The sequence below is a fragment of the Parambassis ranga genome, chromosome 2, assembly GCF_900634625.1.
Source record: "Parambassis ranga chromosome 2, fParRan2.1, whole genome shotgun sequence".
Taxonomy (NCBI): domain Eukaryota; kingdom Metazoa; phylum Chordata; class Actinopteri; family Ambassidae; genus Parambassis; species Parambassis ranga.
This window is the reverse complement of record NC_041023.1, coordinates 6,540,457-6,608,312: the sequence shown is the minus strand read 5'-3', so window position 1 is coordinate 6,608,312 and position 67,856 is coordinate 6,540,457. Positions and strand designations below refer to the sequence as shown.

The 67,856-nt window shown below is 41.9% G+C and overlaps 7 protein-coding genes and 1 long non-coding RNA gene across 9 annotated transcripts in view; 5 read left to right on the top strand and 3 right to left on the bottom strand.

Annotated features, from left to right (window-relative positions):
- The window catches only part of LOC114448516 (phosphatidylinositol 4-phosphate 5-kinase type-1 alpha-like), a 6,310-nt gene extending 1,329 nt beyond the window's left edge, over window positions 1-4,981 (bottom strand). Inside the window, exons 1-16 of the mRNA XM_028425511.1 lie at window positions 4,847-4,981; window positions 4,392-4,517; window positions 3,901-3,935; window positions 3,690-3,776; window positions 3,249-3,379; window positions 3,019-3,136; window positions 2,600-2,752; window positions 2,198-2,497; window positions 1,907-2,115; window positions 1,731-1,814; window positions 1,323-1,371; window positions 1,155-1,239; window positions 913-1,071; window positions 591-789; window positions 118-205; window positions 1-31 (exon numbers count right to left, since the gene is read on the bottom strand). The exon at window positions 1-31 is cut by the window's left edge and continues 1,329 nt beyond it. Coding sequence (XP_028281312.1) covers window positions 26-31; window positions 118-205; window positions 591-789; window positions 913-1,071; window positions 1,155-1,239; window positions 1,323-1,371; window positions 1,731-1,814; window positions 1,907-2,115; window positions 2,198-2,497; window positions 2,600-2,752; window positions 3,019-3,136; window positions 3,249-3,379; window positions 3,690-3,776; window positions 3,901-3,935; window positions 4,392-4,440 — 1,752 coding nt within the window. The 5' untranslated portion in view covers window positions 4,441-4,517; window positions 4,847-4,981 and the 3' untranslated portion in view covers window positions 1-25. The remainder of the gene's footprint in view (window positions 32-117; window positions 206-590; window positions 790-912; window positions 1,072-1,154; window positions 1,240-1,322; window positions 1,372-1,730; window positions 1,815-1,906; window positions 2,116-2,197; window positions 2,498-2,599; window positions 2,753-3,018; window positions 3,137-3,248; window positions 3,380-3,689; window positions 3,777-3,900; window positions 3,936-4,391; window positions 4,518-4,846) is intronic.
- Window positions 4,982-5,464: 483 nt separating this feature from the next.
- On the bottom strand, window positions 5,465-6,867 carry LOC114448537 (uncharacterized). Its single transcript, XR_003671909.1, has 4 exons — window positions 6,748-6,867; window positions 6,412-6,668; window positions 5,944-6,149; window positions 5,465-5,849 (listed from the first exon to the last, which is right to left on the bottom strand). It is a non-coding gene; the product is annotated as an uncharacterized LOC114448537 (long non-coding RNA).
- Window positions 6,868-15,899: 9,032 nt separating this feature from the next.
- hcn3 (hyperpolarization activated cyclic nucleotide-gated potassium channel 3) lies at window positions 15,900-21,336 on the top strand. Its single transcript, XM_028399956.1, has 7 exons — window positions 15,900-16,357; window positions 18,794-19,250; window positions 19,315-19,476; window positions 19,563-19,781; window positions 20,311-20,457; window positions 20,605-20,845; window positions 21,137-21,336. Exons 1-7 carry the CDS (start codon window positions 15,900-15,902, stop codon window positions 21,334-21,336), a joined length of 1,884 nt encoding a protein of 627 aa, XP_028255757.1.
- Window positions 21,337-22,517: 1,181 nt separating this feature from the next.
- ndufv1 (NADH:ubiquinone oxidoreductase core subunit V1) lies at window positions 22,518-26,666 on the top strand. The gene is made up of 11 exons (XM_028393926.1): window positions 22,518-22,567; window positions 23,849-23,958; window positions 24,044-24,126; window positions 24,212-24,382; window positions 24,552-24,735; window positions 24,955-25,144; window positions 25,252-25,464; window positions 25,746-25,912; window positions 25,996-26,077; window positions 26,161-26,306; window positions 26,404-26,666. The coding sequence occupies exons 2-11, from the start codon at window positions 23,854-23,856 to the stop codon at window positions 26,479-26,481; spliced, it is 1,419 nt and encodes a 472-aa protein (XP_028249727.1). The 5' UTR covers window positions 22,518-22,567; window positions 23,849-23,853; the 3' UTR covers window positions 26,482-26,666.
- A 921-nt stretch (window positions 26,667-27,587) lies between these two features.
- On the top strand, window positions 27,588-29,856 carry LOC114426494 (zinc finger protein 430-like). The gene is made up of 5 exons (XM_028393940.1): window positions 27,588-27,743; window positions 28,164-28,282; window positions 28,384-28,499; window positions 28,581-28,724; window positions 28,805-29,856. Exons 2-5 carry the CDS (start codon window positions 28,183-28,185, stop codon window positions 29,468-29,470), a joined length of 1,026 nt encoding a protein of 341 aa, XP_028249741.1. The 5' UTR covers window positions 27,588-27,743; window positions 28,164-28,182; the 3' UTR covers window positions 29,471-29,856.
- Window positions 29,857-31,043: 1,187 nt separating this feature from the next.
- kmt2ba (lysine (K)-specific methyltransferase 2Ba) lies at window positions 31,044-53,025 on the top strand. 2 transcript variants are annotated; one of them, XM_028393914.1, is made up of 36 exons: window positions 31,044-31,403; window positions 33,746-35,225; window positions 35,488-35,654; window positions 35,918-36,004; window positions 36,163-36,319; window positions 38,146-38,413; window positions 38,738-38,799; window positions 38,899-39,132; window positions 39,376-39,485; window positions 41,528-41,632; window positions 42,003-42,116; window positions 42,280-42,426; window positions 42,650-42,742; window positions 42,855-42,972; window positions 43,556-43,669; window positions 43,752-43,942; window positions 44,038-44,136; window positions 44,273-44,383; window positions 44,485-44,561; window positions 44,756-44,925; window positions 45,091-45,158; window positions 45,285-45,419; window positions 45,520-45,678; window positions 45,760-45,877; window positions 45,989-46,067; window positions 46,216-46,376; window positions 46,604-46,765; window positions 46,850-49,112; window positions 49,198-49,311; window positions 49,494-49,612; window positions 49,703-49,828; window positions 49,931-50,183; window positions 50,270-50,380; window positions 50,472-50,555; window positions 50,632-50,761; window positions 51,410-53,025. In XM_028393914.1, exons 1-36 carry the CDS (start codon window positions 31,101-31,103, stop codon window positions 51,683-51,685), a joined length of 8,565 nt encoding a protein of 2,854 aa, XP_028249715.1. In that variant the 5' UTR covers window positions 31,044-31,100; the 3' UTR covers window positions 51,686-53,025. The 2 variants fall into 2 exon arrangements, with proteins under 2 accessions (XP_028249715.1, XP_028249708.1); XM_028393907.1 differs by having other exon boundaries at window positions 40,886-41,632.
- A 612-nt stretch (window positions 53,026-53,637) lies between these two features.
- LOC114426502 (trypsin-3-like) lies at window positions 53,638-55,060 on the top strand. Its single transcript, XM_028393951.1, has 5 exons — window positions 53,638-53,704; window positions 53,804-53,957; window positions 54,215-54,468; window positions 54,555-54,691; window positions 54,775-55,060. The coding sequence occupies exons 1-5, from the start codon at window positions 53,665-53,667 to the stop codon at window positions 54,922-54,924; spliced, it is 735 nt and encodes a 244-aa protein (XP_028249752.1). The 5' UTR covers window positions 53,638-53,664; the 3' UTR covers window positions 54,925-55,060.
- On the bottom strand, window positions 54,934-57,210 carry LOC114426507 (40S ribosomal protein S19). Its single transcript, XM_028393965.1, has 6 exons — window positions 57,092-57,210; window positions 56,778-56,848; window positions 56,181-56,281; window positions 55,636-55,819; window positions 55,503-55,557; window positions 54,934-55,367 (listed from the first exon to the last, which is right to left on the bottom strand). Exons 2-6 carry the CDS (start codon window positions 56,846-56,848, stop codon window positions 55,320-55,322), a joined length of 459 nt encoding a protein of 152 aa, XP_028249766.1. The 5' UTR covers window positions 57,092-57,210; the 3' UTR covers window positions 54,934-55,319.
- Window positions 57,211-67,856: the final 10,646 nt, after the last annotated feature.

Genomic DNA, 67,856 nt, shown 5'->3' with positions numbered 1-67,856 from the left:
TGACATCTTCTCCACTGGAGCGTCTTTACACCTGTGAATGAAAAGCAATGGAACTTGTTAAAAATAAAAAACTAAAACATGAATTAGAAGTTGTGAAGTTGTGAACTCAAGTCTTACAGAGCATTTGCTTGCATTAGGAACTATGTCGCTCAGAGAGATGACATCCTCAGCACCGATACTTTCTTCCAGACTCCCAAACAGGCTTCTGAAAACAGCGAGGAAGCAGCGTGAATAATGTGAACATACACACCACAGGGAATTCTATCAACTGAATATTTACTGTGTATAAGAATACAAATATATATATATATTTTAATATAAATTATGCACTTAGGTTTTGTTAAGTAAATAGTCAAAGATGATACTGCTTTGAGTGGCAAGTGGAAGCCGTCCCAGACTCTTCTTTTCACCTGCTCACAATGAGCTTAAAAACTCAGAAAACCTGTTTTTAAATAAACAGGTCAGCAGTTGTGACTGCTGTGTGCATAGATTTTTTTTATCTGATTTACTCAAGCTGATACATCAACAAGCCAACTGGAAGCGGTCCCATCAGAATAACCCTGATCGTCACATTTTCTACTCCGCTCTACCTCTTGGGGGTGCTGCTGTTCCCCTGGTCTTTGCTCAGTGTGTTGTTTAAAGTCACTCCCACTGATTTGGAGTTATCCTGAGGGTGAGGCAGAGCTGACTTGATGGAGGTGGAGGAGACAGCGGTTTCAGGCGTGCTGCCAGCAGTGTCACTGGGCGGTAAGGCTTCGGGGAGGAGGTCAGGACGGCCCCACTGTATGACTGGTAGGGAGGGAGGAAAACAATCTTAATCCTGCATTGCAAAGGGAAGCCTTTGACATGTTAAGACATGCAGATGGGCTGAATGTTTGTAGCGAACTGTAAACATATTCTTCTCCTCCTCACCGTCTGCATCTTCTCTGGCGTCGACACTGCTTTGATGTTGAAGTGAATGGTGCTGGCTGTTGGTGCTGGTTTGGGTCGACAGAGGAGGCATGGACCCAGCTACTCTCCTCACATTACCGTGGGTCACTGCACGGCGCTTCTTAGATGGCGAAGTCTTTACTAGATACCGAAAAGTAAAGTGGTAATCAGCAGACGTTTTGATTTGATGCACTTATTTGTAAATAGATATGTCATTCACTTACGTGAAATCTTTCTGAAGACTGTATTGCACATAAATTTCAGAAATCTTTCTGCATAGAAACTCGGTCTGTGCACTGATACAGTGTCCTAAACAACAGGAAGGACATGTTAACACCTGTATACACTTTCTTTCTCTTTTGGAACAGTACAATCAAACAAGAGCCACTCACCCCATCATGAACCAAGGCTTTCCAGGAGTGTTCGAGCTTCTTTACTAATCTGAAAAATGCACAAAAGTTACACACTAAAACAATCAGTCACATGAAAAAAAATACCCTGGTCATTGTGGCTTTCGACTCATGCAATGCTCAATCAATTGCCTCTTTCAGTATTACAAGTAGATCCGTTTTTTTGCTCTTGGTGTGGAAAAAGTTTACATTTCAGTCATTTTTAAAGACAGAATTAGTTTATTATTATTATTATTATTATAATTAGTTTAGCCAATAAATACCAGCTGTCCCCTTTATCCAATGGGAAGGAAGCTAGAGGACTAAAGGTACTGTTCTGGCTATGGGCCTATTATATTTACATGCTGACTAAACATGGAGAATGTAGATATAAAAACTGTGCACTGTTACCTGTAGGACTGCAGGATGTCAATGATACCGATGTATATCAGCAGCCTCTCACCCTTCGAGTTTCGTGCTGGAATTCCTCCCGTTCTGCAAAAGAAATCATCATCATCATCATCATGATGAGTCACGCTGCCCCACACCTGATCATGCTAGAGCAAAGGACACATGCCGTTACTCACCTGTCCTCTGTTTCCGGTGATCCCATACTTCCCGTCTCCGCCTGGATGGCCTCTAGAGCTGTGCTGTACAGGGACTTTTGGCCTTGAGGTCTTCTTTGGTCCGCGGCCCCAGCCACTGCTTCCTCACTGGCCTGCTCTCGACAGGCCTGATCTACATTATGAATTCCCATAAGAAGGCTGTAGTCCATAATCTTGAAACTCTGCAAGAGCTGAATGGAAAATAAAGCTTGTAAGTACTGCATTAGTAGTGATTGTCCTGTATAGAAAACATTCTGATGTTTTAGTCCTCACCAAACAGTCCCTCTGAAGGGTCTTACAAACAGCACTGTATTTGTCACCATCCAGCAGCAGCCCATCAGGCAGGTACTGCATAAAATCCAGATCCTTGTTCGTGGGTACAGCCTTCTCTCTCTCTTTAGCAGACGCTCGTCGTTTATAGGTGGATCCCTTTAAATCATACTTGAAGTGCATTCGTACAGCGTTAGGCAGCAGATTGTTCATAACTACAATGCGGATATTTTTACCGCCTGCCTGGACACAGTACAGCCCATAAAACTTGGGTAGTAAGGTCCGCTTGTTCTGGTTCAGGTTCTGAGGAAGAACAGAGAGTATGGGAGGAGGTACATTTTATTATTAAATTAAAACACAAAGTCAGGATAAGTTAAATTAAGTGGCAAAGAAAAAAAGTTTTACCATGAAGTATCCTGGCAGCAGTTTCTGTAGAAATTCAGCCTCTTTGTGCTGCACTGTCTTGATGATGAACTCATCATCACTTGAGACGTAGAACAGAGATCCACTGGCTCCGGAGTTTGACAGCTCGATCAACTGGTCCTTACACAGAGAGTACTGTAAACAGACCAGAACACCAGCCGTTACACATGTGGGCAAAGCAACAAAAAGATAACAGGGTAAAAAAAAAAAAAATAACAGGAATATCGGTCAGCTGTCATCAGCAGCTACACCTCTACTGTGTCAACACTCCAGCGTTCACACTTCCCTAGTTTCAGTCTATCCGGTTACTCAACCAGGCATGTCCTCTCACAGATGTTTCCCTTTCTTCAGTAGCTTGATTTTTGCATATTTTCTGAGTATGGATAAACTAACATGCATACCATGTAGTCATCTGGTCGGATGCCAAACATCTCTCTGAAGTAGCGAAAGGCGATGGGGGCGTATGTTTTGAACCTGAAGTCTCCATAGTGGTGGGCTGGTGTCAGGTTACTGCCCTCACTGCGAGAAAAGAACAGAAGAGGCACAAGATAACACATCATACAAGGAGTACAGCTGTCGCGAAGAGAATATGTCAGGGTACAAGAGGGGAAGCACATTTTTGTAGACTCACCTTGGGAAAAAAATGCTCTCCACTACCTCAAAGTCCTGCAGCAGCACGTCTCTCTCAGGTTTTTGACTTAAGCTACCCACTGTGTGCGTGATGCCTAACTGGATAGCACCTTTCAGAGCCGAGGATGTGGTCTGGAAGAAACAGAAAACATGCTTGTTGAGGACAACAGAGTAATGTAACATGTATTTTTTATGTAAATTAGTCTGTTAAATCAACAGCTCATGGCGGAGGACCTGTTTTTATTGAAGATGTTTTGTTTATATTCCTCACAGCTTTATTCAGACATGGCAACAGTAACAAAACAAAACAACCTTTGCCTCCTACATGTCCTTCTAAACTTCCAGCTGTGGACCCAGACTGCTGGACATGGACAGCCTCTCATATGTCTGCTACTTTAGGCTCTTAAATCACACACTCACTGCTTATTTTACAATGACCGACCTTCTTGTATGTCGTCTCCCCAGTGGGATCAATTCCACGGTGGCCAATTGTTTTTTTCATGGTCTGAGACATGCTAGTGCTTGGACCCTGTCAAGTGAATAAAAGATCATATGGTCACTTTTAAACAATATATAATATTCTCATGAATCCAAGAAGAACTGACACTGTCTTAAATTACACATTACCAATCTACGAGTGTGTTATTTCTCACCTCTGTAGAAACATTTTTTCGAGTTCCAGCTGCGTCTGCAGTGAGAAAAGAAAGGAAACCAGTTACACAAGAAACCCACACTGAGAGAAGGAAATGAGTAGACCAAAATTTTTTTACGCTGAATAAACGTTAATACCAAACAACACATCTTTCACATTCCCCACAACTAACAACAAAGCACAGAGGGCATCCGAGCTCTGACACAAACATGCAGACGCACCTCAGTCATTACCTCTGAGAGAAGACAGTGTTCTCCAGAACTGAGTCTGCCAGTCTTTGTGTGCAGTGGGAGGAATTATAAGAATTATAAGTATGCTATTAAAGTGAGTTCACACAGGGTCAGTGAAAGTCCTTATGTCTGTGATAGAAACTGAGAACATCTGAAAATAAACTAAGGTGGAGTTCAAGGGGTCACCCTCTGTCTCAGTCTTTGAAAGACCACTGATAAGAGATTAAGAAAACAAACTGTAGAATAGTAACACAGTACTTACTGCCAGTGTGGCCTTGCAGCCCAGGAGGCTCCTCTGCAGCTGTGGCCATTCAGACCAGAATCTAATCTCAGACGTACTGAAACCAGGGTCCTGATTAAGTTCTGGACATCAAATTTCTGGATGAATCTGTGTAGACAAACAGCATATTGACCATCGACCACGTTGACTGGGCTCCGCTGATCATGATAAAGATAAACGGGCTGTTAATGGGAATTTTAATGGCTTTTAGATTGCAACAGGAAACTCAAATAACTCCACCTGTCTGTCGGATAATGTAACCTGTTGTAACAGGTTAACCTATGATATATGTTGTCTGTGTTGCGACATTTAACCGGAGGCGAGTAAGCTAGCAGCAGCAGCTAACACCGCTTTAACGTTATCTCACTTTTCTACTGAAACCAAGCTAGACACACGATTAACTAACGATCATCAACACACAAAAACAATCGACTCACTGAAAAATCTTGTGGACGTGTCCTGCGAGTTTCCAGGAAAAGAAAAAAAAACTTTTATCTTTTATACGCACTGCTTTTCTTAAAACAAATAAACAAGGAAGCAGTGCGGAAGCGGCAGTCCTTTGTGATTTTGCTAGCCGGGAGAAATAACAGCACTTCCGATGAATCCCCTTTCAGAATAAAGGCGTTAATGAAAATAAAAAATCACTATTAAAATAAATTACAGGGAATTTTTTTTTTGTAATTTTTTTTTCTTGTACAAGACTAAAAGATTAAAACAAATAATTGTATATTATTATATAAATAAAGGGCATATTTGTGGCCTGCATAAAAAGTGCCACAAAATTAAATGCAAACGTTACATTACATTGAACATAACAGAATACACAGTATTACATTAAACATACCAAATTTCTTCAGACCATAAATGTTTTGACTGCCTAAAGACAAAATATGACTTAGAAAAACTTTTTAAAAACGCTTACACTACATTGCATTTAAATCTCGGGTTTTATTTTGAAGAATAAATCATTCAAACAGGAAGTAGTGACTCTGGTTTACAGCTCGCTTGCAGTAATGTGTACAAATTTGTACAAAGCAACATAACTCAGACATAACTCAGCGTTAGTAAAATTTATTTGTGACTGGCAGTACATTAATTCATTCGCTATTAATCGACATACATACACCCAGATATACAAGTCAACAGTGCCCCCTAGTGACAAATTGTTGTTTTACCTGTGAACATTTATAGATGTATGCAGTATGACAACTCATTCAGTTACAAAAAGAATCTTTAAGTGTCATCTTCACTTTGATCATAAAAAGAAACAGAATATGCAACAGATTTTATGAGTGTAAAATGTGACCTACAAGTTAAAAATGTGTTTATTATGTGTCAATGCTTGGGTAAAAAACAGAGCTGATGATAAAGCTAAATGGAGATGTGATCATCCTTACGCAGCAGAAGTTGAACCTGTTTGTTCTCTCCTTTTTTGAGAGCCTGCATGAAAGAAAAATGATGTACACAGCATTAGTTCAGCATTATCTTACTGGAAGTATTTTCTGCAGTGTGTGGTTTTTTCTCTTTATATCACCTCTAGCATGCATCAACATTGAAGATAAATCCTGGCTGCAGAGGGACTGCAGGAGCAGTGTAGCCTGGTGTTGGGCTGTAGTCTGGGTTTGGCAGCTCGCTGTCAAAGCACATCCATCGAGCCTCTCCTTTGCTCGCACAGCACTCATATGGGAGAGTCATGGTGGAATATTCGTCCGTACAGAATTGACACAAGGCTTGTTTCCACTGTGAGAAGACAGAAGAAGCCACAAAGGTGGTTCATTTTGAGTGTTTTAGTGTAAAGTAGAAGAATTTATTTGACTTTTGCCTCTTGACTTTTGCCTTCTTACTGAAACTCTATAAGTCCTCTTGAAACTTTTACATGTTCTGCATTATTTTATGTATATGACAATGCAGAATGCATCATACAAAAATAAAACAAATTGCAACAATTGCATTAACAGTATTTGTAAAATATCCACTACATTGTCTGGCTTTAGGGACTCACAGCTTGCTGGGTGCAGCAGAGGATCGGGCTGCTTGGCTGCTGCTCTTGTGCACTGCAGCACAAACTGTACCACGACTCCAGGCGGTTGATGGCATTTCCACGACGCCGGAAGTGGCTGGAACCTGAAGTGGGGAAAAAGCTGTCTGGGTACCTGGGACGACCCAGACTATAATGACAAATGGCAGCAAGGTTCTGAGCTGTAGGACGGGCAGGTGGGAATGGGACGTCAGGCTCATTAATATAGCTCCTCTTCGTTTCTGTATAAATAAATCAGCAGAAACATGAACAGCACGGAAGATGCCATTGAATAGAAATGATAGAAAAGACAGATATTACCTCCCCGATTAACACTGTGAAGAGTCATCAGTGCAACAATCCAAAGTCCTGTGATTGTTACAGTTGAAGTCATAGCTGTTCGCTGGAGAGGTGGAAGTTCTGAAGAGGAGGACTTCTCTCAGCAAAGTGACCCAACAGAATCCACAGCCGGCTTATATGTTCAACAGGAGGCAGTGTGTGGGCGTGAAATGCTCAGAAGTGAAGGTTTGATAAAGTGGTCTGTGTGTGTGTGTGTAGAAGTAGTGGCGTATTTGTCTTGAGGATAATAGATTTGAGCTGGCTAAGTTGGGGGTAAAGGGGACCATCTTCATCCCACGCTTCACCAAACTCACCATGTGACTTGGAAACCCAAGGGTTGAAGCAAAGGGGGAGACTGATATTGGGGAGTCAGACTATTGGGCTCCGTTCACACTGGAGAAAGTAATTCTAGCTAGAGTAGGATTGAGCCCAGACAGCCTTAAAGCTGGATGCGATCTGGCTAGCACACACTTGTGTCCTCCAAACCACTAGGTGGCGCCTCGTAATATACAGAGTCCGTTCAGGCCGCGGTAGGACCGCATGTGCGCATGCGTCGTGCGGTTTTTTGTCCCGTGTCGCACCCCGTGAACCAGTAGCACATCGCTAATCGGAAGTAGCATGTCGCTAAATAATTCGCTAGCCACATTTGCGTTCTCACCTGAACCACATTTGAGCCAATCTGGGAGTCCAGTTTGATTTCAATCCGGCTAGATCCACCCACGAGAGGTGGATCTAGCCGGATTGAAATCAAACTGGATACTGCCGGATTTGAAGTGTTCACACCCAGAAAAAAACATCTGGATAGGCCCGAATCCCGCTTTAGCCAGATTTTTTTCCCCAGTGTGTTGAACCCAGTGTGGTTAGCCGCCTCAATCCACGCCCAATCAGATGAAGTCCTTTTCCTTTGCACATGTCATCACGTTCCCAGAACACGTCATACGAAGTTATCAATAAAGTCTATTTATCCTCCTATCAATGTTTGTGAGCAGCCCGCTGATAAATGATGGTACTTCCAGTTTATTCAGTATCTCTAAAACATTTAGAGAAATCTGTTTTCAAACGTTCTGATTCGCCCCTCTTGGTATCAACTGCCCCACAGGCAGAATGATATGTTTGACTCCTTGGTGGTTTGATATGAAGTCCAGTTATATCAGTGACCGTGGCACAGCTGCATGTAAGGATCCTCTCATTCTTCACGCCACTGATAGCGCTGTCTCCGAGCAGCAAAACATCTCTGTCCTTCACTCCTGGCATGGATTCTTTGTCTCTGTGTGCCTGATGTTTCTTCTTCACTTCATCTAGTGGTCGATGATTGTTTCTGAAGCTTTATGCCTGCTGATACAACAGATACTCCATTGATATCACATTCATTTTTCTCTTTATCTGTCTTTTCATTTCCTTAAGATATTTCCAGCAGTTTCAGCAAAGTGAATTTGTTGTGGTGTTTACTCCATAAGACTGAAGAAAAGACAAAACTGAGCTGCAGCAACAGCAACAACTTGTTGAAAAGTTCAAATTCAAACATCCACTGGTTAAAATCGTGAGTACAGTCTAAGGAATGTATCTCAAGTGACGTGGGCATTAAATTAAATTGTAAAATCTTTTAGAAAAAAGAAGAAAAGTAAAGTATTGCTGGCAAGAGAAGCAGAGAAGCATCTGCCCTATTCAGAAGCAAGGACGTTGGTTTTATACGACCCTTCGGTGGTGAAAAAAACATCCACTTGTTGAAAGGAAAACTTGGCTCTGTGCTTTGTGAACAGAGGTCCACAGTATCATCGCATAAGATAAGATAAGATAAGATAAGATAAGATAAAACTTTATTAATCCCGAAGGAAATTCTTGTGCCAGAGGTATCAAGTTACATTAAATGCAGTTAAGTACAGAGTATAAGAGTGTAAGTGTCACTATAATCCAAATCAGAGTACAGTATGCAGTATGAGCACAATATATAATATGATGAGATATAAGGTGCTAAGTAAACATAAATATAGACCAGTGGAGAGAATGACAGTGATGCCTGACATGATCATCTAGCTCTTCTCCCTACAGAAAGGGGAGGAGTTATACAGTCTGATGTCCACTGGCAGGAAGGACCTCCTGTGGCGTTCTGTGCTGCTCCTCGGTAGTCTCAGTCTACCACTGAATGTGCTCCTGTAGGACAGCAGTGTGTCATGCAGGGGGTGAGACGTCTTGTTACGAGTACTGAGGAGTTTCCTCAGTATCCTCCTCTCCGTCACCTCCACCACAGACTCCAGCTCCACTCCCAGCACCGAGCCAGCCTTCCTAATGAGCTTGTTGAGTCTGTTGGTGTCGGACGTCTTTATCCTGCTGCCCCAGCACACTACAGCGTAGAAAAGTGGTAAAACATCTGCAGCATGGCCGGGTAGAGACTCCTTAGGAGATACAGGCGACTCTGTCCCTTCTTGTATATTGCCTCTGCGTTTGTGGACCAGTCCAGTTTGCAGTCAATGTGGACACCCAGGTATTTGTAGCTGTCCACAATGTCCACGTTGGTACCTTTGATGCTGACCGGGTCTGGGAGTGTCTGGTGCGTCATGAAGTCCACCACCAGCTCTTTTGTCTTTGTGACATGTGACATGTGCATGGTGTTAAATGCACTGGAAAAATCAAAGAACATGATTCTAACAGTGTTGCCTGCCTCCTCCAAGTAGGTGTGGGCTGTGCAGCAGGTAGATGATGGCGTCCTCCACGCTAATACGGGGCTGGTAAGCAAACTGCAGGGGGTCCAGCGATGGTTCAACAACAGCACGCAGGTGTTTCAGGACCAGCCTCTCCAGAGACCTCATCACATGTGAAGTCAGAGCAACTGGTCTGTAGTCGCTGTGTGCGCTTGGATGCTTGGCACAGGAACAAGGCATGTTGTCGTCCACAGGGCAGGGATGGTCATCAGGCTCAGACTCAGGGAGAAGATGTGCTGGAAAACCCCACACAGCTGTGTGATGCAGTCCTTGAGTACTCGGGGGCTGAGTCCATCCGGTCCTGCAGCTTTTCCCGGTCGTAGACGACTGAACTCCCTCCTCACATCTTCTGTGGTGATGGTAACTATGGACACAGAAGAGCAGAGAGAGAGATCTGATGGAGAAGGGGGGCAGGGAGGCTGGTGGGTTGTTAATGGAAGGTGGGGTAAGGGGGGCAGGGTGATGTTAGTGATGTTATTGATGGGGAGGTGAGACTGGTTAGTGTGGTTAGGGGGATGGGGAGGAGGAGGAGGTACATTGTTATAGACAGGTGTTACTGGTGCATCATAGGAGGGGTGAGGGGGAGAGTGGTCAGGGAGTGGACTATCAAACCTGTCAAACCTGTTGAAAAACAGGTTCGGCTGGTTGGCCTCCTGCAGATCTCCATAAATAAATGGAGGCAAAGCTTTTGGTCTTTTTTTAGTGTTCTTTGTCAGTAAGTGGATTTACTGCTTGGAAACTGCTCGGAAACAATGTCATATTTGTGAATTTCCTAATGGTTTTTCCTCTGTGCTTCAGCTCTCCCTCTTTGTCATACAGGGTAATCTCATCTGCATATTTGATTAAGTGCCTTCTTAAGGAAAGTGATTGTCTCTGACCTGCTGGATTTTACAGCTAAGAAAAGCAACAATTCAGGAGAATAAACAGAGTTAAAGTTATGGAACTACGTTGCAAAAGCTTCAGACGACTAATAAGCAAATTGTATGGGGGTCAATGAGATTCTGTGTTTGAGAGTTAATGCAACTTGGTGCTTAAGTTAATCTTATACACTAAAAGCTAGTTATTCCACACAACATTTCAAAACAGCTCCTTGGTGCTGGCCTTTTCTCCCCTTATTGTGTTACGTCAATGCTCATGTTAGAAGAAGTCACAATTTTAACCACATCACTGTTGCTGCTCTTAAACTAGCAGGAAAATATGTTGAGTTTTTTCCCTTTTTCCCTTAATGCCATTCGAAATAAGGGGTGCATAGATAGAACAGAGGTCATGTTTTTAATTCTCTGTTCGGCCTCTCTGGAATTACCAGAAGCCAGACTGGCGTCTAGCTTTTTTTTTTTTTTTTTTTTTTACAGCTGAGCTCATCCAGCTTACTTTGCCTTTTCAGTTCCATCCTTCTGATCTGATCCTGGTTTAAATGTTTGATTTACAAAACACCTGTCATTAGAATACACTTTGAATGTTTTTGTAAATGGAGTCAATGTAGAAAAAACAAGTATATTCTTATTAAATTAACATCTGTCCAAGTTTATCTAATCTTTGCTGAGTGGGCATAGTTGATAGGAATCATGACACATTTACCGTCTTTTCCAAACCTCCAGCGAACATACGGTTAACTCCCCCATTCATGTTTAAAGGAAACTTGATGATCGTGTGCCCTGTTATCAGGGGAGGTGCTGAACAGTTTGTGTCATGCTGCTGATGCAGTGGAATGAGGGATGCTGAAAGACACAGAAAATCAAAATTTAACCTCTTAATGTTCAACCTAATCCAAAATCACTGCAGACACTTGTGGATCAAATGATGTTACAACATTATATTTTGGTCTGTTCCATAAATAAAATAGCATAAATATTAAGCATGCAACACTCTCAGTCCAAAAAAATAAAGCATCAAATGTAAAAATGGTTTTTACTGTTCAGCTCTTTTATATGAGCCATTCAAGTTTAATGTAATGCTTTGACATTTTCTGCTGGATTTGTGCCAGCGTGTCAAACATTTATCAGCTGTGACTGTAACTGTTGACAATGAAGGCTTGGTCAATTGTTAACAGGAACAGTTCTGCAGAAGATCCACAATGCTCGGTAACGCTACACTGAGCAGTGCTGAGGGTTTGTTGCAAGTTGTGGCATCACTAGTTTAACTACATTCCTCTGTGATGTCACCACCGAAGTCTACTGCATATAGTAGCTTTGTAAAAGTGACATACTAGGGCCTGTTTACAGACAATAACTTGTGGTGTCTTGTTATCAGCAGGCTGTATGAGTACCTGTGGACTAAGTCACTGTGTGTGTTTTAAAAGAAGTGACACGATGAAGGTCATGTCTGCTGTCTCCTTGAGAAAGTGTTCAAGCCTAAAGAGTCACAACACCCTTTAAAACATCGTGGAAGAAGCCGAGTGTTGGATCGAGATCAAAGAGTCTGACAGGGTAATCAGTGGCAGGCTGTAAAAGGAGGCTAGAGGGTGTTGTTGGACTGTGTTGGTAAAAAAAAAAAAACAGCGTATGTGGCTCTTGTTCTGCTTCCTTCTGCTTAGGTCATCCTAACATTGTACACTGAGTGTTTATGAAGCCTTAACATGGAATACAGCTTTGGGAGCTAGTACATGAGCACAGACATGTGGGTGGGGGTTGGGGTGGGGGACTGCAGCATCATCTGGACAGGCAGTTACATAAAAACTGAAAGGCCTGTCAGAGCTGATGATGGAATTTATTATTTGCTCCCCACCCTTAAAACTCATACCAAAGAAGCCTAAGATAAATAGAAATTAGAAAATTTTATTTTAGTGCTTTTAGCCACACGGTGATGTCCCCCAGAAACTCACTTTTATTTTATTGCCGTCAACAACTGTTTTACTGTCTTTCAAAAACAAGCAGGAGCAGAATGAAAAAACCTGCTGTCATCACTGCCTCCGCCCTGAAGGCCAAACCCTTTTATCTAATCACCTATATGCAAAGCTGCACCCAGCTTGTTGAATGACTGACTCGCAGTGTTTGTGGTTTGTCACTCAGCTATGCTCTTAGAAAAGAGGGAGGAGGCAAAAAACCAGAAGAGCCGCAACAGACAGTCTGTGCGCAGCAGAAGACCGCAGGTGAGGTGAAACGAAAGGTGAGGAGAGTGCGTTTTCTTTGAGCTGTTAATGCTCATGTCTTTTCTTTCTTTCTTCTTCTTCTTTTAAATCAAACAGCATCAATGCGTTATGAGGGGTTTGCGTGCGCTCTGGCCGTCTTGCTGTCCCTGATGCTGCTGATGGTTATTATGTCCCAGCATGAAGTGACAAAAAGGTTAAAGAAGAACGATGCTGTGGTGGAGGCGGAGGGACAGAGACTTTATAATGAGCTCCAAAGTCAAGGCCAGATGAAAGTGGATTTGGAGAAGGTGTTCGATCTGGGCCAGAAAGTGGTGGGCAGTCTGCAGGCGGAGCTGACTGAGCTCACGCGTCAGCTGGAGATGAGGCTACCTGAAAGTGATGCCTGTCAAACAGAAACGGTAACTTCCTCCTTGTATTCCGCCAGTTATTTTTTTTCCATAACAGATAAGTGACAAAGTGTAAATGCTAAACCAGTAGGACATGTATGTCTGCTTTGTCAACATTTACGACACGACACATAAATAAAGCTTAAAGCTACAAGTTCATGGCATATTTTTTAACCTTTATTTGTGGTGCAGCAAAGGGCCCACAGTCCATTGCACTGAGGCCTCTGGATCTTAGTCCTGCAAACAAACAACAAACCCAGTCAGCTGACAGCACCAGGACGCCATCACCATCATGTTTTGTGGCACTGTAATAACTGGACCATACTCAAAGTATTTTAACTGCACATGTATTGATTGATCACGAGGCTTTTTGCTTGTTATCAGGGTGTTTTTACACTGCTGTGTTGACCTGGGAAAATAACATACACCTGCTGTAGATTATAATTATTATTATTTAATCCATAACTGTTTCAGAAAACCAAAACAGATGAGCTGGATCTGGCACAGAAGCAATACAGCCACACTCAAGGTACACAGCATGTCATTTACACCCAGCTATCAGCGCCACTTTGTGGTGATGTAGAAGAATTGCTGTTGAAATCTGAAACATTCCTTTTCTTTCTTTGTCATTAAGCTGCTTTACAAGCAGAGTCTGATGCTTGGAACAAAGAGATTAGCACTCTGAGAGAACATCTGACAGGGTACAGAGAAATATGTGATTATGTCAAGAAGGATCCGCTTGTTCTGTAAGTCGCACATTTCTTATTTTTAAGCTTCTCCAGACGAAAAGGTGGGCTACGGAAGACAGTAATAATAACGACACTGTGTCTGTTTTTTAGGACATTGTGTGGTTCCAAACCCAGCTAACCTGAAGATGGGAGTGGACAGTGCCGGTGAATGATGTTTATTCTGATTTATTTTTTCCATATTCTTGTGTCAGTTGGAATCATCATGACTGAATTTCAACTGTAATAAAATGTCTGTGTGATCTTTTTTTATCTCTTCTATCTTTTATTTATTTTTTTGCTCTGCAGTGTGCAAACTACACACAGCGCACATCATGATGGAATATTATCAGGGCACCATGTCAGGTTTAAGCACACACGCACACAACAGCCAATAATGTATCAGAGGAAAAATCCAACACTGCAACCCTGTTGAGTTCTTCTGTGACAGGACTTTAGTTCTTTACAGCCTGAGGGATGAACTTAATCCAGATTAGTTTTTACTTTCATCTGACATCATCTTTGTATAATGTCGCCCTGCGTGTCTGCACATGCAGCTATAGTCAGATATGACAGGTTTTTTAGGTCAAGAGGTTTCTTATTTCCAGTTTGGGATCTTCCAGCCGGGGAATGCTTCATTCACTCCACTCAGTTTTTTCAGAAACTTCACAGATTTCTATTCACATAGATACACATATTCACAGTCAGTTTATGTGCTTAAAAAAGAAAAAGAGTTGTTTGTGTGTGTGTGTGTGTGTGTGTTTGTGTCCGTTTCAACTTATTTCAAACTCTTGACTGGAAACGTTCACATGCTGGACTTCAACCTTCCAATTAATGTTTTGATTCTCAACTATATAATGCATTAAAGAGTGCTAACATGTTTAGTACATTTTAAAAATTTACTGTTCACTGATACTTCGAAACTTAAGCAAGGAGCAGCCTATAGACACTGACCCAGTAAGTGTGGCTGCAGCATCTCAGGTGTGCCTGAGGGTGTTTGACACTGGCCACTTCAGAGAGTGCATGGCCGACAACGGTGAAACAGGATCTAGAGCAGGGGATTATATAAATAACACGATCTGGAGATAGACCAGGTCAAATGTCAGAAGAAGACCTTCTTCTCTTTTATCAATTTTTTTAAAAAACATACAATTTGTGGTTGTATCAATGTTCACATAGCTACTAAACAAAGCAAGGATTGAGCACCTCATGTGTCTAAATGTCAGTTAAAGAAAAAAAACATGGCTTAAAAAAATAAATAGTAAATAGTTTTTTCATTCTTCAGACAATTGATCAAGCAAGAGTAGGTTAGGTCAGGTAGCTTCTCACAATATTACATATGATGTAGTGTAATGACAAATAAATAAATAAAAATCAGGTTCTTTTATTTTATGTCTTAGGCCAGGGCTTATATGCTTGTTAACAGCATGTGGCTAAGGCAATGTCTATGTGTTTTTCCATTACTAGACCTACAAAGAATTAAGAAACAATTAAAAAGCACAGAATGTAAGGAAGGTAGAGAGTTTTTTCTATTAAAATATAATGCAAGACAACTTGTTATACATGTGGAAGTTGGTGGTTTTCCCTTTCAAAGCAGTAATAAGTAATTCATCATGTTTCGGTCCCTGCTGACCCGGAGGCTCCCCGCCTTGATGCGCAACATGACCCGCAACCGCGTTATCATTTCAGAGGAGGGGAGGGCACCTCCACCACCACCAGCGCAGGGAGGAAGGGGAAGAGGAGGAGGGCGGAGAGAGGTGAGTGGACGCAGTTATGCCAACAAGCCGATTATTGAAGGCTACTGAGCCCTCGCTGTCAATTTGCGTCCGTCCTCTTATAGTCAGACGCTGCGCGGACAGAAAACCTCCTCCTCTGAAGTATTTTTTTTTTATTTTTCACCCTGCAGCAACTTTTTTTTTAATGGACGCAACTTTTTATTGAAAACTTGTGTGGAGCTTTTATTTTGAAATTTGCGATGTGTTTACGGCACGCCGGAGAGCCTACGTCAATAGAATTGTCAGTGTCTGTGAAGGACATCCTGCAATATATTTTTAATTTACAGGATATGCATGGTGTTTTTGTTTTCTGCAGAAATGTTTTTAGAGTGCATGTGAATTCTCTGAAAAACGGACATGGGATGTGCAGCCAACTTTATTAGCAAGTGAACTTTACATTCAGGCCAGTTCACAGGGACATTAAAGCCATCTCTGCTCAGTTTTAAGTGCAAGGTGTAAAAATGTACAGCCCCTCGAGGAGTGCAGACGACCACAAAGGTGTCCATGAAAGCCCAGCTCACAAACCGGAGACGCCGAGGTACCGCAGCTGGAGCAGCCTCCGTTTCTCCAGGTGGAGAAGTGGTTCTCAGAGGTCAAGCCCCCCTGGTACCCCATCCCCGAAAGCACATAAGAAGTCTGATGTGACCAAGACGCTCCTCTCCCTGGTCAAGACTCACAATGATGACTACACGGCAGATCCTGATGGTATGCTGGACACCAACGCAGAGGGTGAAGGAGGTGAAGACGAAAATGTACAGGATCAGTCCACCTACTTCCAGAAACAGTTTGGGTCCATGCTGCAGCCTGGGGTCAACAAGTTCTCCCTTCGCATGTTTGGTAGCCACAAGGGTGTTGCTGCTGAGCAGGAGAGGGTTAAGAGCTTTGGAGTGTGGATCATCCACCCCTACAGTGACTTCAGGTAATGATGGGTTATCTTCAGATTTTCCATCTCTCCTCTTCCTCATGTTTGTAGGAAGGTTTTGGTATTGTCTACATGTCCGTTAACATCCCTTGAAAGCATGTAGTCTACGTTCCGGGCTGTGACCGAGAGCTCAGACCAAGGACAGACCGCAGCTGATGACATGGTTCCTCTCGCATGATAAGGAGATGAAGGGATTTGATTAGTGATACAGTATATAGGACAAGATCATCTGGATTAATGATTCCACTCCCTTGTGACTCCCCTTCTCTCTGCTTAGGAGGAGAGAACGTCATTCATTGATCCTGCACTGCATATTCAGTGTTTTCCAACTGAAAAAACATCCAATAATTTCTCTGTCTCTTCACTGGTTTCATTTTTGGAGGATTTGTTGTATCACTCACAGCATTTGGGGCTAAAGGCGATCTTAAATACACTGCCCAAGCAATCTGTCTGTGAGATCACTAATAATAGCTGCCATCAAATTTAAACAATTTTTAAACATCCGGCCTATGCCAGACAGAGAGGATAAACCCGTGCACAGGGATTATTGCCCATAAGAATCCCTATAATTCCCATCTTGCTCTATTATGCAATAATACACAGACAGCTGAGGGGGGGATTACAGAGGGCCTGCTCTTCTTAAACCTTATGTTCAAAGTTCCCCTTCAAAGCAGATGAGTTGGAGCAGCGTAGCTTTGTTCAGTTTTGGGGGTAGCTAGATTTCTTTTGCATTATGGATCTAATATTAATTTCATCAAATGTTGCTGTGAATCATTCTGTCAGGCATGCTGATGTGTAGTCAGTGAAATGTTGCAAGAACAGGCAATAGAACAGGTTAAAACAGAGGACAATAGAAAACCAAGGCAACGCAGTGACAAAACTGCCTGATTAGCTTAAGAAGGCAAAAATACTAAATTAACTTTATGTGATAAAATTCAGCTTTAGTCAATAGAACATGGTTAGTCTTCAGCGATAATCTCATCTGCAACAAGCTTCTCCACCTTTTTTTTTAGCTACCACAGAGACAAATCCTGCCCCAGATGTTAGATTTTACCCAAACCTATTCATATATCTCCCTAAACACCAGTTATTTTAGTCATCTTGTAAATCCACCGCATGGTTCTAAATGGTTTTGCTTCTGCTCTGTCACACAATTGAGCTTCATGCACGTGGCTCATTTCAGCGAATACATTTCAGAGCCTGCATGCCAGCAATCAGGCACTAATCTGCTGCAACATGAGAAGTGATGATGAGCAGTCCTGTAAACCACCGTGTAGACAGAGAGGACATGGATGCAAAAGATTGATGGAGGGATAAACGTAAATCACAATAAAAAACCTGTCAACCCGTTCCGTGTCTCTGCACTGACTGGCTTAAGCAGAAGGTAGTTTTCTCACAGGGTTCATGTTGCACCCACTGGATGGTGACGGTGATCAAAAATAGTCTGGGTCATATTCTCTTACTGTGCCTCTGTAATGAAAGAGTGTCTGAAAGACCCATTGTGATTGACACTTGATGGAAACAATCTCTAAGGTAATCCAAACCATGTACTCATGCTGTATAACAGGACATTGGAGATCTATGGGGAAATGGAACATGTATGACATGTAGACCGTGATGAGTGCAACTCTGTACAGAGAAAAGGTCAACCACACATCTCAGGCTGCTTATTTCTAATGGCAGTGACACTTTCTTGACTTTGTTCGCTTCTTTGATAGTCTGTTAGGCTTGATGAGTCAACCCCCATTCATTTTTAATGACAGGGGTTCCTCTCGTGACAGAAGCTGTTGTGAGGATAAGAGGTCATTTTGAAATGGCTCGTTCTCTGTTCTCTGACCTCGTGGTTGGATTCAATGCAAGGCGCTTTACAGAAACCCAGGGCCTGAGCCCCCTTAAGAGCAACAGTGGCAGGAAGAAACCTTGAGCAGGAGGAGCTCATAAGCATGCATTAACATGTCTGTCTGCTTCGGGAGGAAAGTATGCATGCTGTAAACACACACAAACTGTAACTACAAATCTGCCTGTTTGTGTTTTGCATTTTTAAGGGTAGGTGTTTGCGGTACTAAGCCGATTATCCACAGTAGATGGAAGCCGACACTCACAGTTTAGTAGTACTAACATGCAATGAGAACTGTTGTGGACTATACTGCCATCTTGACAGCTGCTAGACTCCACTGACATTTTCTGTTTAATCAAAATGCATAAAAAAAGCAATAAGTAGTAGCAGAAAATCATAGAAAAATGTGAATTATCGTTAAAAAATAGTCAAACCCTCTCCCTTTTTGCACATTTTTTGATATTGTAAATGTATTTCTAACAAATAATGTTCAGAAGTATCTTCATTGTCGTTCTGAAAAATGTATTGTCAACCCAGCAAAAACATTCAGTTTGTTTTCATGGGAACTTTAATTTTGACCCTCCTGTCTTGTCCAGGTTTTACTGGGATGTTGTGATGCTCATGTTGATGATGAGCAATCTGGTCATTTTGCCCTGGGGTATCACCTTCTTTGAGGACCAGAACACCACTCCTTGGATCACCTTCAATGTTCTGTCTGACACACTTTTCCTCATGGACCTGGTTTTCAACTTCCGCACGGGCATCTTGGGAGAGGACAGCCACATTATTCTGGACCCCAAAGAGATCCGCATGCATTACCTCCGCACCTGGTTCCTGGTAGACTTTGTCTCCTCCATCCCTGTCGACTATTTCTTTCTCATCGTGGACCTGGAGTCCCGCCATGAGTCGTCTGATGTGTACCGAACAGCTCGTGCTCTGCGCATAGTCCGGTTCACCAAAATCCTCAGCCTGCTGCGTCTTCTGCGACTGTCTCGCCTCATCCGGTACATTCATCAGTGGGAAGAGGTAAAAGCAGAGGACAGAACAGAGCATGTGCTTACAAACCCAGTATGGTTGCATTAATTGTCTTCCTCCATGTAACGTTTTTCTCTGTCAGATCTTTCACATGACTTATGATCTGGCCAGTGCTGTGGTGCGTATAGTCAACTTGATCGGTATGATGCTGCTGCTGTGCCACTGGGATGGCTGCATGACCTTCATGGTACCCATGCTGCAAGAATTCCCTCCAGACTGCTGGGTGTCCAAAAACAATATGGTGGTGAGTACAATGAAATATTTTAAAAATGGTATTTCAGAGAATGGTTCACCATCTACCACATACATTACTGTGTGTTCCCCACCCAGAATTCCACCTGGCACATTCAGTACTCCTATGCCCTGTTTATGGCCATGAGTCACATGTTGTGCATAGGATACGGTGCCCATCCTCCAGAGGGGATGAGTGATGTTTGGCTCACCATGACCAGCATGGTTATAGGGGCCACCTGCTATGCCATGTTCCTCGGGCACGCAACCAACCTGGTTCAGTCCTTGGATGCATCACATCGGCAGTATCAAGAGAAGGTAATCATATCAGCTCAGAACTCCTAACAAACTAAAGCCTTTGACCTACAGCTTCAATTATTTTTTGGACAATATGTCCCAGGAGCCTCACGAGGCTGCTTGTGTGATTCTGGCTTTAAGGTTTTAATAACACAGCCATGTTTTATATCACAGGCTTGCCTACTTACTTTGTTTTTTTTTCATTGAATTTGTGCCAAATGCCTAGAGAATATGTGTATTATCTAATGGATTTTGCGGCCTTACTGTGACCCTTCCAGGGGATTTTCACAAGATAAAGCAGAGCGGATGATAGACAAATGGCGGCACCTTTGTTTTGAATCACTGTTTGCTAATGCCCATTGCAAATGAGTTTGTAATCCACTTAAAAAAAGCCTAACAATTACAAATAGAATACATAATTGTTGTGCTTAGGAATAATTCCACAAACACATGGTAGAACATGTGACCAATTGTGACATCAGTCCTGCAGGATGTCTACTGTCTCCTCATGAAGGTCAGATCACAATGTGTTTTGTGCAAATGTTTCCAGTATAAGCAAGTGGAGCAGTACATGTCATTCCATAAACTACCAGCTGATGTAAGGCAAAGGATCCATGATTATTATGAGCAGCGATTCCAAGGCAAGATGTTTGATGAGGACAGCATCCTTGGAGAACTCAGTGATCCACTCAAAGAGGTGTGTTTTTCATCCAATCTTTGACTTACTGTTTTCTCTTCTACATGACATACAATTCCTTGGCGCCAGTTTATGCTGATTAATAAACTGTATTTACATTCACTGTAATGATCATTCCTCTGACTTTTCTATCTTCCCACCATGCAGGAGATTGTCAGCTATAACTGCCGAGGACTGGTAGCCAACATGCCATTGTTTGCCAACACTGACCCTCACTTTGTGACAGTGATCCTGACCAAACTGCGCTTCGAAGTCTTCCAACCCGGAGACTTGATTATACGAGAAGGAACACTGGGTCGGAAAATGTACTTCGTCCAGCATGGCAGCGTCACTGTCATCCCGCGTGGCAGTAAGGAGGTGAAACTCAGCGATGGAGCATATTTTGGGGGTAAATCTGATATTTGTCAAAAGGTACCCTAGAAATTCAAAACCTTTTCTCACAATTCAGCATGTCAGTCAACCAGAAGAGGAATTTGCCTCTTTAAAAAAATGAATATACCATCAGGTGTTTGGACAAAACTAGACTGTATGTTCAGACTTTCAAATTGTGGTAGCTTCATATTTATTATACAGATATACAAGAATGGTATCCATCTCCTTAAATAAAAAAAAATCGCATCACAGTATTTTCCTTGACATTAAACCACCCTTTTAATCATTAATCTGACTCTTCCTTCAGAGATCTGCCTGCTCACCCAGGGAAGACGAACAGCTAGTGTAATGGCTGAAACCTACTGTCGTCTCTACTCCCTAAGTGTGGACAGTTTTAATGAGGTCCTAGAGGAGCATCCTCTGATGAGGCAAGCCTTCGAGAGCGTGGCTGTGGACCGACTGGGCCGGGTTGCACGCAGACCCAGTTATCAGCCTCCGCAGGATTGACTTCTTCAGCACCAACAGAGAGAGACTCCAGCCAGAATTATGAAGCATATTTGTCATTCTGTATTTATTTATGTATTTATTTTTTGCCTGAACTCAACATAACATTCGAATCTATGTACATTCTACAGATTGCTGTTGACTATAGTGCTCAGTGACAGAACCCCAGATTTAATTTATTGACATATTATTGCTGCTACTGGTTGGAGATATTGTGCTTTCAGTTAATTTTTCCATCACATTAATCATATAAAGGACATGAAATGCATACAGGGAGCACCAGCTGGCGATATATCATGCAGCTTTGTGTAGCTCTTGATTTATATGATCACACAGGTCTGTAGGTTGCATCAAGTGAGGGTTTAATACTATGCTCGCAGAAGATAAGCTGCAGTGATGTAATAACTCTAACTGTAGACACACAGTGTGCGCACAGCTGCACATCACCATTAAAATTCCTACATTTTTGCAACTCTGATATTTGGAGTTTAATCGAGGGACACTCAACAGCTGCAGAAAAAACGTTTCGTGTACATGAATTAGCTTTTTTTCATATGAAAATAAACATTCACTAGGTTGACTCAGATTGTGAAGTATAATGTAGAATTTTATTTCTATACTGTAACTGATTTTTTTTGGCAGACTAAATTATGAACAGGTGGTTTTTGGAATACTAATGTTAATATTACATAATACAGTGTGCTTTAAAAAGGTACATTTATGTGTATACACATGATGCAAATGTGTTTCTACCCTTGAAGCATAATATAAAACAGATTTTTTCCTATGCGCCTGCTTTCAAAATGTGATTTGTAACTTCATGAGCACATTCTCACTTATTATATTATATCATACTGGAGATTATATAATATTTTGCAACTGCAAACAATATGTAGTCGCGCAATATATGTTGTTTTAATCAGTTTATGTTTTAATCAGAGGAGCCAGATGGTTGTTGTGTGGTCTCGTATTATCTCGCGAGAACTCGTCTCATATTAAATTAAATTAGGTTGTTTTTCGGAAATAAAAACAAAGTAGTTAAGCAAAACAATCTAACAATATTCCATCTATGTTTTTAAAAAACAAATAAACCACAACGACGTTTAATAATGCCCTGTTAAAAATGATTTGATGTTTTAAAAAAGCCGTCGTACCGGTGCAGTTGATTGTATCCGGGCTGTGCGTTTCACTTCCGGTCGGACTAGATTTCATAAACTCGGGACGCATAGAGAGGGTAAGACTTTTGCTCAGTTACTTCAGAACATCTTGCATGTGATTGCTCTTAATAAATCATGCGATATTAACCAGCTATATTCATACGTTATCAATGTATGTTTAAGAAACGTGGTGAATGCGTGGCTTTATTCTTATTCTTACAAGGTTAACCGCTAGCTAACTTTGCTAGGCTCTAGGCTAACAGCAACTGCATGAACATGGAGGTCAGCCACTGTAATGCGAAGCAAAGGGGGTCATTTTTCTCAGTTATTTAATTTATTTGCAGCTGCGGTGAACTTAAATGTGACCTCCGGTGTTGTGTAATGGTTTAGGTAACCGACAACATCCTACTAGCACTCACCTTCGTTAGCTAACTTTGACATAACAACATCACATAACATAACATCTCGGTTAAAGCTATACATTTCAATTTGTTTCATACAGATGAGCCTTTGTTATCGACTGATTGGCAATTAACAATGGCTTTGTGGTTTTGAGATAAAATGTAAACATTTCTCTGGGCAAATCAGACACTCGAGTTTTGCTTCTCTTGTTTTGATGCTGCTGGATGATAGGATGGATTAACTTGACATGATCGACTGGATGAATTGAAAGTCACTTTGACCTGTATGGCATTACGTATGCTATTATATTTTACTTGTGAATTTATGAATATTACTTAACCTCCCAAAGAATTCCGCACACCCAGGCCACAACCTCTTTGAACAGCTGTCCAGGTTCTACAGATCAGCCAAAACACAGACTGCTGGATTGTAGGACAGTGTTTTGACTACAGCTACCTGTACATTAAAAATGAAACACTCAGGCAATGCACTTTATATTGCATTGTGGAATATCCATTGTCATTTATTGTGACTTATTTCCACCATGTGTGTGTTTTAGTCCTTCTTTTAGAGTTTGCTCAGACTGGCTATTTAATAAATTGTTTATCTTTTGCAATCTTGTGCAACACAGAGCAGTTATGTTTTGTTGCAAATATTACAATGACAATAAAATCTAATCTAATCTACAGAATTCAGAGGGTCTTTACTGTTGTTGGTGGTGAGCTTGAAATATACTGTAATAGAGGTTCTGAAAAATCAGTCATCAAAAAGTCTTTGGTTAAAAGAAGACGCATAATTTACATTGTCCGGTGTTAGATGTTGTCAAAAGATTAAAGATTGTACAAGATTTTTTTATAAAATTTTGTTATTTTAATGCAGGGAGAAATATTTATAAAGCTGCATTTTTAATGCTTGTAATTGTTAACTTATTATGCCATGCTCTTTCTTTGCTGTAGGAACGATGTTGTCCTTGTCTCGTGCAGTAGTGAGTGGGGTGGTTCGTGCCCCAGCTGCTGTGAGTCAAGGCGGCGTGACCGCTATCACCCGTTACAACAGCACAGCACAGGTACCTGGCCTGAATTTCTTTACAAATACAAATAAAAAAAAAGAATAACCAACAATAGGAGTAATATTTTGCGTTACATTTTCAGAGTGCACCCAAGAAAACAACATTTGGACCCCTGGCAGATGAGGATAGAATTTTCACGAATCTTTATGGCCGCCATGACTGGAGGTAAGACTGCTGACAATATTTCATTTCTGGTGGAGTGGAGGAGGAGGTACGAAAAAGTCGCCAACTGCTTGCATTTGTGCATCAGGTTGAAGGGAGCTCTGAAGCGTGGCGACTGGTACAAAACAAAAGAGATCCTTTTGAAGGGAGTCGACTGGATCCTCAATGAGATCAAGGTTTCTGGCCTGCGTGGGCGAGGTGGAGCTGGTTTCCCCACTGGCATGAAGTGGAGTTTTATGAACAAGCCTAGTGATGGCAGGTCAGTGATAAGACACACACTTAGTCTGTCTTTGTTTGACTTTCTGATTTCATCATTAAGGCTTACCGTAAGTTTGCAGATACAAAAATAATGTAATAATATTGACTGTCGCACCTCACAGATAATAATAACTTCATGCCTTGGCTTACCTCTAATTTTCTTATTTTAGGCCAAAGTATTTGGTGGTGAATGCTGACGAGGGAGAGCCGGGCACCTGTAAGGACAGGGAGATAATGCGGAACGATCCACACAAGCTGGTAGAGGGATGTCTGGTCGCTGGGAGGGCCATGGGGGCTCGCGCAGCTTATATCTACATCAGAGGAGAGTTCTACAATGAATCGTCTAACCTGCAGGTGAAAAAGCAGTGAGAATGACAACTCATTGTAAAATGATTATATGCTTCCCACAGATGTTGAATTTATGGTGAACGGAACCAGAAAAACACTTTTTCTTAATGAAAAACCACTTATATTAATTCTTTAATATGCTGAAACTAATTATCTTTCTCAGCTTCAGTCTAGGCTGTGTAATTCATCTAGGTTAATTTGCATTCTTTCTCTAATGGACCTTAGGTGGCTATCAATGAGGCCTACAATGCTGGGCTGATTGGAAAAAACGCCTGTGGCTCTGGCTTTGACTTTGATGTGTTTGTGATGCGTGGTGCTGGAGCGTACATCTGCGGAGAGGAGACTGCTCTGATTGAGTCCCTGGAGGGAAAGCAGGGAAAGCCCCGCTTGAAGCCTCCCTTCCCTGCTGATGTTGGTGAGTTGCAAAAAAAAAAAAACATGGGTGTTAACATGTATCACTGCATTTCCACATTTTCCCTACATGTCATTTTCTGAACATATCACTCCCTCTGCTGTCTCAAGGTGTGTTTGGTTGCCCAACAACTGTTGCCAACGTGGAGACAGTATCTGTGGCACCCACCATCTGTCGACGTGGAGGCACATGGTTTGTTAGCTTTGGCAGAGAAAGAAACTCCGGCACAAAGCTCTTCAACATCTCTGGCCATGTTAACCACCCCTGCACCGTAGAGGAGGAGATGTCTGTTCCTCTGAAAGACCTCATAGAGAGACATGCTGGTATGAATTACACAAGTGTATACATGATTGAGATGATAATTAAAACATGGGTCTTTAAGTGGATGTGATTCTGTTATCACAAAAAAATTATGAATTAATGAAATGTCACTGTGGATGAGTGTACACCTAAAATACATCTGGCTGTGTTTTCCTGCACTAAGGGGGGGGGGGGGGGGGTCATGGATTGAAAAGATTAAGATAGCTTAATGGAAGCACAGCCTGTGAGTGCGGAGTTTGTTTGTTTTTTTTTTAATTGAAATGAACATCTGTCTGGTGTGTAGGTGGAGTGCGTGGTGGTTGGGATAACCTGTTGGCTGTAATCCCTGGTGGCTCCTCGACACCTCTTATTCCCAAGAAAGTGTGTGAAGAGGTGCTGATGGACTTTGATGGCCTCATTCAGGCTCAGACTGGGCTGGGAACAGCTGCTCTTATCGTCATGGACAAATCTGTGAGTTTATCTTCTTTGTAGCATCATGCTTAAAGGAAGCCGCAAACATCTGTCAACATTCTTTGGATTGGTTGTTTTGGCAGACTGACATCATCAGAGCCATTGCCCGCCTGATTGAGTTCTACAAGCATGAGAGTTGTGGCCAGTGCACACCATGCAGAGAAGGTAACTACTGCTTCAGTGACTAATATTTCACATTTAATGAAGAATTTTCTGGTAATTGTTTCCTTCTTTGTTTGTTCCTACAGGTGTGGACTGGATGAATAAGATGATGTGGCGTTTTGTCCGTGGTGATGCACGACCAGCAGAGATCGACATGATTTGGGAGCTGAGTAAGCAAATTGAAGGACATACTATCTGTGCCCTAGGTGATGGTGCAGCATGGCCTGTGCAGGTAAGTGCATAACTCTGGTGTGCATTTAATAATTGCAAAGCTTCTTTTCTGTCAAATCCAGATAACTCATTTATTTCTGTTCTGTCTTTGTTATCAGGGACTGATCAGACACTTCAGGCCTGTGATGGAAAGCCGAATTGCTGAGTACCAGCAGCAACAGCAGGCTAGGGCATAAATAGCTCCTTCAACTTTCCTTGAACTAATTTTTTCTGCCTCATATGCCCTTAACCCTCTCCTTGTGTCTTTCACAAATTATTTAAAACGAAAAAATAACGTGCCGTCTTATCACCTCATCATCAAGTTTTGTGTTGATGGCTGCCTTGTAAGTGGAAATTACCAATAAAGTTCTATGATACTTTAGTTTTAGTCTCTTTTGACTTGTTTTTTCAAATATGTTTTTTCAAACTGGAGCACCACAAAGATGCCAATATATTGAAAACTGTACCATTCTTGCTTATACAGATGCACTAAAACCTATTGAACTATGAAGTTAAAGGCTGCTGTTACATTACTCTAAAAATTTTTTTTTTTTTTGCGACCAAAATGATGGATTGGTGACCTGTCCAGGGTGTACCCCACCTCTCACCTGTAGATAGCTGGGGTCAGGCTCTGGTTGGGGTAGGCCCGTGGGCCCCAGGACAAAGCAGGTTCAGATGATGGATGGATGTTATCATGTTACTGTTCTTGTTATAGTTGCCATTATTTGCCACTAGGTGGAGGGAACTATTACTACTATTCTGCAAAATGTTTCTGTTGAGCACAAGTGACAGTAGTTTTCACATCAGGAAACCACGAGTGCATGACACCCCAAAAAAGCAGTTTAATCCATCTGATAAAGAGCTGGGTCAAGGAGGAGAAGACAAAGTACATGACGTGGAATAAAAGACTTTTGCTGCAAAATATTAAAAATTTTATTTGACACAGCAGCCTCAGAAATCCTACAAACAAAAGCATACGAGCACGACAAACTGCAACCATTCCTGGAGAATGTTGTGACCATTTCCATTCCACAAACTTTACCATTTTACAAAGTAACTCATCTGCTATAAACCGTAGACATGAAGTTACGAGTATGTATGTGCTGCAACAGTATGGATGAGACCAAAACTGCCGTGGCGCAAGCTACAGACACTCTGCAATGCAGCTTTAAGGCGCTGTGCGCGCTCCCGCGACGGAAATCACTTTTTGGCAGACGGATCACTTTTTGGCACAACACCGGCGGCGCGGCTGGCGAACTGGGGAGAGATCTCCTCCTCCCAGATCTGCGTCTCTCGGCATCAATGAGCTCCTGTACAGCGTGTGGCGGTGCTTGAGTTGAATAAAATAAACAATGCAGTGGTACGGTCCGTTTGTTGCAAATTCTCGCGATAAAAGTTTGCCCCCTGTCACGTGATGTAGGCATTTTCTTTTCTTCGCGGCTTCAGTGGATGTTGAACGGTAAGAATTTATTTTTGAATTGTTTACAAAGCATGGAGTCACTATTTATCTTAATTACCGGCGTGGACACCAATTTCCGAGGGATGTAGCTACAAACACAAGAAAAGAACAAGACGACAACAGATAAATAATTTAAATAAAATATCCAAGGAGCGATGAATCGCTTTTATTCGCAGCTTTGCATTTGCAACCATTCTCCCGTCACCCTCCATCCTGCTAGCTCAGGCCCTATGTTAGATATTGTTTTGTATTTATTGCATGATCAGACTGTCATAAATAGTCCCAACTCCTCTTGTCTTTAATGATTTAAACGAAGCTTCACCGTCCTTTTTACGCCGTTTGTTTCTGTTCGGGTTAGCATATCATAATGTTGACATTGTGACGAAGACGATGATGACAGTGTGTCTTTTTAATACAAAGGTGAGACAACACGTCAAGAATGGAAATGCTGAAGATAGAGCAAGTTGTTGTTGGAAATGACATGAAGTCCGCATCGCCTGAGATCAAGTCTGAGCCTGTGGTCCGTCCAATACAGTCCTGTAAGCTAACATTTCTGTTCATAATTCAGTAATGAAGTGATACTGTGAATTACTGTGCAGTTACAACAGTCTGCTCAAATCATCTCATCACTGTGATGCAGATCACCATGAGAGCGTGCAGTGCTTTCAGTGCTTCATCACCTTTAGTGACCCCAAAGCAAAGGAAAGACACATGAGGAAGAGTCATCGAGACCAGTACAAACAGCAGCTGCAGCAAGTAAGGAAAAAAGGAGTTATAATATTAAGATGTCTTGCATTTGGATAATTGTAACTATCTTTCCATTTCTGTATTTTGCAGACTAATACAGTCTTTACTTGCTACAAGTGTGACAAGTCCTTCTCCTTCTCAGAGGAGCTCACCCAACACCAGATATCCCACAACACAGAGGAGAAGTCTTTCCGTTGCCCTTATTGCCGTAAGAGCTTCTATACATTTACTGAGGTGAGGACACATCAGGCTTTTTGGTGTTTAATACACTGCATTTCTTTAACTGTCAATAATTCGTGTTGCATATTTTGCAGCTGAACAAACACAGACGACATGAGTGTGTGGAGCGACGGTGTCCTTGCAGGGACTGTGGTGCTTTTTTTCCTAGTCCCTCACGACTTCGAACCCATCGCATTGTCGCACACTCCCAGAACCAAGCAGAGGCTGAAGACATCAACACTTACCAGTGCTGCAAATGTAGCTGTGGTTTCCAGACAGAAGAAGAACTCCTGCAGCACCAGGAGAGGTTTGCTAATGATCTAAACTGTAATGTCAAGGCGGGTGGCAAAAAAAGAGGCCGTAAACCGAAGAACGCAGCTCAGGGTGGGATAGATGATGGCAAGAAGATTAAACTAGAAGAGGAGGCAGAGGGATGCAGTGACTCTCCAACAGAGGGCTCGTCCTCAACTGAGCTCAAGATCCCTTGTTCTGAAGCAAACTGTGATCTCACATTCACTTCTGTTGCAGCCCTGCGAGCACACAAGAAGGAAATGCATGGGGCCACCCCTCAAAAGGCTCACTCATGCTCACAGTGTGAAGAGAGTTATGCTGAACCTGAGCAGCTCACAGCACATATTGCTATGGCACACAGCTCTGAATACACCTGCCCTACCTGTGGGAAGGGCTTTGGAAGGGAAAGTGCCCTAAAGGCCCATCAGAACACTCACATTGAGGGGGAGGAGGTAGCAGAAAAGAGATAATGTTTAGGAATAAACACTGCAACTTTGTTCTACGTAATTTAACATAGACAGAAAAATGAAGATTTAGGTTGAGTGTTTTGCAAGAAAGGTAACAGAAATTCTGTCCTTGTGAATGCAACTCTGATCTGTACATAATTATGATTCACTTAATGTCTTATTGTTGTCTGTTTAATATTACCTCTACTATACCTGAAATGTATTGTATTTATGTGTGTCACAAAATAACAAGCTAATTCTCCAGTAACAGTGAGAATTTTTTTAACACTCATAAATGTGAAGATTGCACAGAATGTAAGTCCTTAACATATTTAAGTCAAATGAATCAGCCAGTGTATAGGAGTCTGTATTGTGGGAATTAAGATGCAGTCTTATTTTTCTCTGCAAAAGGCGACACATGTTACATTAAACATCACTTACGATGTCTGTGGTGTCTAATTTTTTTAAATAACAGATTATTTAAAATCATTTTTCGGTCCCATCATCCATGGCTTGTGCACCATGTCATTATTTAACAGTGTATGTATTTTATAGTGCTAGATGTGTGATACACTGTGGAAATGAGAGTGTAAGGTTTATAAATCATCAAATCAAAGAACTTTATTTGTCCCTCTGGAAACAATTCAAGTAGGACTCATAGATTTTTCCACCAGCAATTCCTTCAGATATAAATCATCCTCTCTTCCAACATCAAACAATGCCAGTGGAGGGCAACCCACACACCGCAGATAGACTAACAAGCTTAATTAATTGGATGCTGACTATCTTTGTTTTGTAGTATTGTTGGAACCTGTATACATCATATTCACATAAAGCATACACACTTTTTAACACACACAGACAAGACTTTTATGTTACATTTTTAATGCTTAAAACAGAAATGACTATACTCCTCCAAGTGTAATGCATTGTTTTCTGACTATAATTGCCAGTTTTACAGAATACAAACAACAGCATGCCAATTTAGACTGCTTTTAGATACTCAGTTCATCATTTGTTTATTTGAAACTGACGACAGAAATATGCTAAAATCTACCACATATATATCACGTTGAGCCTTAACAATGAATGTGTGCTGCACATGGGGGCTCCTCTGTGTCGTCACTGGTGGTGACATCTGATTTGAGTGCAGTCAGTAGTGTGTGTGGATCACATAAATCACTTCCAGATGAGGCTCAGTCCAGCTGTCATGACAAAAATATTTTCTTTGAAATTAAATTGTTTCAACCTTTTATGGTTTATGGTCTATACTGCAGAGAGTATGTAGTAAATGTACGAGGATGTAGTAGTCTATAGTGAGACTATGACTGTAAGACAGTATGTGTATGTGTATGAATGAGAGTATGACGGTAAATGTAGAGAAAGTATTAATTAGATCTCAAATGTCCTCTTATAGTTTTAAGTTCATACATAAAAACGTATCAAAACTCTCCTATTTGATGTTTTGGCTCTGTATAAGTGAGTTCGGCGGCGGTGTCGAACAGTGGGCGCAGAGCATAGCGACGCTTCGTTTTCCCATGATGCACCTGTGCTTCTTTCTATCTCGCGCCTTTGCGTCGGAGCAGTCCATCTTGCGTCTCATATCGCTGCAGTCACCCTCTGCCAGCGCGCCGTCGTGTTGTTGTAGTAAATAATGGCGGCATCGGGAGGCGGATTATCATCTCCCGCTACCGTCGCGGGTTTGAGCACCCAAACACCAGCCCGGGCTCGTTTCCCGGGCCGACCGTGCACCGCTCGCAGCAGGCTGCGGTCGGAAAAACGTACCAAACGCGGAAGGTTGGGCTCGGACGACGGGGAGCAGGCTACAGGAGGGCCGAGGCCCGTCAACATCGGCCTGGCGTTGAGCGAGGATCCGTCCCTGCTGCGCCTGCTCGGGGTGACGGAGAAGCACAGGCGGCAGAAAGATGCGGGGTTCGACTCCAGCAACAGTGAGGAGGTGAATAAACCAACATGGCAGCTAATCAGGAAAATGTTTATTTAACGGTTGAATAAAGCTAGTTTGCGTAAAAGAATGCTACCGTAAACATGTTATTTAGAAAAAGCTGTTTAGCTGACGTACAAGCTAGTTAGCAGCAACTTAGCAGCATTGCAGCTAGCCGTTTGTCTTTAGGATATGTTTCAGTAAGAGGAGAACATCCTTTTTTAGTCTTTGTATCTGCACAGATAAAGGTTTAACGGTCTATTTATTTAGATATTATATCAATAATGTTTGCTGCAACAGCCACCTACACACACTCGACAGCGTCTGTCCAGCTGAGTTTGTTTGCATAAAAAAAGGAAACTTTGGTGCTATGATAATATTGGTGTGTGTGTGTGTTTTGTTGTGGTAATCAGGAGACGTGGTTGGTTGTGGTATGATATGGTTTTGTGAGTTCCAAATTCCCACCCTGTGCTGTGACATCCTTTCGGTGTTAATTTTGTCGTAGTGAAAACGTTGCTGCTAACTTGGAGATCACACTCTCCACGTTGAAGCTATCAGCTGACTGCTCGGGTGTTTTGAACGTCAGCGTGCATCAGGAAGAGCAAAGCGTTACTAGGACGTGCTAGTACAATATAAATCTAAATACCCTCGCTATTCCCCATTTTTGCTTGTTTTAAAATAAGAGTAAAAATAATAAATCATAGCCATGTTTTTGAAGTTTTGCATCCTGCAACAAAAGTTCTGCAAGCAAAACATAACAATTCAATTATATATTCACCATTACCAGTAGTTTGACCTAATTTCAGGTTTTATTGATTGGTTGTCATGGCATGGATTGTGTTGCCAGCTTGACAATCATGCCCTGTCTCTTCAGTTTATAATTTATACAAATGATCTTGGACTATTTTTGATGAGCCATGTTTGCATGCCGTTTTTTTGTGAGCATATTTACTTCTATGCAAATGTTTAGTTAAATGCAGTTTTTACTATCAATGCAGTCTTTTATTTATGTAGAATATGTGAAATTCCTAGATTTTTTTTTTTTTAAATTATAACTTCACTTTATTTCTAGGACTATATATTGTCCAATTTAAGTAATCATGATATTGGTGTTCAGAACCTTTTTGGTGAAGGCCACTAGCCAGTCTTACTTTGCACTGGAGCTTTGCTAGACTTTTGACTGTTTAAAAAAAAGAGATCTGTACATTCTTTGCAGCCAATACTCAAAATAATTTTTGAATAGAAATGACTCAAATCTGCCATATTGTCTTCATATTTTCAAGTATGAGTATACCTACAACCACAGTGGACTTCCTTTAGGCTCAGCCAGGCAGGATGGTTGTAATGACATTATGTCATATTGGATCTAATCATATTATTTAATCTCCAAAGCAGGGGTTTTAGTGTCTGACATCAGTCGGACTTCACTGATGCAATCCCTTTAGAGAGGACTGTAACAAAGTCACATGGTTCATGCTAAAGCTTGTGGGTGATGCTCAACTGGAGTACTACACATCCCTGTGATCTGCAGTGCTGTGGAATAGAAATGATTCTGAGTATAAGGGGGTTTCACTGGTGACCAGTCTGTGGAGTAGTTATTTTACGCATAAGGATGAATGTAAGTAATTGAAGGAGGTTTTTAATCTGCTGTGGGTTTGTAGCCTCTGTATCAGAGTGAGAATGGTGCCTAGATGAAAGGAAGCTGGAGGCTGGTGTTCCACTTAAATTGTGCTTTTAAGAAGTTTGAGTACATGTTTTCAGTATTTTAATATATTGAAATACAATTCTTTAATAGAGGAATTTGACCAGAATTGACCCTTTTTGTATTTGAATGTTTTGCTTAAGCTCTATATTGATTGTTGAGAGAGTTATGCATGATATGCTTTAATTTAGACACATGCACAGAGAGAAAACATGCAGAATTGTAACATATAGCTGAGTCACAGATATGAAACAAAAGTGTTTTCATTTGGTGTCCTAAGAATCTGATGCAACAGTGGAGTAAGAGTCGAAAGCAGTGCTAATGCAGTCAGAAGTTTCATCAGTCAGTACTTGACAATCATAAACACAGAAATTAGTGAGACACCATTGGTCATAGAAGCTTCTGTAATATAAGAATAATTGAATAAACTAAAGTAATACTCAAGCAAGTTATTGAGATAGCAAAAGGCTGACAGCCCTGTGATGAGGGCACTGCCCACTAATAACACTTAGCACCTGCTAAACCCATTAATTACTGCTGAAACTGAATACTGAGAAGACAAAGCAGTTGTTTTATGATCTCAGTTCCCACTGTCACATCAAGTTTGTGTATATTGTAATTTTTCTGATTTTGGATTGTTTTTTGTTTTTTCTAGGAGGAAGATTTCACTGGGTTTGGGACCACAACAGCTCGTCCACAGAGAACTTCCACCTCTGTTCCACGATCTTCACTAAGTCAAGTGAAGTCGTCTCATGACCATTCGCCAGAAGCAAAGGCTCTAGTTGGAAAAATTATACCCAAGACCCCAAAAGCGACACTAATTGGGAAAATTGTACCAAGGTTTCCTAAAGATGACCAGTGTCTTACAGACAGTCCAGTAAAAGACAAAGAAATACCAAAGGTTGTAATTAAACTGCATGGTAAGCAGGGTGCTCTTTCTGCAAAAGACGAACATGCAGACAACCAGGCCTCAGGTACACGGAGCAGTGCAACATCAGCTGACGTTAATGTAAAAGCAGGAGAAACTGCATATTCAGGCAGCACGGACAACCAAACAGCCACTACCTCAGCTGATGGCACAAAGCAGGATAAGATAGCGAGCAATTTGATGGTTGTGAAAGGCAGAGAAAAGGCCCAAAAAGAAGTCAAAGAAGAATTGTCAGAGGACTCAGACACAAACCAGTCCCAGACACAGGTCTCTGTCCGAAGCATAAGCAGCGTTCGACGTGGGCATGGCAGACGCACGTCACAGGCAGTCACATTGTCCTTAGCATCTTTCCACAAACGACAGAGAAAGAGGATGACTAAGGGTATGGGTGCTTCTCCAGAGGCTGGAGCTGAGGCTGGAGCCCAGAGCGGAGAAGAGGCAGCAATGCCCCTAGAGTGTAAAGCAGCACAATCCTCAGAAAAACGAACATTCAAAAGACATCAACGCAAGTCTTTGTTTGGTCACAGGCGAAAGCCAACGCAAAATATGCCAAAAGTTGGTCGAGCGCGCAAAAGGCACGTTTTTTACACCTATGTACCAGTGTCCAATTCAGACACACCAATGCAGGCTGATAATGAGCAGATCCAAAGTCAGAATACCACTCCATCACAGGGTGAAGCAAGCTCTAACATCTCCTCCACACCTGTTATGAGTGTGCGGTCTTCCCGTGTTATTAAAACTCCAAAGAGGTTCTTGGATGAAGAAATGATACCCTTTCCAAAAGGCCCTCTCTCAGCGTGGATGAGGAGCCAACAGAGAGAGGATGGGAAACCGAGCACATCACTTCAGGACTCGGTTAACGATGGCTGCTCGGTACAGTCATATAGTGACTCTGTGTCTGTATTGGACAGTGAGTGTGTAGGGACAAAAATGTCATCAAAGACCAGTCCAGACACAAGCCGCATGGAAATCTACAAGAACCTCAAGAAACTGACCTTAAAACTGGCAGAGAAAAAGAAAGGCCATTCTGACATCTCAGAGGATTACACACTTGATGACAAGCCAACCTCTCAAGCAAGAAAAAGACGGAGGTCTGAGCTCATGATGGAGGAGATAAACTCTCCTGGTGTTGTGAGGAAATTAGCCGTGGTGGTGAACACTGATGTGGAGGCATCGTTGTTGCCAGCAGAAGATGCAAGTAACAAGCGTAAGTATAAACAATTTCCCCAATAATAAAGTATTTCTGATACTGATTATAAGGTTTTATGTGGCTAATTCAGCTAAATTGTAGCACTTTGTACGGATGCTTGCAGTCTTTTCACAAAGCTGCAAAATCAATTCTGAATGTTTTGATCCAAGAAAATTGTGTGATTGCATTCCTATTAGCCTATCGGTGTGTCTTTACAATAAGAAGGCATTGGTTGCGCTTCGCCTTACTTGAGTTAATTTATTCGTGCTGTGTGATACAGATGAAACAGCAAGCGGGAGCGGGGACAGCCATGACGCACTGGAAGTCAGTGGGCCAAGCCATCGAATTGGTCTCAGTGGAGCTAATAAGAGAATGCTCCACCTGTTGAAAAAGGCCAAAGTCCAGCTCATCAAAATTGATCAGCAGAAGCAGCTCAAGTTGTCACAGGTAAAAAAAAAATCCATTTTTTTTTAAAAATGATCATAAAGTATTATTTAATTCGCATTTTTTTTACATAATGCTGCAAGACACAAATACAGGATATTGTATAATCAATGTGCAGCAGAGGGATAATATTACGAATAATATTAGCTTGTTTGTGTGATTGCATATAACTTGCATATCTTAATTTGAAAATTCTTGTAATGCACAGCAATGTCGTCATAGCATCTTTAATGTAAAAGCCTCTTTTTCCTTGTCTGGAAAAATAGTTGGGCTCTGGAGAAACACGAGTGCCAGTACGTGGAAGGAGGAGGAGGAGGAGAGCTGGCCTGTCTCCCAAAGAGATTAGTCCTCAGGTAATACTTGAAAATATAAATTTAGATGTTTAAACTAGACGGTATTCATTACTTCATTTGTTTCAATTATTTGTCTAGTTAAAACAAATGAGATACAGACTGCAGGTTTGTTGTCTGTCCATGATTTCTCATTTTCAAACATTCCATTTTGTTTGCAGGAGCAGCCGCTTGGGGGTCCAAGGATCAAACATGTGTGCCGGGCGGCAGCGGTAGCTTTGGGGCAGCCTCGTGCCATGGTGCCAGATGATATTCCCAGACTCAGTGCCCTGCCACTTCATGAGAGAGAGGGCATCACTTTCTCTCCTGCTGCGGAAGGTACAGCCCATATGAGTTTTAGCAGTATAGAGAAAATGTGTTTACACTTATTGCACTGTTTATGTGCAGTTTGTCATGCAAACATAGCCCTGCTTTGTTTGCATAACAAATCATTTGGACCAGCAAAGTATACCACAAAATACAAGGAGAAAGGTGGTACCATCGATTGTAAAGGCATGAAGGGAGCAACCTGAAGCTTCTATTGAGTTTAGGATTTGAAATGCCAGAAACTGACACATAACACAATGGAATAATCTCAAGAAGGAAGACTTTCAGTTTAATTCAATGTGTCCTTGAATTTTCTCTGAAGTCTTACACAGCCTAAATGTCTCTGAAACAGCTTTGAGTGCAAGCTGTTGGAAAATGTTGCAAGCTTGTTGCAGCTGTGGATTACATGGGTCACTGGTTTTTTGTGTTTTCGTTTTGTTTGTTCTTGGGGAGTTTCACCCAGCACCACAAAACCAGTGTTTACACTGTTTCTCACAGTCAATGATGCTTCCTTGGTAAGAGGACACTCAGGAAGTGTCTATAAAAACTCTGACCACTCGGTTCTTAATAAAAATCACAGATCCCCCAGACATCAGAACAGTCCTTCAGAGACAAAAATGTTCTAGAAAAGTTGCCATTGAAGATTCTTCCTTGACTTTGAGAAACATGTACTGTTGTCACTACTGGAGCTATAAAGGCTAATGTTAGATTTTGAAAAAAACAGTGTTTTTTTGGGATGCAGTTAAGAACAAGGTTCGTTAGTCACATTATTCCATATTTTTCCTTCTCCGGCGTGTTTTAAGAATTTGCCTGAAATGATTAGGAAACCGCAATGTAACTTTCTGAACAGTTCAGACAATATATCCAGAAAATATCAGCTGGTGCTTTTGTGTAGTTGATGTTACTACAACTCTGAAAACTCAGGATTACTACATCAGTCAAAACTCTGAATGTAAAAGAATAGATGGACTTGATTCTTGGTGTAACAGTGTTCTCAGGTAGGTTAACTTTTCAGTCCAATTTTATCCAGAATGGTTCATTAGTGTTCTCTGTTAAATTTATTTCAATCATTACCTTTGCCCTGCTAGTTTATTATACTGAAAACACAGACAAGCTAAACATTTATTTAAAAACTAATTTAAAATTTGTAGTCATAAATACACAACAGACAAAAGACAATGAACACAATTTTCAAAATTTATGGCAATCATAACATGCTGAGCAAAAAAAAATTGCTTTGTTAGCTCAATGTAGTTGTAACTAAAATATCTGCCAGCAAAAATATCTTTTGTCACACACAGATTAGCCACCGCTGTTGGAAAGCTATACCCAACACTGGTCAAGTGAGCATCACTCAGTATGAGGTGAGGAAGTGCTGTTTGACAAATAGACTCATTAAACACACTTAGTGCCAAGAGAAAAACGTGATTCTTTCACAACGATGTGCCATATGCATCATTTAAAATTCAATGTCTGAAGTAGCTTTGTGCCGGTTGGCATTAAAATACTTTCAGTGGGGAATTCTATAGGATGTCATTAAGTTTCAAAATGTTAAGTAAGGGAGTTTCCACCAGTAATAGATTGACTGAATTTGATTATAGAGCATCTCTAGATTTCTAACACTTCAGGCTGCCACAGTAAGCTGTAGAAACTAAGCTTGCTTACTGGATAAAAGTCCAGTTAATATGGATTTTGGCATCTCCAGTCACAGAAGAGAGATCTGTCTCCAGAAGACTGGTTTGTAAAGATGTCAGAAACACATCACATGTTCGTAATGATGATTCAGCTCATGTGTGTTTTGGTTCTTTTTACCCATCCTCTCTGTCTCTCGCCTGCAGATGTGGCAGATGATGACGATGATGATCAGGGCAGGGCCCAGTGGGTTGTCTCTCAGGAAAGCATCCAGCGCAGGAGGAGGAGGGGGAGGGGGAAGGGCCACAAGTTCAGAAGAAGGAAGATACTGAGTCAATATGGAGGAATGGGAGTCCGCTCCAGACGCTGTGGAGTATGCAAGGGCTGTTTGGTAATGGAGGACTGCGCCAAGTGTATGAACTGCCTGGATAAACCCAAGTTTGGGGGACCTAACACCAAGCGGCAGTGCTGCATGTAAGTTTAAACCAAACACAGGTTCAGGCAGGCTGGAAAAAAAGTCTAATGTTGTGAGGGGAGGACTTCCAAGTTTTATTTAAAGAACACAATAATTATCTTTATGCTTTGTGTCTGAATAATTGTTAGGAAATTGTTAGATCTATCGATGATGATTTTACATTATATATTGGCTTTTGATCAGTGTTACTAAAAAGAAGTCTTAAATTAGTCTTAATCCTAAACATTCCAGATAATTAAAAAAAAGGTTGGCTATTGTAAATATAACACATCAACCTTTTGTTGAACACATAAATGACATTTTGCCATATCCTATGCTTGTAGATATAAGAAGTGTGAACGGATTGAAAAAGCAAAGATCCAGCGTATTGTCAGGCCATTTAAAGGTATGTCTCTAAACAAACATTGAATTCTTTTTTTTTATCCAGTTCACCTTAATATAAATTTAGTGCACATATTTAATCACAAGACTCTTAATTTCTCAGTCCAAGCAAGGGGCTATTTAGGCTCCATGTCCAGCAGTGATGATGCAAACTGGGGTCGTGGAGATGCAGGCGAAGGATCACCCTCAGTGGCCAGGAAGTCCCTACGTAACATCACACCACGCTCTTACAGCAGCCTCCTTAAATCTGACTCTGAAGAAGAGGACGGAGTGGAGGAAAAGACGAAGGCAGATAAATCGATGGGCAAGACAATTGCAGCTTCTGCTAGCAACCAAGGTATTGAAAGCTTTGTTCTTTTGCTGATTTTTCGGAGATGGTTTGCTTGATGCTGCTGTTCATATCAGAGCTTTGTTAATAGTAAGGATATTTTGTCAAAATATAGGTAGCACATCACTAATTACCATGATTATTGTCCTCATTAGCAGATTGAAAGAACAGAATAAATGGGAAGGAGCAGTGTAAGTTTTATTTTCTTGCCAGTCGATCTGTGTTTTAGGTTTGTGCATTTTATTTTTGAAGATCTAGCATCTGAGGAGCGTGGTCTACAGCTAGACGACCAGACGGCTGAGACCATGAAGCATCGGCGGCTGTTCTCCAAAGCCGCTGGCAGCAGGCCTAAAGCTTACAAGGTAAACACACCATGCAGGTTTCCTCTCGTCGTCTCTAATGGGTCTGCATCTTACTTTCAGTTTTCTCTTTATCATTTAAACCCTCTGTTTTGGAATGAGAAATTCTAATAATACCTTTTCAAATTCAGACTTGCTAATCTTCTGTTTCTGACTTTGAGCTTCACAGAGCATGTGCTGTTGCAGTTTTATAAATTATGGATGAAGTAAGCTTTTATAGCATGCTTTTTAAGACGCAAGTATATGTCAAGTATATTTTGTTTGCATGCCTATGGCAGTCCTGGCTCAGATTTGGATATTAGTCAGTGTTTTAAATGAAAAGGGAACTCATTAAACAAAATTCACATTTTATGGTGGATCTGTTGGTTGCTTGGCAACATGATGGTGAACCTGAAATTTGTTATAAATATTAGAAACCAAATAGTTTTTATTTAGGCCACTTTCCTATGATTATAATCAGAGCTGATGTGTTGCCTTACACTTACACTTGATTTACTTTTGGAAGGCTGTTCGCTTTGTTATGATTCAAGCTATGATGTGTTTGTTGGCTGTAAGTCTTTGCTTGCTGCTTATACCTGCTGGCTTTGGATTTTTTTTTTTTAAATATATTTCAACTAACTTACTATGCAGCTTTGCACTTTTGGGATCAGTGTGTGTTTATATACTTTCAATCCTTGTTGCTCTATCTTAAAGAAGATTTTTGCATCTTTTACCTTAAAATTATAAATCTGCCTTGTTGCAATTCTTCAAAATTCCTAATTACCCTTACAAAATTAATGTGTAAGGATTTGCCTCATCTGTGTTTGTTGGGTTGCAAATTGGTGTTTATCCGGTTATCCTGCACTGAAAAATTTGCATCGTCATTATCACGGCTCTTTCCATGTGCTAGAGCTGTGTATTGGTTTGCCAGCCTCACTCCTGTGGTGCCCTTGAAAGTATGTGTAGATTAGTGGTGGAAGTCCCACCTCTACCAGGAAACCCTTATTTTGTGTTTTCTGTGTGTACCGCTGCAGGTGCAGTCTGTTTTCAGTAGAATTTTCTAATGTAGTGATGGGAATCCATAATTTATGAAACTTCCTCCATTCTATAATTTTTCTCTTGCTTTCAATCTGTATTTCCTAATGTTTACTTTATAGTACTTGGATTTCTAATTGTTTAGTTTTGCTTTCTGCCCTGTACTGTAGTGAGTGCATCAACACATAGACACACTTCTTCATATCTATGCTGCTACTAGAAGCGTTCACTAAATTTTAATTTAAAACGTTTTAATCTCAAATATGTGCTGCACCTTTCTTTTTCTGTCACTTTGGGTGCTGTTGGTCGCCGTCTCTGCATGTTACTACTCTTAGTGTAAATTTGGAACCTGTCACGCTGGTTGGCTTAGGCAGTCCCCTCCTTCGCAGGCACAGGAGAACATGGAAGAGACGGAGCCCAGAGAAACTGGACCCAGACCGTCTAGGAGCCCTATGCCGAAGCTGCAGAAGCAGCTACAAATACGCTTACACCGTCTGCCTGATTCTATCCTACGGTCTGCTGATAAATTGTTGCTGCAGCAGTCACCCCAGTCCCTGGATCAGTGTGTCACACAGTCACATCCACTGTTGTCTCAACTTTTAGTACAGCCTGCTATTTCGCATCCATCGCTGTCCAAAACAAACGCTCCTGCAGAAGCGCCTCAGCCTGAACTGAAACCTGCTCCTTCGGTTTCACTGAACCCCATTACAGACTCTCCTCAGAAAACTCTGCTGATTTGTTTGCACCGTTTGCCCAAGTCTGCAGTGCCAGCTTTGCGTTTGCACAAAATAAAACCATCGTCATCATCTCCTCAACAACGTTCACAGTCTGTACAGCGCTCAGCTCTGAAAGAGGTTTCGTCAGTTGTACCAAAGCTTCCTAAGACTGTCTATCCAAGCACTGAGTTACAGGAGGGCGCTCGGGAGGATTCGCAAAAGGAACATCATGAAGAGGACAATGAGGATTCATCTGTAAAAGGGACAGTGCTGCAAAACTGTCCAACTGACCCACACTATGTCCTTCGTTCTCAGAGTCCTGCAGAGTGTGCATCAGTGAACACCCTGGCGGGGTTAACTAATGGATTACCCCAAAAGGGCCTGTCGCAGAACAAGTACAAGATTCGTGTGGATTTCAAGGTGAGTCCTATTGACTAAATTTTTTTAGTATTGGCATAGCTGTAAAATAAAATATAAATCAGTTTCTATTTGTTACATTTTTTGAAATTCTGAAGACAAAGAGCAAATTTGTAATGAGTACATAAAAGATGTGCCATGAGCTGGCCACACAGTTTTTCAGCCATTCTGCCCACCTCCGTTTCAATACAGTTACTTGCTAAAGCAAGCAAAAATTTTAATTTATTTTAGTCTTTTCTGTTGATTGGAAATTAGACCTGACCAGGGTACTTGTGTATGAGGACAAGCTACGCCACCATGCTTATTGAGCTAACGTGGCATCCTCAACCAAAGAGAGAATCCCTTTCCTAATGTTGCTGTGTGTCTTTAACAGGAGGACTGTGCTGTCCAGAATGTCTGGTTAATGGGTGGCCTTAGTGTACTTGCTTCTGTCCCATCGACTCCACAGCCCGTTTGTTTGTTGTGTGCCAGTAAAGGCCGATACGAGGTAATGTAGCATTTCATTTCTGTTTCTACTTCACTGTTGGAAAAAACCTCTTCCATGTTTGTTAATAAAAACCATCATGGAGGCTGTCAAAACCTCTAAAGCAATGTTTTAAATGTGTTTTGATGATGTACAATACAAATAATTTGTGTTCATCTTCCATCAGATGATATTCTGCCAGATCTGCTGTGAGCCTTTCCACAGTTTCTGCCTCACACCTGAAGAGCGCCCCCAGGACGAGAACAAAGAGAACTGGTGCTGCAGGCGCTGTAAATTCTGTCATGTGTGTGGGCGCAGAAGCAAGAGCACAAAGGTATGTAGCACTGGTAAAATTAATAACGGGAAGGATTTTGTGTAATGCAAATTTTGTGTTTGTTGCTTGTAATACATTTTTAAAGTACCGTAACAGACTGCTATTCAGTTATAATATATATATAAAATGTGCACAAGGATCATTTTAATGTTGACAGACGTGCTTGTCGCATATAAATATTTCTTATTAAACTCTAAATACTATCCCCTCTTTCCCCCCATAGCCTGTTTTGCAGTGCAGGAGATGTCAAACCTCTTACCACCCTGCCTGCTTGGGACCAACATACCCTAAACCAATGAACTGCAGCATGCCCTGGGTAAATACTTGTATAACCTAAAAGTATAATAGAGTTTTCTTCTCGTATAAACACCTACTTAATATTATCTGAAAAACACAGAAGCAAACAGATTTGTGTTTTGTTTGTGTAGGTGTGCATGACATGCATTCGCTGTAAAAGTTGCGGTGTCACTCCTGGAAAGTCCTGGGACTTGGCCTGGAACCACGATCAGGACCTCTGTCCTGACTGCACTTCTCTCCACAAAAAAGGTAACAACTCTTTTAAAACATGCAGATGTTTCTAAAGGCTTGACTTTTGTTTTGTTTTACTTAATATAGGGCTGATGGCATTGCTAAACATAAGAGTAGTTTCAATGGACTTAAATATCTGTTTGCTTTATATGCATTAAATGAGTGTGAGAAAATGCACCACATAACTGCACAATAGATGCTAGCAGAGAGAACAGGGTCAGCAACAGCAGATGTCTGTTTTTTTTGTGGAAAATTGTCTTATGTATGGATGTATTTTTATCAACTATAAGGACTCACCCAAGAAGCTGATGTGGGGGGGTCTGTCAGTGTTTTCCAAAACTCCATCCAAAATGCAACCCTGTAGTTTTTCAGCTGAAAATGGGGTCAGCAGCATTTTTAAAACTTTCTGTTTTAGATGTCCTGAAGTACTGTAGAAGTGTAGAAGTTAGTAATAAATATATCAAAATGGTATTAGTTTGGATGTAGTCAAATTTAAGCAAACACGCCAGTGTTGCTTAGATAATCTACACGAATGACACTAGTGTGTGTGTGTGTGTGTGTCACACTATCCCAACTGATCTACATTGTGTCTTAACATCAGGTAATTTCTGCACTGTCTGCCACAAGTGCTATGAGGACAGCAGCCAACATTCACAGATGACTCAGTGTTCAGTGTGTAACCACTGGATTCATTATGGATGTGAAGGGGTTTCAGGTGAGCACCTTTCACAATAAAGATGGTTTAGTGTTTTGTTGATTTTAAGAATACCAAAGTCGTGTTGTTGTTGTCATTTCAGAGGAGCTGTTTAACCTGCTGTCCTGTCAGTCAGAGAAAGTGGTTTTCACCTGTTCACCCTGCAGTCAGCAAAAGACTAAACAGAGAAGCTTAAAGGAAGAGCTACAGAGCAGGCTGATCAGCAGGCTGGAGGAGGTGCTCACTGACCTCCTCGCCTCCAAAAACACTCGGCACCTTATCATGTGCAAAGAGGTAAGATGTCAGCATGTTAAACATGGTGCTTGCCTGTACAAAAAAAAGCACAGCTACAGCGGGCCTCTTACTTTGTCGCTTAATTTGTCTTTCAGTGTCAGGAAAAGAAGACCTCATCTTTCAGGGAACTGCAACAAGTCTGCGATCTTCAAGCTGTGGAGAAGAAGTTTGAAAGGAGTGGTTACACCTCAATAGTAAGTACATTTTTCTCAGATCCAACATGTGATAACTTTTCCCTTAAACCCATGGAAATGGAATGCTATGTTTTTTCCTCAATGAGACGTTCCTGGCAAAAGCTCTGACCTCTTTTTTTTTTTTTTTTTTACCCAGAAATCTTTCCATATTGATGTTGTATCTGTGATGAAGAGATGGCTAAAAGAAGAGGAACTTCTACCTGAGGACCAGAGACCAACTGTTCAGTCCAGGTCACACTATATCAAAGTAAGCTTCTTATTGCTCTTTCATTTTACCATAGGTTACTGCACTTTTCCTCTTTTTGTTTTGTTTTATGTGATCACATCTTTTTTGTGTGTGTCTGATAGGTGATGAGGCGGGTTTTCTGCTGGTTCCCAGCACACAATCTAAAAAACTGGAATTTATTCTTTGAAGAATTCCCCAGGTGAGTACACTCTACTAAACATTACTCTATGAACATAAACAAGTCATCAGGTTGGCCAACACACTTGTTGGATGCATTGACAAACCTAATAAATTTAAATTGGAATAACTAAGAGATCATAAAAGTGTCACTCAGGGTGCTCTATTAGATGGACAATTGTCTCACAAGGTCTGTTCTTATCCTTTGTTTTTTAGTGGCATGCTCCCTGAGGCGGTTCTCCCACCATCTAATGAGCACAGCTATGCACAGTGGTTGGAAAGGACCTACCAGCTCAAGGAGTCTAGGGGCCCACAACTGGGTAAAACAGACACGGTTACAGCACAGCAGTCCGATGCATCGCACAGCCTCCCTCTGCATCCACACGGTATGGAAACTATTGTCATCTGTCATGTGAAGCTAAGGAATGTGATCTAGTCAGAACTCCTCTGTAGAAAGGGGTCACATTTGTGCAGGCTTTTTGTTTGCACCAGCAAAAATAAGGAGTGTCCTTATGATAGATACAATTTAATATTGTTATGTTTATGTCCAGAGTCCACCAAGGCCGATGATTTGAGGCAGTGCGCCCTGTGCCAACAATATGGAGACTCTGCACCCAGAGTGAGTTTTGCTGCCTTACGGTGTTTTTATTGGAAGGCTTTAACTAATAGACAATGTGTATACTGTATATTGTCTTGCCTCTAATCTTACAAGTTAGAAACATCTTCTGTGTCTTTGTTTTGATAGGAAGCAGGACGGCTGTTATACTTGGGGCAGAATGAGTGGGCCCATGTAAACTGCTGCCTTTGGTCTGCGGAGGTGTATGAGGACAGTAGCGCTCTCCTACAAGTGCACAGTGCTGTCTCAAGGGGGCGCCACCTGGTAAGACATTGTCACAAAACAAATCATGTATTTGATACAAGATATGACCAAAAATTACTTATGGCTGTATATTTGAATTTTCTTGTCCTTTATCCTCCAGCGCTGTGATCGTTGCGGGCAGTCAGGAGCCACAGTGGGCTGCTGTCTCGCCACCTGTCAGAGCAATTTCCACTTCATGTGTGCTCGTGCCCAAAACTGTGTGTTCCAGCGGGACAGGAAGGTGTACTGCTACAGACACCGGGATCTTGTCAGTGGAAAGGTATGAAGAATAGTTTTTTTGTAATATAAATTACATTACTTAGACACACCATACATTGATCATTGTTACATTGCCCTCCAGGTAGTGTCTGGGAAAAGGTTTGAAGTCTCTCGGCGGATGTATGTGGACTTTGAGGGAATCAATCTCAGAAGAAAGTTCCTCACAGGCCTAGAACCAGAATACATACACATGACCATAGGTAAAAAAAAAACATCTGGATGTTATTGATTTGAGCTGCAGGATTCCACAAAGGTGAAATGAACCAAGATCTTAATATGCTGAACTCCATCCTGTATTTCGTTCTTTCCAGGCTCTCTGCAGATTCAGAAACTTGGTGTGTTGTCAGAGCTGTCGTCTAATGGGAGGATGCTATATCCTATAGGCTATCAGTAAGTGGTCACTATGTAGGCGTATTCATGCAATTCAGGACTGGTGTCTTTCTCCCCGACACATTATTAGTGACCGTCGACCAATTTTCACTGCAACAAAAATTCACATTATCTAATTACGTGCTTCCTCTCTTTATTTTAATTCTAGATGTTCTCGGCTTTACTGGAGCACTGTGGACCCCCGCAGGCGCTGCAAGTACACCTGTAAAGTGACAGAAGTGAGTACACCTCTTCCTGGTGAAGAGCAAGATCCGAAGTGGGAGCAAGAAGAGAACCACACCATAGTCCACAGTCCCCACCGCCACAGAGGTGAGCAAGACGTGACAGATTTTACCTAATACAGCCATGAGTGACAAAAGGGAAACAAAGTATCAACAGCTGTGGGCCATAAATAACAAATAACGATAAGTTAAGCAGAATAAAATAAAATAAGAATTAGGATGTCAATTTTTAAGAAATAACTCGAATAATAATAATCTTTTAATTAGGTTTGAATTATATATAATGTGAGCACTGTTGCTTAAACTTTCTTTCAGATATGGAGTCCCCAGATCGTTTAAGCTCCTCATCTAGTCCAATAAAATCCACCACCCCATCACCCAACTCTAAGCTGCACAACATAGCTGGATCTAAGAGTCCTGGTTACACACAGACCAGGAGACCAGCAGGTGGATCATCTCGACCTCTACCATCTCCAGGTGAACAGATGTAGATTTTTTTTGTCGACTCTTGAAATTTGTCTTCCTACCTTTGTTTCACGCATTTATTTTTGATGCTTTCAGGGTCTGCTCTTCCCAAGTCGCATCACATCCTGACACTAAGGGACCTAGACGAAACCCGTCGTCCTCGCAGGCTCTCATCAAGAAGCCGCTGCAGTTCCTCACCAACCGAGAACGACCCATCTGGACCAATGACCCTCCGCTCAGGTGGCACTATCAACTCCAGATGTGCCCTGTTCAGTTCCCCTCCAAGATCCAACTTTAGTTCAGCGTCCCCCCCACTCTCACAACACAACTCAACATCTCCAGTCTGGAGCTCCCCGCCTAGGTCTAACTCCAGCCTTTCCGCAGGACTGTCCCCTCACCAAGGAGCCACCACTCACTCCCCCAGAGGCAGGCAAAACTTTAAAATTACCACTCCAGTTTCTGCTGAGGTTCCCCAAGACTTCCTGGCATCTTCTGAAGCAGAAGATGCAGCTGTAGCAACAACAAATGGGATCTCACTCGCCCCCGAAAATCTGGAGGAGGACGTAGCCCACCTGATGTCCCAGGAGCTGCCCTACACTGCTTTTGACACTGACACAGAAGTAGCAGTGGCCTCGATGCTGAATGCTAAGCTGGAATTTGACGAAACTCTTCTGTCTGAAAATGTGGCACTTAGGGGAGAGGTGGAAGGTGTAGTGCAGGATGTTGAAATGCAGGAAGAGAATCATGACTCTGAAGAGGAAGACTCAAGCCACTACTTCAAATTTTCCCGCACAGTGGTGTGCGACACCACAGGTGGCTCAGATGCCACAGGTCAGCCCCCTTCAGCTCAGTCGATCTCACAATTAGATGGGGCAGACGGTGGGTCAGAGAGTGATGAAAGTGAGGCTGTCGCTGAGGACACAGAACTTGAAGAAACTAACATTCACACCAACCATAATACACCTACTAAACAATTAACAGTGGCTCTAAAGAGGTTGGAGTCTGTCTACACTGTGTCGAACACGGCCACACTTGAACATGAAATGCCTGAAGCAGAGTTACAGGAAGGTTTGTCACCGTCTGCAGATCTCGAAACAACCTACACAAACAATGACCTGTCAGTTCAGGAGGAAGAAGTCCCGATGACCTCTGAAATACCTCAAAATGAAGTGTTTCTGGATTCAACCACAGGCCATTTTGTTTCTGCTGAAGATGGTGCTCTGGCTTACCCCCAAAAAATTGCGGATGACTCATCCACAGACTCTTTTGAAGGATTTAAGGATGATTTAAAAGATCCAGATTATTCTCCAGAGCCAGCAACCAAAAGATCCCCCACTGCACAGACAAAAACTGTCTTTGTGAAGGCGAAACCTCCTGGATCAAACTTCAGGGGCTTATCCCCGAAACCGTGTGTTCCACTGCAGCCTAAACTCCATGTGAATTTGCCCGCTCAGCCTGGACAGAGTAAAAATAGCGTGCCTGTTTCTGTTGCTGCTCACAGTGTTAGTGCAGTCCCACGCCTTGTAACATCCCCCATTGTTATCAACGGTTTAACCTCTTTACCCATTCAGCCGAGTACTGCAGGAGGAAGAACCATCTCTATCCACTTGAACTCATCCAAGCCAGGAAATCAGCAGCAGGTGGAGACTGCGAATCAGGCTGGTGGAGCTAACTCCTCCCCAACCCAGGCTCCCTCTCCTCAGGTTCTGTTGGTCAACCGTCAAGGTCAGATCCTTATCAAAGATCCAAGATCAAACACGTATCAGACACTCAGTGCAAATTCACCTGCCTACAATAAGATCAGCCAGATCGCCAGGGTTCTCCACAGTGGCACCACATTGAATCCCTCTGTACCCCGTATCATCGTAAAGGCTCGCCCCAGCACTTCTCCTGGTAATGTGCCTCCAGCCAGTAACCACACAACATCCGAGAGAAAATTTATTGTCAGAGTGCTGCCGGTAAAAAGCAGCACTTCCACAGCCTCCACAACGCCTGCCAGTGCACAGTGTGTTCCCAACCCAAATGAAGAAAGCACAGCCCAGTCCATCATTGAGAAAGCAATGGCTTCTCACCGTGAATCAGAAAGGACACAGCCCATCATCTTCAGGAAAACGGGATACCCAAAGACCAAGCATAAAAAAATGTCACAGTGTCCAGATCTGAGGACAGAAGACTCAAATCAGTCATCAGCTGGATGCTCAGTGAGTGGAATCATTAATGAGCGGACATCTTTTCCATCACGGCAGCAGGTGAGAGTGAAGAGAGTATCATCGCTGTCCGAGAGGCCCTCTAGGAAGAAATCAAAGTTGGACCTCTTGAGGGATCCATCAAGTGAACCAGAAACCGTTAATGAAGTCAGGTATAAAGGTGTTTTATTTGCAAAATTAAAATAAAAAAGGGGGAAAGCAAAATATAAAATACAGTATCTGAATTTCTGCTGACAGACCGAGTGGTGTGAGAATGAAAGCTCCGTCCACGAAAGACGTCCTTGATCTTGACCGGGAGATTATGCCTGAGCCGCTGAGGATCACTGCTCCACCAGCTCCTCCACCCTCCAGGTTAGTTTTTGAAACCTCATTTAGAGCTGCTAATTCGTGCTTAATATGAGGTATATAAATTGGAATTCAGGGGCAGATAAGGATTATATACTGTACTGAAAAACATCCTGATTATTCTTTGTTTTTTTTAAAACAATTATTATTAATTGTTATCATCTTCTTTGTGTGTCCTTCCTGTTTAGGCGTCCTCAGATTGAAAATCCACCTACATATGCACAAACCAAAAGCAACAGTCAGAGTAACACACACACATGGGTCAGCGCTCGCCATGGAGACCTTTCTGAGTGGGGACCTTATTCAGGTATGTGTCATGGCAGGAGTCAAATCTGTAATTAAAACATTTGTGTAACAGTAAATACATTTACACTGACACCTATCTCATTTCCTCCAGGTTTTAGCTCAGATGAAGATGCACCTACACTTAAATATAGTAAGAAAACGTACATGAACCAGCCCCATCTGCGCTTTGAAATCACCAGTGACGATGGCTTTAGCGTTAAGGCTAACAGTATAGAAGGTAAGAGCTGTTCTTAATATGTTTGATCTATATGTGTGATTGAACTTATGCAGTGAGGAAAATAATAATCTCGCCACCACTCTCATCTCTTTGCTTTCTCAGTTGCCTGGCGTGCTGTGATTGACCGCGTCCTTGAAGCCCGAGCCAACTTCCACCTGAAGCAGCTGCCTCTGGGTGGGATGAGTGGGCCACGGGTGCTCGGCGTCGTCCATGATGCTGTCATCTTCCTGCTGGAGCAGCTGCAGGGTGCTGCAAACTGCAAACGCCACCGCTTCCGTTTCCACCGCTGCGATGACATTGAAGAAGAGCTTCCCCTCAACCCAAGTGGCTGTGCGCGAGCGGAAGTCTACACACGGTACAGATGCGTTCATTTGCATTTTGTTTGCTTTAATAAGCTTTAATGGGGGTGATTTATTAATTACTTGTGTTTCCTTTTATTAGGAAAGCTACTTTTGATATGTTCAACTTCCTGGCATCACAGCACAGAGTGCTTCCTGACATAGTCGGCCCCTTTGATGAAGAGGAGGATGAATTCCCTTTGAAATCTTCAAGGTTTGTGTGCCACTTTAACCACATTTAAATTCACTCAAAGGATGTAATTCATCAAATAGCGTGTCTTTGCTGACTCTGCTGTCTTCACCAGGCGAGCCACCAGCAGTGAGCTTCCCATGGCAATGAGGTTCAGACACCTGGAGAAAATCTCAAAGGAAGCAGTAGGAGTTTACAGGTAATGACTGCCATTAAAAACTATGACAAAATATTTGTTTTTATGTCCAGAATAACTTATGCTACTCAAATTTTAGGTCTCCGATTCATGGCCGAGGACTTTTCTGCAAGAGGAACATTGATGCTGGAGAGATGGTGATCGAGTATGCTGGGACAGTTATTCGTTCTGTCCTGACTGATAAGCGAGAGAAATATTATGACGGCAAGGTGAGTAATACGGACTTTAGATATCGTCATCACTTCTACCTGATGTATTATTATTGTTACTATTTCTGTAGGAGCAAAACATTGCCCACCAATCCCCTGAACCACAAAACTTAAAGAAGAATATTTAGAATTTTCGACTAAAGTCTTAGCTTTGACTTGAGATAGTGGATTAAAAACACTAATTGACTGACTAGCAAAGAGGCAGCATTGTGACTTTAAAGGTAGGGTAGGAGATTTCATTCTGATGTTAAATTAGTGTAACTTCTCTTTACAATCCGATAGCAACCACTTAGTTCGGCAGTTTCGCATTAAAGCGAAAAACATTAATCATCTGCGGAAGCTATAAAATGCTAAAAACATCAGCCAATCCTCCGGGACGACCCTGCGCGGAGTATTGGCTGGATGTCACTCTGTTCCTGCTCTGCGCGCACCAGAGAGGTACGTGCATGATGGCCAAAGTCACAGACCGCAGCTCGTCTTCAGGTAATGCGCGTCCATGTGATTGGGAGGCGTGGGGCGTGTGTTTACTTTTGAAATCTGGCTGACTCTCACTGAGTTTTCAAAATCTCCTACCCTACCTTTAGGCTGCTGTGACTGCACTGTAAAAGTGAAAATAATGACTTAATATTGTTTGTCGCTGTTCATCAGGGCATCGGCTGCTATATGTTCCGCATTGACGACTTTGACGTGGTGGACGCCACAATGCAAGGCAACGCGGCGCGGTTCATCAACCACTCGTGTGAGCCAAACTGCTACTCTCGTGTCATCAACGTGGATGGCCGCAAGCACATTGTCATCTTCGCCCTGAGGAAGATCTACCGGGGCGAAGAGCTCACGTATGACTACAAGTTCCCCATCGAGGACGAGAACAGCAAGCTGCACTGCAACTGCGGGGCGAGACGCTGTCGTCGGTTCCTGAATTAGCACATCGGGACACATCAGCATCAAAGAAGCCATTTATTTGCCCCACTCTGAAATTCTGAAGGTGGATGTAGCCATAAGAAGGAGGTACATCTCGTTGTTGAAAGCTACTGGCAGCGTGTGTGTTATTTCTGTCCTCTGCACTGCCGTTAGCAGAAACCAGATAAGAGCCATAATCAAAGCTTGAGATGAAGTTTTATGAGTTGAGCTGCTGGATATGTGGTCTGGTTTGTTCAACCATCTCACGCACCACACCCTTAGGTTGTTGTCAGCAGCCTCTGCTGGAACTGGGGCTAGACAGCAGCCAGGAGGTGATCACCACCACCACCACCTGAAGAGGGATCACTTGCTTTTGTAAATACGAGAGAAGGATGAGAAGAGTGTATTAAGCACCTTCACTGGCAGCAGCAGACACATGTTTTTTCTATTTCAGTCGACTTTCGATGCACCTTCTATACAGTGTACTGCAGCTACATTTTAACTTCATTCTGGTTACAGCAGCTATACATGAGCAGGGACTCTTGACATATTTAGGTGCTGATGACATTCATCCCAAACTAGTTTTAATAGAGTCACCCAAACCCTTTTTCTGCCTCCAGCCAGTTCCTGATTTTATTTCTAACAGCAGAGACAGATCTAAATGCTTTTATCTTCACTATTACTGTTGTTTTTGTGTATTTTAAGGCCTATGAGGGAGAGTTACTTTGGTGTAGGGTGCAAAAAGAATCTTTTCTCTGCACAGTCTCTTCTAAATCTTTTTGTGTATTTGAACAATAAATGTATATTCAACAAACCAATTGAAATAAATATGTTTGAGCTTTTAACTTTGAAGCTGTCAAACAACTGAAACTACTGCTGAGTGAAGATCATAAGTTATTTTTTCTGCTGTTTTGCACCCTTTTCCTCCTGTACTACCTCAGGGGCATTATGAAGTGAAATTTAATTTACACATTTAGAGTATAAACAGTTTTTTTTTTCATTCTGTTCCTCAGTATTTCTAATCATTACAGGATATTACATCAGTACTAATAATTAAAGAGGTAGCTGCCATTTTGTTGTTTGTTGTTGTTGTGCACCCACACTTGCCTAGTTTTGGCTGAAGGCTGGCAGCTGTGGACTTTTGTAGGATTAATAATTGAACCTGATGCTCAGATCTTTGTTACATTATCAGTTCATTATTGATCCTAGCCTGTACATAGTTGTATAAAGAGTTTTCTAAACCTGTTAAATATTTTTTTACCCACGAGTTTCTTTTTATTTATGTTCAATAAAATTTGTTCAAAGTTTGATTTCACTGCGCCAATGTTTTTACCATTTGGTATGTAATAAATGGATTAAAATTCCATGGCATGTTTGAATTTTATGTTACATGTTTATGCTGTAGGTGAATTATGTCAGAAGTGACTTTCCTTATTGGGTGGATCTTATATTCAGATTTTAGAGCTTTGATAAATTAAAATCGGGTGATCAATGGGATCTTTGTGCCCTTTTCAATGAAGCCACCTTTTTTATGTTTTGTAACCGTCTTATCAGGGTTTTAATGAGAATCCACTTGGACGTTCCTGCCTCCCACTGCTGACACCTGCAAAACTGTGAGCTGCTTAATATCAGCCTTATCTTCAGTTGAAGTATTTCTAAACAAATATTCATACTGTAGCAAACATCTGCTTCACAACACATGAAAAAGTGGAAAAACCTGCTCCTCTGCAGTGACTGTACATCTGAGGTGTTTTAACATTAACACCTGTGCATTTACAGGTTTCAGTAGAAAATGATTACATAACCTTCAAATGAAGAACGTTGTGTGTTCAGAAGTTGCAGCATGCTTCTGTTTTTGCTTCACTCAAGGTCTTTCTGCTCCATATGGCTTGTTCCCACCACACACATCCTGCCTTTTTACTTTGCTGACACTGATTATAACAGGCAGGAGTATATATAGAGTTACAGCATGATCGTCCACTTACATTCAGGCAGACATCACCATGAAGGCCCTGGTATTCCTCACCCTAATCGGAGCTGTGTGTAAGGAACACGTTTCTTCTTCTGATTGTTTAGCGTTGACATTTGTTGGAGGTCTTCGTGACTACACTTCACTTCTCACTGTACTATGTGCTCTTTCAGTTGTTGCAGCTGAGGATGAGAAGATCGTCGGAGGGTACGAGTGTCCCAGGAACTCTGTGCCCTACCAGGTGTCTCTGAATGCTGGGTACCACTTTTGTGGAGGGTCCCTCATCTCTAGCCTGTGGGTGATCTCTGCTGCTCACTGCTACAAGTCGTAAGTAACTCCAGTTTAACACATCATCAATGAAAAGGTAATTCAGACATTTTTTAACATTTTTTTTTTAATCTATGTTATACATTTCCCTGATATTAAAGGGTCAGTATGTATGATTTAATTCAATCTAGTGGTGAGGTATCAGATTGCAAGTGTGTAAGAGACCCTATGGTGGCCAACACCTTGACATGTGCGCTCAGTACCTTATGGAGGATTCTGTTTTAATAGCATAAATCTGATATTTTCTTTCCAACCAGCCGCATCCAGGTCCGTCTTGGCGAGCACAACATCGCCGTCAACGAGGGCACTGAGCAGTGGATCGATGGTGCCAAGATGATCAAGCACCCTCAGTACAACAGCTACAACCTGGACAACGACATTATGCTGATCAAACTGAGCCGCCCCGCCACCCTCAACAGCTACGTCAAGACTGTGGCCCTGCCCTCCCGCTGCCCCGTGGCTGATGAAAACTGCCTGGTGTCCGGATGGGGAAACACATCTGCTAATGGCAGTAAGTGACATCAGAAAGGAGAGGGTTAAAAGAGTTCAGTCAGTGTCACCAAACGGACAATGGACATCCATTTTTTTTTTCCTCAGACAACTACCCTGACAGACTTCAGTGCCTGAGACAGCCCATCATTGATGACAGAATCTGCAAGAACGCCTACCCCCACCTCTTCACCGAGAACATGGTTTGCTCTGGATTCATGGCTGGAGGTGCCAGCAGCTGCCAGGTGAGTTGGAGTGAACACACAGGGAGGCAGGCACAAGGTGCACAATTCATATCATTCATTTGTTGTTGTGCTTGTGTCTGCAGGGAGACTCCGGCGGCCCTCTGGTGTGTAATGGTCAGCTGCAGGGAGTGGTGTCCTGGGGTTATGAATGCGCCATGCAAGGACACCCCAGCGTCTATGCCCGTGTGTGTCGCTACAACAGCTGGATCAGCAGTGTCATGAGCAACAACTAAACACCCACAGTCACCCCCACACACAGTGCTCATGCTCTGTTTATTTTAGGGCACTCTGGATTATTTTTGTGCAGTTCATCTTATAAATAAAATGCACAGGCACACTGCAAACACACAATAAAACTAAAACTAAGTATTTGGATTTGTTGGATTTGGTTTTTTGTCACAGCTTCACTTGTTTTTTGGCAACATTATCAACATGCTCTGATTGTGTCCGGCGCCCCAAGGCCACTGCTGTCATTCTGTTTTATACTTACTGTACTATAGACACATGCATCTCTGTGAAATGCCTTTTGTGCTCGGTTGCAGCTGGCACATGATTGATATGGGATGCATGCGAACTTGAGTAAATAAGCAGCTGCATTTCACTTGTCTGGATTCTTTTCATGCTTTCCTCAGATGGCGCTTTGTAAACTTCGCTGCTTCTTGTTTGCTGAGGCAACCTGAACATACAAAGGAAAAAACACAGAGAGAGAAAGAGAGAGAGAGAGAGAGAGCACTTTATGATATGTCAATAAATATCTAACACTACAGTTTCATAGCTTTATCGTTATATTGTTAAAAATTCAACAACCCACCTGACCGGCGATCCTGTCCAGGTCTCTCTGGCCCTGAGGGGTCAGCCTCCGACCTCTGTAAACACAAGGAAAAATCAGCATCCATCATTCAAACAAACCACCGTCTCAGAGTCACACCCTCTGCCTTTCTTACCCATTGGGATCCTTCTCCACCATCTTAAGGCCCTCTAGAGCTTGGAGCACCTTCCTCGCCACATTCCTGGAGCCGACGCTAAAGTGTGCAGGACACACACCGTTCCTCTGACGCCCTCCGTAGATCTTAATCATGGCGCCCACACCCACCCCTCCTCGCAGGTACAGGTGACGGGCCGTGGATGCTGGTGAGACGATGTACATGGTGTGTTGCAATATTTACTTATATTATCGTCATTTATAACACAGTTCACATTCCAAGAGGAGTCAATGTGCACCAGGAGATAACATCCACGGTGTGCACGTGCTTTTATTGTATATATTGGCCTGTCTAATGTTACACAAATGTTTGTGTAAGATCACAAATCACACCTGAAAAAAAGGTCTAGAGATGGTGTTTCCTGAAACTACATTCTATAAGTAAAGTGTGTTACATGTAAAATATATTGCAATAATGTAAACCGGGACAGAGGAAAGCTGCCCACGGTGGAAACACCTGAATCTACTCATTAAAATGATATGAGAAACACTTCTGATACAACCAACCTGCTCTGGTGTAAAACCAGTTGTCATCACAGGGAGCCAGCTCCTTGTGCCTGGCAAGTTTCACTGTGTCAACCCACTCTGGAACTTTCAGTTTGCCAGACCTAAAAAAAAAAAAACAAGTTATCAGTGGCACAGGAGATCCAAACAACAATATATAATAATATAATGATGGTAAAGATGTCTGTATCTAAATGTTTACACACACACACACACAAAAAAGACCAGTAAGTGATTCCACTCAGAATAAGAAGCTCCTTACTCATATGTTGTGAACTACAATTATTTTATTGACCTGGAATTAATACATATACAAGCATGTACACATAATGTGGATTAGGATACATACAAATGATATAGAATAATCGATTATAGTGATTTTTAAATGTAAGAATCTGTTGGCCTAAAGTATTTATAAATAAAGTATTATATTATATTATTAATTATTATATTTAGAGGTTTATAGCAAATTATTAAATTAGCTTTTTTTTTTAAATAAAATATAAAAAACTACTTTTGTCGCGGCACGTTTGATCCTCCTCACTCCAGCCTCTCGGTGATTGACAGGTGTGTATCAGGCTGGCTGGTTAGTTTACTTACTTTTTGAGGAAAGCTGACAACGCCCTGACAAACTCCTGCTGGTTGACATCTTTCACCGTGACACTGGGCATCTAAAGGGTAAAAAAAAGACCTTTATGTGTGAGCATGAAGTTAAATTTGGAATATATGCCTTTAAATCCGTGGTGGCGTTGGAACATTTTTGCTAACATTAGCTAAACTTTAGCTAACAAATTAAGCTAGCTGGTGGAAGCACCGGCTAGCTTAGTAACTAACTGTGGGGAATAGCACACCTCTTGCAGCTGCCACATACAGACAGCTCCCGTGTCATTCAGTAATAACTGGTAATATCTTACGTTTTATATATATCCTACACAGCCGACAGCCAGGCGGGCAGGTGTGGAAGAGTCCTCCCCGGTTAGCTGAAGCTAATGCGGAGAAGCAGCAGGAGGAAGGATGCTGATGGGGGATGAAGGGAGACTGCCCTCATTTGGAAAGGATGATACCTGAAGTAACATCCACTCTACCTTCAGCTTTACTCAGCCTGTAAACCCGTTTTTAACACCAATGGTAAATTTAAATATATATGTAAACATGTGTGAATCAGTGTGTTTAAGTACGTGGCTACAAATAGTGTTGTACATGACCATTTATTTTCCACTGTAAGGATGTTGTGTGTAAGTTATTCCTCTTGAATCCCAGCAGAGGGTAGTGTTGTGGCACCTTTTTAACATCTCTGGCCCATTTCTGTTTTCTCAGACCTAAAGGCAGTGTGCGATGCAGTCAGCAGGAGTGGGGAGACAGCCGCTGGATAAGGAGGAAGGTTAGTAACTCTTTCAGTTTTCAACCATTAGTATCTGCTTTCTGCAAATACAGCGTTGCTTTTAATTGTCTGCTAGACACAGCTAAGCCTCCTTGTTGGCTGATGCGGTGGTTGTATAAATGGGCTCTTGGCTTTGAAGAAATTCACAAGTTACTCCACGTTATTCTACAAACATAACACATGTTTATTTTTTTTACTATCTTAAGTGTAATGGTAATGCAGGGGCCTGTTTGGTAACATGATTTCTGCCCTTGGAAAACAAAGCTGTGACTAGAATCAATGAGTTCTTAGTAAATCCACTCATTGTGTTCCTTACAGGAATATAGTTACTGTGTACTTTAAGGCAGCGTACAGCCATTACTAGCCTTCGTGCTCCTCTTGACCCTGTAATGGCCATAACACAAAAAACTTCTTCACTTATTTATCCCACTGTTTATATTGTCTCAACATCTGCAGGCAGTCTGAGTTAAACTTATGTTCCTAAACATAGTCAAATGAGCTGCAACAGTTTTTTTTTTTTTAAATCAGGATTGGGTGTCAATTCTCATTTATTGATGTACATTTTATTACATTTATTTATAACCAAAATGAGACTGCACAGATTGATTTTTTTGCCTTGTCTCAATCAGTCTGATCTCAATTATTAGCTGTTTACAAAATTTGAAAACAGTTGCAACTAATACCAATTTTTATTTGTTAAATGGGGGTTAAATATCATTGTATTGAGGACTGTACTGAGCTGTTTTGTGCACAAAAACTAAAATGAAACAAACACCCTAAGGAGTTGGAAGACTTATCTTTTATCAGAATCTTAAAGTTTTGGACTTTGCACTGAAATATAAAATTATTTGACAGTTTAGTGTGAATGCTAAAGTTAGGCTATTAATTGATTAGTACCAGCTTTCCATCATTTTCCTTGTTTTAGTGTAGGTGCAGGATTAGTTAAAAATGAAGGCAAACTTTCCTCGCAGCACTAATTACGTTGCTGCCAGTGACTTTTTAGCCATGTAGTTTGCCATTCTAAATTGCTGATAACACAGAAAATGTTATAAATTAATTGTTGCTTTTCTCGTCCCCAAAAAGTCAGGCACTTCTTTTCTGCTATGTAGGCTAACATCTTACACCAGCAGCGTGTGAAACACTGCATGTAAATCCAAGGTAGATGAATGTGTGTTTACAAATGTGCAGACATGTTCATGCACACACACACACACACACACACACACACACACACACACACACAGCGGCTCTGTGCTCTCTGTGTCAGCCCATCTAAGCTTCTTCCCCTCCCCCCTCTCAACATCTCTCTCCCCTTTTTGTCCCCCTCGCCCTCTCCTTTTCCCTCCCCTCGCGCTCTCCTGCCTGCTCGCACTATTTCAAGCCTCTGCTGAGGAGCGAGGGAGGGAGAGAGAGGCAGAGACGCACAGATGCGCAGTTAGGGAGAGAGAGAGAGAGAGAGAGAAAAGGGGAGAGAGGGGAGGGGAAAGCAGACAGGATTTAGAGTTCAAGTGCACGTGCAGAAAATAGGCTGAATAGAGGAGAGTCGGAGCAGAAAGGAAACCAGGAAAAGGAACGGCAGGGGCTGTAGACAAAGCTCACAGTAGCTCTTTCTCTCCTTCTTTCTTCCTCTATTTTCTTCTCACAGAAAGAGAAGGTATTAGTCTTGGAACAGAGAGGTGAATAAATGAAAAGCACAAAATTTGAATACTCTGAGCATAAAAGAAAAAAATGTATTCCTACTCCTGCCCCCACCTCTTTCCTCTCCCCACCGACACACTCCTCCTCTATCCCTCCCTCTTGGATATTTCTCCATTAACCTCCAGTCTCTCTTTCTCTCTTCTCTCCTCTTTCTCCCCTCCCACCTCTTCACTCACACACTTACACACATGCACATGCACACGCCCCGCACTCCTTCCCACTCATTTCCCTCACGCGCCCTTACTATCCACTCACTGGAGACCGACCGCAATGGGCTCCGTTTTTGTCCTTCGTTTTCTTTCGCTTGCCATGCTTTGCTCCTGGTTATGCCCTCATGTACGGAGGCACCACCACACAGACGCTTCACCCTTACTATGCGTGGCGTCCCTGAAAAAACGCAGGCCGTGGATTGTCCCTGCATCAGACTCCATGCCACAAGCCGCTTGTCTTTTCCTGTAAACAGCTTTTTTTCCCTCCTCTGCAGTATTTTTTTTTTAAACTCAGAACTCGACTTCTGTTTCTGTTTTTCCTTTTTTTTACCCCCCCCCAAAAAAAAAAAATTGTAGCTGTATTCTGAAGCTGGAGCTATGTGTTGAAGGAAGGGAAATCATATGAGATGAATGGACATAGGAAGCAGACAGGCAGAGAATGAGGGGAAAACGGAGAGCATGGTCTGCGGGAGAATGCAAGAAAGACAGAGAAAGATAGAGCAAGAGTGAGAGAGCCGCAGGAGAAAGAGTACCGGCATTGGCAAGAAAAACGGGAGGGGGAAGAGAGAAAAAGGAGGACCAGTAGGGGATAGACTTAGGAAGGAGGGACGGCTGGATAGGAATTGGCAAAATCGCGGGAAAAAGGAGGAAAAACAAAACTCCAGAATGAGAAGAAACTGGACTTCTCTCCAAATTCAGAGTCCCGCTCTCAGGTCGCTTTTGATTTTTGTTTTCTGACATGATTTTTCATCACTTCTGCCGTCACCCTTCTCATTCATATGTGAGTATACTGCATGTACACGTGCCTTTTCCCTTTTTATTCTCCATGTATCTGTTCCATTCTCCTCTCCTCCACCTTACTTTTTTAACTCTTCTCTTTTTTTTCCCCTCTTGTTTGAGAAATGTGTTCCCTAGGTTGCTAATCCCCCCCATCCTGTTCGTCTATCCCATCTCGCGCTCCACCTCTTTCACTGTCTCTCTCTGTCTTTCCCCCCCCTTCAACTCCTCTTTATCGTGGGTTATCACTGTTCTATTTGCCTCTCCTTCAAGGATTATCTCTGCTCACATTTAGACGAGGGCTCACTGAGTGCATTCAGTTTTAGGGGGCCCATGCATGGGAGGTTAGCACACGAATGTGTCTTATCTCTTTGCATTAGTCATGTGTACCTGTGTGTCTGTGCATGTGTGTGTTTTAATATATCGGGGTGTGATATAGAGTTAAAGGAGCCGGCAGTGGCGAATGGTCACTCCTGCATACGCATGCGTGGATTTGCACAATCACGTTTCATATTCAGGGAATACGTTGTACCGCCCCGACAATGATGAACAGAAATCAAAAACTAGGAGTTAAAACCAAATATAACAGAGAGCTGAAAAGTACTGCAGGGTCTCCCTCTTCCTGCCTCTTGCTCTTTCAGTCCTCCCATATATTCTCCCCCTCGTCTATCCCATCTTCCATTCGTTCATCCGGGTATCCCCAATCTAACTGTTGGTCTGCCTGTGAAGACAAAACCCACAATTCAAGATGTGGTTCGGTATCAACAAAAGATTAGGGTGGATTTGTTTCATGACATTAGCTAAGAGACAATCCTGAGAAAGTTTTTTTTGCACTGCGCACTTGGTCGAGATTACTTTTGTTTGAAGTGGTTAAGTTGAGGTAAAGAGAGAAGCTTCAGGGCACGTGCAATGTAAAGATGTTGACAGCTGTGGATTATGTGAAGTCATTGTTGCACGGTAAGTACAGTCGGTATGAGGCTCGGTGTGTGTAGCCTGTGTAGATGCGGGCGTATTACATATAACACAAGTCTGCTATTGCCTGTTTGCAGTCCAGCCGCTACAGCTAGCTTTGAATATACCTATTCATCCGTGGTATCAGCCTCAGATATCTCCTGGCATCTCTTTTCTTTCTCCGTCCTTGGTTATATATCTGCCTGCTCTGTTTTTTTATGTACACAGCCTGCCCGTTATCTCTGCCCACATTTTCTGTATCACTTGCCACAGTTGTTATCTAAATCCAACACTGTTGGCTGGTATCGTTCCGAGAAGTGTACATGAAAGAGTGTGTTCCTCCGCGAAGATGTTCTTTATTAGTGCAAATGTCTGAACGATAATCTCAGAACAATTTTAATTGTTTGTGCTCGTTTCTCTCTGGTTTATAATCTTTATTTATCGCATTTTGTATGTCAGAATTCAAGTTTTTTGAGGGCATGTGTCATATAAGCTTTAATTAAAGTGCGCATTTTAGATACCAGCATAGCTGAGACCGTTAGGTAACAGTTACTGGCCTAGTTTAGTAATAATCATCGGGGAATAAATGTGAGTTAAATCAATTCATATGCAATGATTTGATTAATACACAATGATATTTATGGGCAGAGAGCATCACTGCATTCTGTAATAAGGCATGGGGGGGGGAAGGCTTTTGTTTTAGCAGCGTCCCTGGGCCAACCTTTCTATGACCTCTGCTACAGCTCCTAAGAAATGACGGGAAAAGTCTTTGATGGCGTTTTTCATTTTATATATATATATATATTTTTTTTTCTTTGGCTGCAAACATCTCATCTCTTCAGCGCAACACAGAAACAGATCAGTAGAAATAAATCTCCCCCGAGGCTTCAATGTGCTCTTATTTGTTTTTAAATTAGATTTTTTTACTCTGCCAAACTTGCTTAGCACCTTTGATTCTTGTCCTGAGGGGATTTAGTGGTAATGCCAGTGTAGTGGGACCCCCAGGTTATGAAATATTACTCAGACAGACCTGGTGTTATGTAATCTTACATAACTGAGGCAGCAGCTCAGCAGGCTCGTGATCAGGGGCTCTGGAGGAGAAGCTATATGGGTCTACTTATGGTATGAACTCACTGGCAGGGTCAACGCACTCTTGAATACCTATGACTTAAAGGGGAAGAGACCCTTTAAGTCCTGAAGAATAACTTCACTTATAGCAGCTTGTCTTTATTTTTTTTTGTTGTGTAATTTCCCCAAACTTCCTTTTTGAGAGCTTAAGACTAGTTGTGATAATCTCAATTCACTTCGAATTATCTGTGGTTGAATTCAACCTCTAACCTCTTATAACACATATCCAATACACTACAGTCCCCTGCCATCCATATGATTCCATACGCTCACTGTGAATCTCGTGTGTTTCTCATTCATAATTGATGACATTCAACCACAGCATACATTAATGGGTCGAACAGACCTCAGGAATTCCCATGCAAGCTGCCATAGTGTGTAGCAGGTTTGAAAATGTGCTGCTGAATTTGTGTGTGTGTGTATATGTGTGTGTGTGTGTGTTTTTTAAGCAGTAAACTGACAAAATGACTGGTACTAGTGCAAAAGAAACAAGAGCCCTGGTGCGAAACACAAATGGAGAGTGTTGTCATTAGAGGAGGAATAAAAAGGCTCTGAGATAGGAGCAGGTGTTGGAGCAAACAATTATCTTAATGTGTCTTGGAACGAAAAAAATATACTAAATAAATACGTAACATATGCCTGTTTATTTTTTTAGATCGAGCCTGAGACAACCAGAAGCAGCGCTGATCTACATGAGGTAAGAACGAATATACAGGGGATATTTCGTGGTCTGTTTAGCCTATATAAAATGATTTTATGCGTAAGTACTTTACTGAACAGAGTTTTGTTTAATGGCACTCAGCAGTCAGGAACACTTGGTCAGCCATTTTAGTCTGTGGCCTGATCGAAACGTCAATGCACCATCAGAATAATTGAATTACTCTTCCCTGAGTCATTCTGTTGTGATTAACCTCACAGATATGTGCTAACTATGGGCCTCTGTGTGCAAAGCAGCATGCAGACAATCTTTTCGTTTTGCTAGCCCACTTATATCTGAGTCTGTTTGGTGTAACGCTGATGGCTGTGACTTATCTTAGTGAGTAACAAGGGAAAAGGGGGTCATCAGTTGGTCACGTCCCGATTATCAGATGTTGTTGAAAAGTGAGAGACTGTGGATATAAAGACGGGCCTGTGGACTAGCCTTGAAGCTAGCTTTGGCGATGCCTCACATTACATTTCTGTCTTTGTGCTGATGTCACCCCATGCCCCCAGACCAGCAGTACGAGAATAAGAGCTACATTCTGCTTCCACAACACAATAGAGCCCTTCTTGGCCTGATATTTTATGTTTTCGCAGGGCCCAATGCACACATGTATACACGATTCTCTGCAGGCAGCACGGGCTGTTGACTCCGATCTGGTTGATCTGTGCACTCTACCTGATGTTTCACTTCTTGTGGAAGCTGTTTGCTTAGAGATTTGTTGCACTTTGTCATAAAAAGTGTGCTGTAAATACGCTGCAGGCCATTTGTTAGATTTTTAAATACCCACTTAAAAATAGGAAATGTTAATGTTGCTGTATAAACTGTGCAGTAGCTGCATCACGTGTATTTTTCATTGGTCAGTGACAGAGAAGTCCCTGCAGTACAGTATGGTGGTGTGGTATGGGTTAACGTCTGAGGACCGAAGGAATGTGTCCGGGTCAACAGGGAGAATTCCTCAGTCCTTCGCGACTAGGTCACTGCACTGACAAGAGTCTGCCACCTATTTTAGTATGCACACTGCCTGTCTTTCTCTCCGCACTCCTTTTTCCTTCCTGTCCTTCGCTCTCCTTTTCCTTTCTTTTGCATTTCATTCCCTCCTTGCTCATTGTCCCTCTTTGTCTCTCTAGTGTCTCTTTCAGTTAATCTGTCTGTCTGTCTTTCAGTCACGCCATCTATTTCGCCGTCCTACTTTGCCTCATGTTTTTTTTTGTATTTTTTGCTCTGTCTTTTATTTGTCCCTGTGCACTTTTTTTTTGCTTGTGTTTTTCTTCTTCAGCTATTCATGCCTTTAGGTATTTATACACCAACGTCATGATTCTGTCATTGTCGTCTGGTTAATCCATTCTCAAACCCTTTTTCTCACTTTCTCTGGCACATTGAGTTCAGTGCTGCAGGTGCTTTCAAGAGGACAGGGGGAGTCAGACAAAGAACAACATCTGTACATTCTCTATATATGCTCATGAATACTGACATGCTTGTTAATAATGCAGCACAGTAACACACATATGGTGCCTGGTGGTGCTGGGCATGTATGATTTATACTGTCCGTTCCTACACACAGGCCAAAGGGGCTTTCATACCAGCTATCTGTATTCCTGTGTGGAGGAGTTTGCAGAGTCTCACCCTCATCATTGGCTGACAGCAGGGGTGACAGACAGACCCCTAGGTACAGAAGTGTTTCCGCTGATGGCAGATGTGGCGATTTGACACAGTCTGATCCTCAAACACACACACACACACACACACACACACACACACACACACACACACATACGTTCACTGAATGGAAGCACATTTCTTGCTTTTACACAGATGTGGACAGTTTTATGTCTCAGGCAAAGAGATAATAATGAAAGACACATCTGGAGATTCACTTGTTCATAATCTGGACAGTAGAGACAAATGTATATGAAAAACACATAATCTAATCTAAAGTAATCTGGCAAACAAGTGATGTTTGCCAGATTACCAGCAGACGTATAGAAGCAGATTTCTGTGAATAAGTATTCTGCTAAAGAAATAAGAAAATCAAGGGTTTTAGTTCATTTAAAAGTGTATTTCAGAAACAGACATTTTTTATTATACTAGTGATTCATTCATATTCATCCATTTATGAAAGATTTTAAGATTCATCTATTTAAAACAAGAATATTTTTAGTTTTGTTGTGTATTTTCTTCATATCATCCTAACTGTCAGGTGCATTTCTTGTCCATTTGGGTTAGCTACTGTTTCTGTTTTTATTACCTATATTTGATATATAAATATATATATTTGATTATATTTACAGAGCTATTTTAAGTAGCAGACTGTGCCAAATTGGATTCAGAATTTAAGACTTTTTTTTAAATAATCAAAATTTGTGTGTGTGTGTTTGTTGAGCTCAGCACCAAACACCCAAAGCCCTGGCAGTTTCAGACAGTGAAGGGAGGTGAGACGTGAGTAATAGCAGTGACTGATGATGTCACAGACAGCATCGCACCACTTTAGCTGCCCCTCTGACCCGGCTTTAGGATGGCGGCAGCAGCGCGCAGGCACCCGTGGGTAACACACGCCAAAGCACATTAGAGGCAGGGAGATGGAGAGAGGCGGAGAGAGAACACACAGAACAGAGCTCAGGGGGACAGAGAGAGAGACGGGGAGAGAAAGAGAGAGAGACAGACAGACAGGGTGGGGTGGGGGTGTCAGATTAAAGCGGAGAGAGAGAGAGAGAGAGAGAGAGAGAGCAAGAAAAAGCTGAGAGACATAGCAATGTTTGCCTCTCCAAGCTTTTTTTAAGCAGTCTGTCTGGTTGGAGTTGATGTTCTACATCACTGCCTCAGGTTTCTCTCACTGTCCGTCTTGCACTCTCCCTGTTGGTTTCGCTTCCTCTATCACTTATGTTAAAATACAAATGGGTCATTGCTTAAACAGGAAAAGGGAAAAGACTGATAAAGAACAGTTTCCATAATTGATTAATTGTTATAGTTGTTATTCTTTATTGGGCTCCGGCTCACAGAGAGGAGAATTTGATGCCTTTATCCTTTGATGTTATTGTAGAAATATAATAAAAATACAAAAACAACCAACAGGGTGAACCATCTCTCTCTCTGCCCTCATTTTCTATCTTGCTCTAGACCGTCAAAATTAAAGTAAACCAAAATAGAACGAATAGTAAATATAAACTCTGACACATTTTTTTTAATCTTTGGCTTCTCGCCCTCTTTATACTTTCTCTTGTTGGTGTCCATGGTCACTGTCTGTCAACTTTACTCACTGTGTGAAATCGCCAAAGGTGAAAATGATAGTGTGAGTTCAACAGCAGTGAAATGAGCGACAGTGATTCAGTCAAAAAGGCAGCTGAGCTTGGCTTCCCCATGCAAAGACTCAGATTGAAATGAGAACTCCCCTCCTGTGCTGCTCCACCGGGTGCACTGTGTGCTACAAAAAAAGCAGCTTAGGAAGATTTATATAAAGCAGCAGTAAAATTAATGTTGCACAGACATACACTAAAAAAAAAACAATAAGATGTCTCATCTGTGAGAAATGTCTTTACCTAAAATCCATCAGTGTGCACTGCAGTAATCAGTCGCTAATCGCTAGTTCCATCTATGGAAATTATAAACAATATCATTTTGCATGTGCACACTCCTTACCTGATGTAAAACAATGAAATAAAACCTAGTCAGATCATAGTTTACAAACATATTGTCCAGTGACAAGAGCTAATTGAAAACATGAAGCCGATTGAGACTTTTATCGCTTAACATCCATCTCAAGAGCCCGAGGAACCTTGAGCTGGAAGTGGAGAGCGCTCGTTCATAAGCACTTGGCACCCGCGATGTGTTTGTTTTTTTGCCACTATCACTTCAAAGTCACATTGAGTTCAGACTCCCAAATGGCTCTTGATGCTTTGATCTCGCAGCCGAGAGATGAGCTGACACACAAAACCCCAGCAATCCTGTTTGCAATTTCAAGGTGATACTCCAAAGCACAAGACTCTCAAACATTTGTTCAACATAGGCTAGAGCCTCTGCTGTGATATACCGCAAGTGATAATGAGATACAACAGAAGATATAGGCAATATTACAAAAAAACTGTAAACCCAGCGTTTGTGGTATAAATACACTCATACAGGTAGGAAAATGATATCAATACTACTGGAATCCGTCACATATGTATCGCTCAGCTCAGAATAATATTCTCAACATTGGAAATATGATCGTCTATCAAATCTCTAGTGATTTCTCCATCACAGTCTAGACAAATATAGTCGAACGGTATATCATATGTCTGCCAAAGGACCTCATGCGCTGATAAGCTAGAATATGTACTGTAGATTTTCTCCGATATGAACATAGTACTCTATTACAATTTTGTGTGCAGAGTATTTTTCAACTGTTAGCTGTAGAACCGTTGTCGTATTTGTGTAGAAAATAATCAACCAAGAAGCTTTGTTCTTTTAAGAGTTCGCTGTAAAACAACTAGAAACTGGACAAGAAAAGCCTTTTTCCAATCTGAACATGTCAGGGTCCTCAAAGGTTTGCCTGCAAATGTCAAGCTCCAGCTGGGAGTTTGAGTTGAAAGGTCAGAATTAAATCTTTGCTGGCCTGAGATTTCTCATTTTATCATGCTTGGTGAGAAAGAAATCTGTATTTTAGACACAGAGTACAAGTGAAAAAAAGGTCATAGTTCGCTTTAAATGCAGCTGGTGTGTGCAGACAGTGGGGTAGTTTTCTGCTGCGAGATCAAGGTTTGTTTATTTACAGCCGTGACCCTCTCACCTCGGTTATCGGCAAAATTGGCTCGGACAAAAAACACACAGGGAAACTGTGTAAATAAAAAGCTGTAATA

What these genes read in the sequence shown, in the direction of transcription:
- LOC114426494 (XM_028393940.1), top strand. Translation starts at nt 28,183, where the DNA reads ATGGAAATGCTGAAGATAGAGCAAGTTGTTGTTGGAAATGACATGAAG. An exon ending in GGTCCGTCCAATACAGTCCT is followed by an intron (nt 28,283 to 28,383) that starts GTAAGCTAACAT and finishes ACTGTGATGCAG; the next exon opens with ATCACCATGAGAGCGTGCAG. An exon ending in GCTTCTATACATTTACTGAG is followed by an intron (nt 28,725 to 28,804) that starts GTGAGGACACAT and finishes CATATTTTGCAG; the next exon opens with CTGAACAAACACAGACGACA.
- ndufv1 (XM_028393926.1), top strand. Translation starts at nt 23,854, where the DNA reads ATGTTGTCCTTGTCTCGTGCAGTAGTGAGTGGGGTGGTTCGTGCCCCA. An exon ending in AACAAGCCTAGTGATGGCAG is followed by an intron (nt 24,383 to 24,551) that starts GTCAGTGATAAG and finishes TTCTTATTTTAG; the next exon opens with GCCAAAGTATTTGGTGGTGA. An exon ending in ATGAATCGTCTAACCTGCAG is followed by an intron (nt 24,736 to 24,954) that starts GTGAAAAAGCAG and finishes AATGGACCTTAG; the next exon opens with GTGGCTATCAATGAGGCCTA.
- LOC114426507 (XM_028393965.1), bottom strand. Translation starts at nt 56,848, where the DNA reads ATGCCCAGTGTCACGGTGAAAGATGTCAACCAGCAGGAGTTTGTCAGG. An exon ending in CTGGTTTTACACCAGAGCAG is followed by an intron (nt 55,820 to 56,180) that starts GTTGGTTGTATC and finishes TCGTCTCACCAG; the next exon opens with CATCCACGGCCCGTCACCTG. An exon ending in GTGGAGAAGGATCCCAATGG is followed by an intron (nt 55,558 to 55,635) that starts GTAAGAAAGGCA and finishes TTGTGTTTACAG; the next exon opens with AGGTCGGAGGCTGACCCCTC.
- LOC114426502 (XM_028393951.1), top strand. Translation starts at nt 53,665, where the DNA reads ATGAAGGCCCTGGTATTCCTCACCCTAATCGGAGCTGTGT. An exon ending in GCTGCTCACTGCTACAAGTC is followed by an intron (nt 53,958 to 54,214) that starts GTAAGTAACTCC and finishes CTTTCCAACCAG; the next exon opens with CCGCATCCAGGTCCGTCTTG. An exon ending in AAACACATCTGCTAATGGCA is followed by an intron (nt 54,469 to 54,554) that starts GTAAGTGACATC and finishes TTTTTTCCTCAG; the next exon opens with ACAACTACCCTGACAGACTT.
- hcn3 (XM_028399956.1), top strand. Translation starts at nt 15,900, where the DNA reads ATGTACAGCCCCTCGAGGAGTGCAGACGACCACAAAGGTGTCCATGAA. An exon ending in CACCCCTACAGTGACTTCAG is followed by an intron (nt 16,358 to 18,793) that starts GTAATGATGGGT and finishes TGTCTTGTCCAG; the next exon opens with GTTTTACTGGGATGTTGTGA. An exon ending in CGATGGAGCATATTTTGGGG is followed by an intron (nt 20,846 to 21,136) that starts GTAAATCTGATA and finishes CTCTTCCTTCAG; the next exon opens with AGATCTGCCTGCTCACCCAG.
- kmt2ba (XM_028393907.1), top strand. Translation starts at nt 31,101, where the DNA reads ATGGCGGCATCGGGAGGCGGATTATCATCTCCCGCTACCGTCGCGGGT. An exon ending in AGATTCGTGTGGATTTCAAG is followed by an intron (nt 41,633 to 42,002) that starts GTGAGTCCTATT and finishes TGTCTTTAACAG; the next exon opens with GAGGACTGTGCTGTCCAGAA. An exon ending in CTATATCCTATAGGCTATCA is followed by an intron (nt 46,068 to 46,215) that starts GTAAGTGGTCAC and finishes TTTTAATTCTAG; the next exon opens with ATGTTCTCGGCTTTACTGGA.